At 40.7% G+C, this 72,089-nt stretch overlaps 1 protein-coding gene, 1 long non-coding RNA gene, 2 other non-coding genes and 1 pseudogene across 8 annotated transcripts; 2 read left to right on the forward strand and 3 right to left on the reverse strand.

Moving 5' to 3' along the window:
• Window positions 1–18,913: 18,913 nt before the first annotated feature.
• LOC117801732 lies at window positions 18,914–19,020 on the reverse strand. Its single transcript, XR_004624467.1, has one exon. It is a non-coding gene; the product is annotated as a U6 spliceosomal RNA (small nuclear RNA).
• A 7,722-nt stretch (window positions 19,021–26,742) lies between these two features.
• On the forward strand, window positions 26,743–34,174 carry LOC109491298 (annotated as a pseudogene).
• Window positions 34,175–34,195: 21 nt separating this feature from the next.
• On the forward strand, window positions 34,196–41,732 carry BTF3 (basic transcription factor 3). Of its 2 annotated transcripts, none has more exons than XM_011237569.3 (6): window positions 34,196–34,352; window positions 34,927–34,995; window positions 38,279–38,392; window positions 38,717–38,918; window positions 40,302–40,358; window positions 41,430–41,732. In XM_011237569.3, the coding sequence occupies exons 2-6, from the start codon at window positions 34,927–34,929 to the stop codon at window positions 41,474–41,476; spliced, it is 489 nt and encodes a 162-aa protein (XP_011235871.2). In that variant the 5' UTR covers window positions 34,196–34,352; the 3' UTR covers window positions 41,477–41,732. The 2 variants fall into 2 exon arrangements, with proteins under 2 accessions (XP_011235871.2, XP_002929569.2); XM_002929523.4 differs by lacking the exon at window positions 34,196–34,352 and adding an exon at window positions 34,384–34,590.
• A 6,336-nt stretch (window positions 41,733–48,068) lies between these two features.
• On the reverse strand, window positions 48,069–68,051 carry LOC109491300. Of its 4 annotated transcripts, XR_002144644.1 has the most exons (6): window positions 67,984–68,051; window positions 65,747–65,830; window positions 53,464–53,510; window positions 51,845–51,934; window positions 48,267–48,410; window positions 48,075–48,137 (listed from the first exon to the last, which is right to left on the reverse strand). It is a non-coding gene; the product is annotated as an uncharacterized LOC109491300 (long non-coding RNA). The 4 variants fall into 4 exon arrangements; XR_002144641.1 differs by having other exon boundaries at window positions 48,069–48,410; XR_002144643.1 differs by having other exon boundaries at window positions 48,069–48,410; window positions 68,020–68,047.
• Window positions 51,143–51,307, reverse strand: LOC117801660. Its single transcript, XR_004624409.1, has one exon. It is a non-coding gene; the product is annotated as a U1 spliceosomal RNA (small nuclear RNA).
• Window positions 68,052–72,089: the final 4,038 nt, after the last annotated feature.

Below are 72,089 nucleotides of genomic sequence, written 5' to 3' on the forward strand. Positions count from 1 at the left end.
TCTCATACATTGCCACTCCCCACCTCATGATTTACCCTTCAACAATACTCAAGGGGCCCCTGGGTGGCTCAAACAGTTAAAGCTCTGACTCTTGGTTTCGGCTCAGGTCACGATCTCAGGGCCGTGAGATTGAGCCCCACCACCCTCTCCCCTCAGGCTCCAAGCTCAGTGCAGAGTTTGCTTGGGTTTCTCTCCCTCTCCCTTCCCCTCTACTCCTCCCCCCTCTCAAATAAACAAAAATCTTAAAAAAAAAAAAAAAAGAAAACCCACTCAACATATTGCTCCCCCCACCTCAGGCCCTGCCCAGGCTGAAAACCCTGCATCCACTTTGACTGCCAAACAATCCATTTCCCCCCCCAAATCCAGCTCTGGTGTCTGCTACCATGAAGCCTGCCCTGACTACCTTACCTCCACCCCCATCCAGGGTTAATCCTTCTCTCCTCTGTATTCTGACTGCACTGTATTCACACAGCAATCAGCACACAGTGTAGAAATACGCTTGCTCACCTCTCTCCCCTGCTAGATTGTGATCTACTTGAAGGCAGGTTCTGTGCCATCTCCACCTCAGTATTCTTAGCATCTAGGCCTGGGCTGGATTGAATCAGAAAGAAGGGATTTATGGGAGTCAGCAAGGAGTCCTTTGTCAAGCAGGTTAAGTCTCCTTTGTACAAACTACTTGGTCTCACCGTGTGCAGTCAGGCTGCTGTGTGTTTGTTACTCGCCTGGCTCTGACATGATCAAGGACATTTTCTTTCAGTGTTAACACAGTACACACAGGCTTTTTCCCTTGGCAAGAAAGCAGGGCCCTATAAAGAGGAAAACGGACCTCACCTGCTGTGCCGACAAACTTGAAGGACATTAGCATTCAAGGAAAAAACTCCCAAACCAGGGCTCTCCTGGTTTCTCCTGGCAAAGACGCTTTTGCTCCCTCCTTTCTCCTCCTAGTTCATGCCCTGTTTTCACATGCCAGGTAACAGGGATTGACGTTGGCTTCATGTTGCCTGCCTTCCGTCTGCTACCTCTTCTTTGCTTGTCATTTCAACCGAGATCGCAGCAGTGGCCCATTACTGACCCACCCATTTAAATGCCATCAGCTTCCAGACAAAAGCTTCACAGATTATATAAAAACTTGGTCACACCAAGAAGTTTCGCATTGCTCATCCAGAAACTGGGGATTTGGTATTGCCCAACAGTTAGACGACAGAAGTCTCTGCCTCTGACGCTGGCTCGTCTGGGAGGATGGCAAGCAGAACTCTCAGATAACAGGTAGGCATCCGAGTCACCTCGAGGTCTTGTTACAACACACATTGCTGCTTGTTATAATTCAATTACTGATTCAGTGGGTCTGAGGCATGGCCTGAAAACTGCATTTCTAAAAAGTTCCCGGGAGAGTACTGATGGCGGTCCAGGGACCACATTTTGAGAACCACTGTGCTAGAGAGTGTCCGGAGAGGGGGACCAAGCTGTCGACTTGACTTGTTAAGTCTAGAATAGATTGATCTGCATATAAGACATCACTGAATCACCTGAGGAGATTTAAAAGCTCCGGCTGCCCAAGCTACATCCCATTATAAATCAGAATCTTTGAAAATGGGACAGAAATGTCAGTATTTTTTAAAACTTTCCAAGTGCTCTCAATGTATAGGCAAATTTGAAAACCAGTCATGTAGACCTGCAGTTCTCAGACCTGGGTGCAAATTGAAGTCATATGGGGAGCTTTTAAACCAGGTTCCTGCCAGGAACTTACCCTGAACCAATTAAATCAGAATATCTGGGTGTGAGGCCTGGGCGGGCTGCCTTCATTCCTTTATCCCTTCCTTCCCTCCTGTCCAGTTTTCCAGATTTTCCTAAAGTTCAACCAGTCTTGGGGATTACTAATCTGGACTTCAATGTACCCCTATTATAAACTGTCATTTTTGTTGCAGTTGATAAATCCCCCCCTTTTTTTTGTTTTTTAAGAATCACTTAGAGAGAGCACATGCATGTGAGTTGGGGGAGGGAGATAATCTCAAGCAGATTCCGTGCTGAGCACAGAGCCCTACTCAGGGCTTGAACCCACCACCCACAAGATCACGACCCAAGCCAAAACCAAGAGTCAGGTGCTTAATCAACTGAACCACTCATGCACCCCTAAATCCCGTTTTAAACAAAGGAAATTGAGATAATGATTTTTATTTTTTTGAAACTAGAGAAGACGGATCCGAGTGGGGGTGGGTGCAGGGGAACAAATTCATCTTCAGGGTGGATCCCCTAGCAACAGGGTCATACCTTCTCTAAAAAACGACCTCGGGTGGCACTTCTCAGGGCCCACCTGGACCCACAGCAGCACCTGGGAGTTTGTTAGAAATGCACATTCTCAGGGCCTACACCACACCAGAGGGTGTGGCTCTTGAATCTAGGTCTCGGCAAGCCCACCAGGTGATTTTGAGGCATGTGAAGGTTTGAGCACCACTAACCGGGAAGGTAGCAGAAGATCCTGATCTTCCATTTCTGATATCGATCATCTTTTTTTTTTTTTTTTGACATACACTACCTGTCAAAAGATAACAGTAACAATGGCAGCAACAGTGCCAGAAGCCCCCTGCTTTAATGCCACGTGTCTCAGTGTGAGATGGAACCATTACACCTCCACCATGCCCCTGCTGGTTACGGGCTTCTGTCCCTGACCTCTCTGGTTAGCCTTACCATGTGGTCAGATGGCCACGGGTAATCCCCAACTCTGAGACCCATCTGCATTGAGTAGATGGCCACTCCAATTTGATTAAAGCAACTTAGAAGGCTCTTTGGGGCTCCTGTTTGCCTGCCTTCTGCTCTCCATTTCCTCACCAGATGTGGTCACATAATCTCTAAGTTATATGCAAGCCACAATGCATGAGTCTCTGCAGCCAGGAGATGAGGGAGACCATGCTAGATGGAACCCACCAGTATTTTACTAGAAGTCACAGCCTTCACTCAGCCTGGAGAACAACAAAATAGGAGGCAGCTTTTTTTTTTTTTTTTTTTTTTTTTTTGTCATCAACACCTTATCAAGGGGTAGCAAGATTCTCAAGCAGTGTGAGGACTCACAGCCTGTCTGGGATGGAACCAGACCACATAAGAAATGTGTGGTGACACCTGTAAACTAAGCAATCCCTTCACTGCTGTTCTCAACAAGGAAGGGGACCTACTTTCATTGAGCTCATCCTAATTCACAAGATTTCACATACGTAATTTTACTTAATCCCAACAACACTGTAACGTTAAGTAGTATTATTCCTACTTACAGAAATACAAACATATAAGAAACAAATTAAGAGGGATTGAATGGTGTTTCTGAAACCCCACAGCTAGTAAACTGAGATTGGAGCCCTCACTGTTACCCCACCCTGCCCAAAGGGGGTGCCTTTGCCACCTGCACCACACTTCAATGTCAGTCCTAGCTTCTTTCTACCACTGTATTATACTTCCTGATATAAATGTTGAAAATAAAAAGTATATTTTTCGAAGTATAAATGCGTGCTGGTTAATGAGTTGATTCTTGGGATGCTCTGTAAAAATCAAAAGCATGAACAAAGAAGGATTTATGAAAGGAAATGTGGTTGTAATGGTATCAGACATCACTCTTCCCTAATACCTTCTTGGATGTTTCTCCCTAGCTCTCCTGCTGTCCGCCTTCCTATCCCAACAAGGACTTTCATCAGCTAGGCCAGGTGTGACTCATCGCACACCCAGCCTCTTCCGTCACTGTGCTCTCCACCGCCGACTAGACCGTCCCCTTCTCTCACACTCCATCCTCATTCCCACCTGTGTGTGGACAATCCATTCAACACAGGAGAGTGCCTGTTTCCCCACAGCCCGGCCAGTATTAAGCACAGTATTCTTTAAAAGTTTTCATCATGGGGGCGCCTGGGTGGCACAGCCATTAAGTGTCTGCCTTTGGCCTAGGTCATGATCCCACAGTCCTGGGATCGAGCCCCGCATCGAGCTTCCTGCTTAGTGGGAAGCCTGCTTCTCCCTCTCCCACTCCCCTTGCTAGTGTTCCCTCTCTCACTGTCTCTGTCAAATAAATATATAAAATCTTAAGTTTTCATCATGATATAGAAGAAATACAAATCCCATTTTAAATGGCATGTACTTAATTGCTGTTGAGGTTGAACACACATATTCAAAAAATATTCCTTTGTGAATTGCCTTTTCATTTTCTTGCTCAACTTCTTTTTGGAAGTGGTTCTTACTGATATGTAAGAATCTTTATTTACTAAGGACATTTATCTCTTTTTTTTTTTAAGATTTATTTATTTATTTGAGAGAGAGAGAGTGCGAAGACAATGTGTGTGACTGGGGGGCGGGGCAGAGGGAGACAGAATCTCAGGCAGAGATTCTCTCTCTTAGTGCCCCTCTTGTGCTATTTCATGTAGATACTACAAAGAACGGGAGACATTTCCTCCACCCCCAGTTTTTCTTTAAAGTGGCTGGCTCAGGGGTGCCTGGGTGGCTCAGTCGTTTAGCATCTGCCTTCAGCTCAGGGCATGATCTCAGGGTCCTGGGATCGAGCCCCACATCAGGCTGCTCCACTGGGAGCCTGCTTCTTCCTCTCCCACTCCCCTGCCTGTGTTCCCTCTCTTGCTGGCTGTCAAATAAATAAGTAAAATCTTTAAAAAAAAATGGCTGGCTCAGTCAGTAGGGCATGTGACTCTTGATCCTGAGGTCCTGAGTTCAAGCCCCACATAGAGCTTACTTTTTAAAAAGGGGGGAGGTGCCTGGGTGGCTCAGTTGGTTAAGCATACAACTCTTGATTTCAGCTCAGGTCATGATCTCATGATGTGAGATCGAGCCCTGTGTCAGGCTGAGCTGCATGTGGAGCCTGTTTGAAATCTCTCTCTTCCTCTCCCTCTGCCCTTCCCCCACCCTCTATCTCTCCCTCACTAAAAAAAAAAAAAAGAAAGAAAGAAGAAGAAGAACTGGGACAGAAGATTAATCTGCAGCTCTTGCAACTGGGCATTTCATTACTGCAGCTGAGACTGAAAGAGAGGAGGACTTCGGATTAATGTGGGGGAAACGGGCTGGATGTTGCCAAGACTAACATTAGCGATGGGTGAGGGCCGAGAACAGCTGTGGGGGAGTGTTCTTCCCTACCTCAGCCTCCAGACCTCACCCTTGACCAGCTGGAGAGAGTGAAAAGACAGAGGTGGGGATCTGGGCCAAGGAAGGGGAAGGAAAGAAAGGAACTTTTAAGTCAAGCAATTGGGAGAGAATTCCTATATCAAATTCCAGGGTCAGAGGAGGGAGGGTTTGGCCTCTCATGCATGTGTGTGTTGGGTGGGTGAGGGGTGGCGGCGGTGGTTAAGTGACCTAGGTAACTGGAACAAAGTCAGACTTGTAAGTCCACTGCAAAGCCTACTTCTGCAAGTAATGTGTATACCATCTGTCTCTCCATGCCCCTGGAAGCACTAATAAATGTTACATGTTGAAACTTTTGCATAGCTTGTACATAAAAATTCCATATGCCAATTGACTGGATTACATGAACACATCTGTCAAAAACAGGTCTCTTAGGTACAATTTAGGACATTCCAAAGCAGCTTTATAACTGTTTCCACCTCCAAATGGTATGAATTAACTCTCATAAGCCAGGTCTATTCTGACTAAAGGATTGGACTAAATATCCAACTAATTCAAGTCTGAAACACTCTTTTGCCTTCATTATAAAGTATCACTAGCAAGGTCTTTCTTCCCCCCAAAATTATACTGTTGAATGACTCAGTGTTTGATGTCCCATTGTTGACATGTTAACATGGCCAAAATGATAAAATACTTCATTATGGGCTTGAAAAGAACCATATTTTACATTTCTACAAGATTGTTACTCTAATAACATCAATAATTTCCAAAGTACACTGACACCAGTAGGTGATCAGATCTCAGGTGCCAAGTATATTTTATTTTGTAGAAGTTATTATATAAGAACTCCTGAGATGACCTTTTTACAACCATTCTCTCCGTCAATGGGAGAAGTATGAAGGAGGAATGCAATCTCCCTTTAGGACAAAGCTTAGATGGAAACTTCATGTGCTCAGTCTCAGCACTCATATTAACTTTAGGGACTGGAACATTTTCTTCTTCTTTTTACCTTATATGGACTTTTTGTTTCGGTTCTCACTTTTACGAAAATAGCTTAAGAAAAGCAAGTATAAGTAATGAATGAATGGATGGAATGAATGAATGAATGAATGAACAAAATGGAAAAATGAATCAACACCTTCAAATGTCTCAGCATGATGGAATTACTGGAAGAGCCTAAGAGAATGAAATGTAGCAGGTGTGCATGAAAATCGTACCTAGGTCTCAGAAAACAAGAAATGGATGGAGGAAGAATTCAACCTATTAGCAGGATGTATGAAGAAAGGCTTATCTATTTTAGTTTATTACTCGATAGGCATCAGCAAGCTATTCAGGCTGGTCTGGTGACTAGGCAAATAGATGAACACTGTCCTAAACAGAGGAAGAAATAGCCTTCGACTCTGGCTCAGATACTATGTTCAGATACACACCTAATTTTAACAACAAATTGGAGTGAATTCAAATAGGGCAAGGAGACAAGATATAGGGCCTGCCATTAAAGAACATCTAATGCAATAGCGGAACTGAGTCAAATGAATGCCACTGCAAGGATACTGTGGTTAAGTTTAGCCTCAGAAAGGAAAAGCTTACAGAAGCCATTCAGTATAGAGGGAGTAAAATTTCAGTTATCAAATATCTGAGGATCTGTTATATGAAAGATTAAGTCTGTTTGGTATGGAAACATTAGAACCAATAAGTAAACATCCCTGGAAGACAGAGTTCACCTCAATGTGAGGGGGAAAAGCTGCTCTTCAGGCCACCTGTTAGTGTAGCCACTCCCAATGGGAGTGATAGTGCTGTCTAGGGGGCAAAAGTTTGTTCTTAGAGGGGGTGATGCACAAAGAATGGGATTACAATGGTTTCAGGCCCTTCAAAGCTCCACCCTACTCAACAAAATCTTGCTCCTTAGTATTTAATGTCTCTTGTTGAGCTTTCTTGGGCATCGCATGAGCAACATTGGCACTAACATGGAAGATACCCAAATGGGTATTGGATCAGTACTACAACACTATGGGGAAGAGGTGGCTGTGATTTGAAGACTTTCTTTCAACTGATTGCTCAATCTCCAGCTCATGTCGTCAGTGGTGGCCTGCTGTGCTCTTACCTGTCGTTGGCTGCCTTGAGGATGTTGTCTCTGTTTGATCCTCAGTGCTACTGGGTGACTGGAGCTTTGAGAAGTACATAAAAATGGCTTGTACATTACTATTTAATTCTACAAAAGTTAGTCAACCTAGAGGCACCTGGGTGGCTGTCAGTGAAGCGTCCGACTCTTGATTTTGGTTCAGGTCATGATCTCAGGGTTGGGAGATGGAACCCTGCTTCGGGCTCCACACTCAGCAGGGAGTCTGCTTGAGATTTTCTCTCTCCATCTCCCCTCTGCCCCTATCCCTGCCCCACCCGACTCTCTCTCTCTCTCTCAAGTTAAAAAAAAAAAAAAGTTAAGTCAAGTGCTGAAGAGATGTCAACAATATCTGAATAAGTATCTAGCATTTAAAAGCCATTTTCTCATATCATGCAAAAGTTAAAAGTTAATATTTAGGAGATGTAATTTCCTTCAATTGTTTCTCTTTTGCTGAAAAAGTAACCATTTAAATGATTTTTATATTGACTACATTGCAATTATTATGTACTTCTAAAATTGCTAATATGTATACATTATTTGTTACATTATGGTATATAAGTAAATACACTGTAATAAAAGTTACTTGGCAAATACAGTTATAAAGTTAAATGTTAAGCATTTAATGTTAAGCAACGATTTTTTTTAAGATTTCATTTTTAAGGTTAAGATGGCAGAGGAGTGGGGGACCCCTTTTTCAGCTGGTCCCCTGAGTCGAGCTGGATAGGTACCAGACCAGCCTGAACATCCACAGAATAAGCCTGAGACACAGGAAGATACATCTGGATCTCTACAAATGAACATCTCCAGCGCTGAGTATTGAGGTACGAAGCGGGGAACCGTGAACATGCACAGATATCGGAAGATAAATGGAAGGGGGAGGGAGCCGCCGCACTCGGGCGCCGGGAAGCGGTAGCCACCTGCATGGGGGAGCGAGCCGGACTTGCGGACTGGCACCGCGAGACAGCAGACTGAGACGGTGAGCCGGGAGTGCATGCCACCAGACTTCTCATGGAACTCCGGTGTGCTCACTGGATCCAGACTGAGACCGGGAGCTCCGGGAGCACGCGCGGGGCGGCGGGCGGCTGGCAGCTGGCGGTGTTAGAAACACAAAGGACAGAGACGAGCCGGCCCTGGAAGTGAGGGCTGGGACCCCGGGTGTGGGGCGCACATCACAGGATGCTGCGGGGTTGAGCAGCACCAACAGTAACAGAGTTAAAGTGGCCAGAACATCAGTGGAGAACGGGCTGCAATCCCTCTGTTCTGTGACAGAGGCTGAAATTCGGCCACTGCTGCTCTGACTCTCAGAAGAGGCATAGCAGACTGCCAGGGAAAGCCACCGGAGAACAAAAGCCTTGAAACACTGGCTCACAGCGTGCCCATCCCCATCCCCCCTCGCAGGGGACATGGAGACTCTACCCAAACAGGGTGGCCTGAGTATTGGTGTGGCAGGCCCCTCCCCCAGCAGGCTGGCTGAAAAATCAAGAAGCCCACAACCCGGGGCGCCTGGGTGGTGCAGTCATTGAGCGCCTGTCTTTGGCTTAGGGCGTGATCCTGGCGTTCCGGAAAGGAGTCCCTCATCAGGCTCCTCCGCTGGGAGCCTGCTTCTTCCTCTCCCACTCCCCTGCTTGTGTTTCCTCTCTCGCTGGTTGGCTCTCTGCCACATAAATAAATAAATAAAATCTTTAAAGAAGAAGCCCACATCCCTAAGATCCCTATAAAACAAGGGGCATGGCCTGGGACCCAGTCAATAATTTGGGCTCTGGACAACCCTGCAANGACCCAGTCAATAATTTGGGCTCTGGACAACCCTGCAACCTCTCCTCATCAGAATGACAAGAAGGAGAAGTCCCCCCCAGCAAAGAAAAGACAGTGACTGTGGCCTCTGCCACAGAAATAATGGATATGGATGTAACCAAATTATCAGAAATGGAATTCAGAGTAACAATGGTCAAAATGATGACTTGAAAAAAGTATTAACGAAAATGTTACTGAGAATATAGAATCCCTAAGGACAGAAATGAGAGCGAATCTGACAGAAATTAAAAATTCTATGAGCCAAATGCAGTCAAAACTAGAGGCTCTGACGGCCAGGGTCACCGAGGCAGAGGAACGCGTTAGCGAATTGGAGGATGGGTTAGTAGAAGAAAAAACGAAAATAGAAGCTGGTCTTAAAAAAATCCACGCCCACGAATGTAGATTACGGGAGATTACTGACTCTATGAAACGATCCAATGTCAGAATCATCGGCATCCCTGAAGGGGTGGAGAAAAACAGAGGTCTAGAAGAGATATTTGAACAAATTGTAGCTGAAAACTTCCCTAATCTAGCAAGGGAAACAAGCATTCGTGTCCAAGAGGCAGAGAGGACCCCATCCAAGCTCAACCAGGACAAACCTACGCCACGGCATGTCATAGTGCAATTCGCAAATATTAGATCCAAGGATACAGTATTGAAAGCGGCCAGGGCAAAGAAATTTCTCACGTACCAAGGCAAAGGTATCAGGATTACGTCAGACCTGTCTACAGAGACCTGGAATGAGAGAAAGGCTTGGGGGGGCATTTTTAAAGCTCTTTCAGAGAAAAACATGCAGCCAAGGATCCTTTATCCAGCAAAGCTGTCATTCAGAATTGATGGAGAAATAAAGACGTTCCAAAATCGCCAATCATTAACCAATTTCGTAACCACGAAACCAGCCCTACAGGAGATATTAAGGGGGGCTCTATAAAGGTAAAAAGGCCCCAAGAGTGATACAGAGCAGCAAGTCACAACCGATACAAAGACTTTAAAGAGAAATGGCATCATTAAAATCATATCTGTCAATAATCTCTATCAATCTAAATGGCTTAAACTCTCCCATAAAACGCCACAGGGTTGCAGATTGGATAAAAAGACATGACCCATCCATTTGCTGTCTACAAGAGACTCATTTTGAACCCAAAGATGCATTCAGACTTAGAGTAAGGGGATGGAGTACCATCTTCCACGCAAATGGACCTCAAAAGAAAGCTGGAGTAGCAATTCTCATATCAGATAGACTGGATTTTAAACTAGAGGCCATAGAGAGAGATACAGAAGGGCACTATATTATTCTTAAAGGAAGTATTCAACAAGTGGATATGACAATTATTAATATATATGCCCCCAACAGGGGAGCAGCAAGATACACAAGCCAACTCTTAACCAAAATAAAGAGACATATAGATAAGAACACAGTAATAGTAGGGGACCTCAACACCCCACTATCAGAAATAGACAGAACACCCTGGCAAAAACTAAGCAAAGAATCAAAGGCTTTGAATGCCATACTCGACGAGTTGGACCTCATAGATATATATAGAACACTACACCCCAGAACCAAAGAATACTCATTCTATTCAAATGCCCATGGAACATTCTCAAGAATAGATCATGCTCTGGGACACAAAACAGGTCTCAGCCAATACCAAAAGATTGAAATTATCCCCTGCATATTCTCAGACCACAACGCTCTGAAATTGGAACTCAACCACAAGGAAAAACCTGGAAGAAACTCAAACACTTGGAGGCTAAGAACCATCCTGCTCAAGAATGACTCGATAAACCAGGAAATCAAAAAACAAATTAAACAATTTATGGAGACCAACGAGAATGAATACACAACGGTCCAAAACCTATGGGATACTGCAAAGGCAGTCCTAAGGGGGAAATACATAGCCATCCAAGCCTCACTCAAAAGAATAGAAAAATCTAAAATGCAGTTTCTATATTCTCACCTCAAGAAACTGGAACAGCAACAGAGGGACAGGCCTAACCCACTGACAAGGAAGGAGTTGACCAAGATTAGAGCAGAAATCAATGAATTAGAGACCAGAACCACAGTAGAGCAGATCAACAGGACTAGAAGCTGGTTCTTTGAGAGAATCCATAAAATTGATAGACCACTGGCAAAACTTGTCCAAAAACAAAGAGAAAGGACTGAGATTATTAAAATTATGACTGAAAAGGGAGAGGTCACGACCAGCACCATTGAAATTGCAAGGATTATTAGAAACTTTTATCAACAGCTATATGCCAAAAAACTAAACAATCTGGAAGAGATGGAGGCCTTCCTGGAAACCTATAAACTACCAAGACTGAAACAGGAAGAAATAGATTTCTTAAATAGGCCAATTAACTATGAAGAAATTGAGTCAGTGATAAACAACCTTCCAAATAATAAAACTCCAGGCCCAGACGGTTTTCCTGGGGAATTCTACCAAACATTCAAAGAAGAAATAATACCTATTCTCCTAAAGCTATTTCAAAAAATAGAAACAGAAGGAAAGCTACCAAACTCATTCTATGAGGCTAATATTACCTTGATCCCCAAACCAGGCAAAGACCCCCTCAAAAAGGAGAATTACAGACCGATTTCTCTAATGAATATGGATGCCAAAATCCTCAACAAGATCCTTGCTAATAGAATCCAACAGTACATTAAAAGGATTATCCATCATGACCAAGTGGGATTCATACCTGGGATGCAAGCATGGTTCAACACTCGCAAATCAATCAATGTGATACATCATATCAACAAGAAAAGACTCAAGAACCATATGATCCTCTCAATTGATGCAGAAAAAGCATTTGACAAAATACAGCATCCTTTCCTGATTAAAACCCTTCAGAGTGTAGGAATAGAGGGTACATTTCTCAATCTCATAAAAGCCATCTATGAAAAGCCTACTGCAAGCATTATTCTCAATGGGGAAAAGCTGGAAGCCTTTCCCTTAAGATCAGGAACACGACAAGGATGCCCACTCTCGCCACTATTATTCAACATAGTACTAGAAGTCCTTGCAACAGCAATCAGAAGACAAAAAGGGATCAAAGGTATCCAAATCGGCAAAGAAGAAGTCAAACTGTCTCTCTTTGCAGATGACATGATACTCTATATGGAAAACCCAAAGGAATCCACTCCCAAACTATTAGAAGTTATAGAACAATTCAGTAAGGTGGCAGGATACAAAATCAATGCCCAGAAATCAGTTGCATTTCTATACACGAATAACGAGACTGAAGAAAGAGAAATTAGGGAATCCATCCCATTTACAATAACACCAAAAACCATGCGTTACCTTGGAATTAACTTAACCAGAGACGTAAAGGACCTATATGCTAGAAACTATAGATCACTTTTGAAAGATATTGAGGAAGACATAAAAAGATGGAAAAATATTCCATGCTCATGGATTGGAAGAATTAACATAGTTAAAATGTCCATACTACCCAGAGCAATCTACACTTTCAATGCTATCCCGATCAAAATACCGAGGACATTTTTCAAAGAACTGGAACAAATAGTCCTTAAATTTGTATGGAACCAGAAAAGGCCCCGAATCTCCAAGGAACTGTTGAAAAGGAAAAACAAAGCTGGGGGCATCACAATGCCGGATTTCGAGCTGTACTACAAAGCTGTGATCACAAAGACAGCATGGTACTGGCACAAAAACAGACACATCGACCAATGGAACAGAATAGAGAACCCAGAAATGGACCCTCGGCTCTTTGGGCAACTAATCTTTGATAAAGCAGGAAAAAACATCCGGTGGAAAAAAGACAGTCTCTTCAATAAATGGTGCTGGGAAAATTGGACAGCTACATGCAAAAGAATGAAACTTGACCACTCTCTCACACCATACACAAAAATAAACTCCAAATGGATGAAAGACCTCAATGTGAGACAGGAATCCATCAAAATTCTAGAGGAGAACATAGGCAACAACTTCTATGACATCGGCCAGAGCAACCTTTTTCACGACACATCTCCAAAGGCAAGAGAAATAAAAGATAAAATGAACTTATGGGACTTTATCAGGATAAAGAGCTTCTGCACAGCCAAGGAAACAGTCAAAAAAACTAAGAGACAGCCCACGGAATGGGAGAATATATTTGCAAAGGACACCACAGATAAAGGACTGGTATCCAAGATCTACAAAGAACTTCTCAAACTCAATACACGAGAAACAAATAAACAAATCATAAAATGGGCAGAAGATATGAACAGACACTTTTCCAATGAAGACATACAAATGGCTAACAGACACATGAAAAAATGTTCAAAATCATTAGCCATCAGGGAAATTCAAATCAAAACCACACTGAGATACCACCTTACGCCAGTTAGAATGGCAAAGATAGACAAGGCAAGAAACAACAATTGTTGGAGAGGATGTGGAGAAAGGGGATCCCTCCTACATTGTTGGTGGGAATGCAAGTTGGTACAGCCACTCTGGAAAACAGTGTGGAGGTCCCTTAAAAAGTTAAAAATTGAACTACCCTATGACCCAGCCATTGCACTACTGGGTGTTTACCCCAAAGATACAGACGTAGTAAAGAGAAGGGCCATATGCACCCCAATGTTCATAGCTGCATTGTCCACAATAGCCAAATCATGGAAGGAGCCGAGATGCCCTTCAACAGATGACTGGATTAAGAAGCTGTGGTCCATATATACAATGGAATATTACTCAGCTATCAGAAAGAACGAATTCTCAACATTTGCTGCAACATGGACGGCACTGGAGGAGATAATGCTAAGTGAAATAAGTCAAGCAGAGAAAGACAATTATCATATGATTTCTCTCATCTATGGAACATAAGAACTAGGATGATCGGTAGGAGAAGAAAGGGATAAAGAAAGGGGGGGGGTAATCAGAAGGGGGAATGAAACATGAGAGACTATGGACTATGAGAAACAAACTGAGGGCCTCAGAGGGGAGGGGGGTGGGGGATTGGGATAGACCGGTGATGGGTAGTAAGGAGGGCACGTATTGCATGGTGCACTGGGTGTTATACGCAACTAATGAAGCATCAAACTTTATATCGGAATCCGGGGATGTACTGTATGGTGACTAACATAACATAATAAAAAATCATTAAAAAAAAAAAGATTTCATTTTAAGTAATCTCTATACCCGACATGGGGTTTGAACTCAACCCCGAAATCAAGAGTCACATGCTCTACTGACTGAACCAGCCAGGTGCCCCTAATTTTCGAGTTAACTAAAATTTTAACTTAAAATTTTATTTTGTTGTTCTTAACCTTGCATTAGATAAAAAGAATAAGCTTTATACTCACTCTTTTTATATATAAAGCACAAATATACATATAGTAAATAAACATATACAGAACTTCTGAGGTATTAAAATCTCACAAGCAGGTAGATTAGACAAAAACATGTCTAAAAAGGCTCTTCAGGGGAATGACACTTTTTTTTTAATGATAATTTTTTAAAAGTGAGAACTCTGAACTAAAGCCATCTAAACTTTTTGGCATGAAAACATTTTGCTATTGGTTTGCCAGAATGAATCTCAGCCAAAATTTGAAATAAGAATGGGTTTATTCATATTCTTTTCTTGTCCTCATGTCCCCTTCCTTGCCTTTTTTTCTACCCCAGGTGGTTGTTTACTTCTAGCGACAGAATTATTCTTTTCCGTTTGGGGCCAGAATCCCTTTCCCTAGCTCCAGTGATGGTACATGATCCAGGTTTGTCCAGCAGCGGGCGTGTCACTTGAGTCAGACAAATCATAGTTAATCCTGGGACTTTTGTTGGAACTGAGAAGAGGTCCTTTTCTGTAGGAGTTAACATTTGCAAGGCTGTGAGCCTGGAGCTGCTGAAGACTCTCTTTGCCATAACGTGGGGCAAGTCTACCAGACAGTAAAACCAACCTAGCAGAAAGCTGAGTCAGAGAACCAAAGGAAAGGGGCAGCATTCAGTGACAGCACCAAGAACTTAGATCCAGTCATTCCTGAAGCTATCAGAACCCCTTGAATTCTTGGTGTCTTTCGTGGCTTAAGCCAAATGGAGTTCCATCTCTGTCACCAGCAACCAGAAGGGTTTTTACTTCATAAATCAACATTACCCAGTTCATTAATTCCATGACTCTCTTCCCAGAGTCCAGGAACCTCTCTTTGGTTCCTCATCCAAGTCTGCTTTTCCCATTTGAGACACCTACCCCTACTCAAAACTCCACTCTCAGGGAGACTGCCACAATTCTTGTTGGGTATGGTTTTGAGTCTGAGACACTAATCTTATAGTATTTTTGGTGTCACTTTTAATTCCTTGGTTAAAGAAGCTAAACTCTTTGGATCAGAGAGAAAAGGAGAGGGTCCTGTAGAAAGTCTAAAGACAAGGAAAGGAGGAGAGCCTAAAAAGATACTTTAAAAAATAAGGCAGGCCAACATCAAGAAAAAACAAACACAAAACCAAACAAGAGCAAAAGGCCATATTGCAAATATCTGTATCATCGAGCTATTGAGAAGGTGGCAAAGAAAGTCTTGTAATTGAGATTTTGCTATAGAGGCAACAGGGCAATCTTTGCTTAGGTTATATGTTACATGTTAAATCAACCAGTGGGTAGGGCTTCATTTTGATCATAGTTAACAGCAGACAGATGTTTGGCATCTGGCTCTACAACCAAGTATGATCACTATTCTAGAGCAGCTGGCAGTCACACTTGGCCCAATCTCTGTGGGGGAGCAATGACTTGACAACACTTGTACTTCCACATTTCAAGGGAGCAGGCTACTAGTAGTATGAAATATCTCACCCAAATTACACGGAAGAAGGGTTTGTTTGTTGTTGTGTTTGTTTGGTTTTTTTTTTGGTTTTGAATTTCTTTAAGATTTATTTATTTTAGAGAGAGAGAGAATGGGGTGGGGAAGGGCAGAGGGAGAGGGAGGTAAGTAGACTCCCCACTGCGCACAGAGCCCCACAAAGGGTTCAATCTCACGGCCCTGAGATCATGACCTGAGCCGAAACCAAGAGTCACACACTTAATTGACTGTACCTTCCAGCACTCATTTTGACTTTTAAAAACATTTTATTTTAAAGATTTATTTATTTGAGAGAGAGATAGAGAACAGGGGTCGGGGTGGGGGATAGGGGCAGAGGGAGAGGGAAAGCAGACTCCGAGATCAGCAGAGTCCAACACAGTGCTCAATCTCAGAACCCCAAGATTATGACCTGAGCTGAAACCAAGAGTCAGACACTCAACTGACTATGCCACCCAGGTGCCCCTAAAGATTTTATTTTTAAGTAATCTCTACATCCAACATGGGGCTTGAATTTACAACCCCGACATCAAGAGTCTTACCCTCTCTCTACCAACTGATCCAGCCAAGCCTCTTCTTGTTTTGATTTTTATTGGTACATATTTTTGGTACCTATAATCGGAGACCAGTAATTTTATTGTATTCCAAATTTCTTATAAAACTTTAGCATGGGGGGCGCCTGGGTGGCACAGCGGTTAAGCGTCTGCCTTCGGCTCAGGGCGTGATCCCGGCGTTATGGGATCGAGCCCCACATCAGGCTCCTCTGCTGTGAGCCTGCTTCTTCCTCTCCCACTCCCCCTGCTTGTGTTCCCTCTCTCACTGGCTGTCTCTATCTCTGTCAAATAAATAAAATCTTTAAAAAAAAAAAAAAACTTTAGCATGGAATATTACCTCTATAGCTAATAGTCTGTAGAATTGTCCTGCTCTATATTCCTAAACTAGACATTTAGTTCAAACCTAAGCTACAGCTGTCAGCTAAATGGGGCTGAAGGCCCTTAAAGGGATCAACCTCACTCATTTCAGAAGTCTCCACTGACTTAATGAATAGACAAGTCCATCAAGAACAGCTTTTGGGGGGGGTTGTCTAGGTGGCTCAGTCAGTTGGACATCTGCCTTGGGCTCGGGTCATGATCCCAGGGGCCTGGGATGGAGTCCCACATCAGGCTCCTTGCTTGGCAGAGAGCCTGCTTCTCCCTCTGCCCATGGCTCCCCCTGCTTGTGCTGACAAATAGATGAATAAAATCTTGAAAAAAAAATAGCTTTGGATTATCTTTAGCCAAACCTATTTGTGAATTCCCTCTACTTATACCCCCAATCCCCCTTTACCAGCCTATTCACTTTATTCTGGCATTCTTTTGTGACTTTTTCCAAGTTTAACTTTCTCTTTTTTAACAGCTTCATGACACCCCCAGTCACTGTACAGTAAAATTCAAGGTCCTTAGCATTACTTCTAGGGTCCCTCATAATTGCTGCACCTTCCTTCCTTCCTTCCTTCCTTCCTTCCTTCCTTCCTTCCTTCCTTCTTCCTTCTTCCTTCTTCCTTCCCTCCCCTCCCCTCCCTTCCCCTCCCCTCCCCTCTCCTCTCCTTTCCTTTCTTTCCTTTTTTTTACTGCTCCAGGCAATGGAAGAGAAACTTTATTTTCCTGCAGAAGACCACCCTGAGGGCAAAAGAAGGGCCGATGGAGGGGCCTTATTCGACCTTCTTCTTGGGGTGCAGGTTGTTGGTGTGGCCACACTTCCTCTTACGGCAGGTGGCAGAGCAGGGGTGCAGGCAAGCAGAACACTTGAGGCAGATCTTACCACTTATCTCCATGTCAAGGTTCAAAACTTCAGTCATTCATATACCTTCTTCACAATTTTTGGCATACTCAAATACTAAATGAATTAGCTACTTAATATTTTTTATAGATCAATTTTAACTACTTAAATAGATTATTTTAAAAAGGAAACTGTATTTCTACCAAAAATGGCAAGTTAGTTTCAATTGCCATACAGTGAAGATAAATGTTGTTTAATTATACCTAGATAATGCTGCCCACTCTGAGATTAGGGCTACTCTCTTTAAAAGGAAATTAGCAATGTTAGAAAAGGTGTTACCTACTAGACCCAAAAAGATGTTCTCCTTACAAAAGATGTAGAAAGGAATTGGAAAGCACATAATTCTATCACTCAGTAATGACTTACCCACCATGAACTGATGATTAAGTGTGATAAGTGTCCCGTGGTTTGAGGAATAACAGCTTCTCAAACTGCTTGTGGTTCACGCCTCCTTATTCTTCTGTGCCTAAAATACTCTCCTCTCAGTCGCACCTAGTTGATTCCTCTAGCTCTTCAAGACCGAGGACACATTCCTTGATGTGCAAGTCCAGGCCAAGTGTGATCCCCTTCCTTCTTGCCTCCTCAGCATCCCACCTGCCTGTTTCAGAGCATATAACAGCACACTGCAATTAACAGTTTGTCTGCCTTTTCACTAAACGGAGAACTTTTTTTTTTTTTTAAGATTTTATTTATTTATTTGACAGAGAGAGAGAGAGCACAAGCAGGGGGAGCAGCAGGCAGAGGGAGAGGGAGAAGTAGGCTCCCCACTGAGCAGGGAGCCCGAAATGGGGGCTCAATCCCAGGACTCTGGGATCATGACCTGAGCCAAAGGCGGATGCTTAACCAACTAAGCCACCCAGATGCCCCTAAACAGAGAACTTTTTTAGGGCAGGGCTGAGTCCGTCATCTCTGTGATCTCAGGACTGTATGACAATTCCTAGTTAGTACATGTTTATTTCTATATACATGCATAAATGAATAAAATGTATGAATGATCAATCAATCCATAGAAGCATACTAAAAAAACAGTTGTCAAACTTCTGGGAAAACTTGATAAAAATAGAGGCCTAGGCCCTGGCCCCAGCCTACTTCAGTGAGTCTGGGATTCTAGATGCATTTTTTTTTTTTTTAACTCTCTAGGGAACTGTGACTCACAATAAAGTTTGAGGACTTTTACAGGTGAGCAAACAGGTTCAGAGAGGGTAATCTCTTTGTCCAAGAACTAAAGTAGAAATGAAACTGGAATAATTCACCATAGTTTGTGAAGGTTTCCAATTCAGTCTTTAAAAAGATTTTTTTTTAATATGGAAAACTTTATGAATTTGCATGTCATCCTTACTTAGGGGCCATGCTAATCTTCTCTGTATTGTTCCAATTTTAATGTAAGTACTGACAAAGTGAGCACTCAATTCTGTCTTTATAGTGCATATGAAAAGGCTTTTTTTTTTTTAAGATTTATTTATTTTAGAGCAAGAGAGACAGAGAGAGAGCAAGTGGGGGAAAAGGCAGAGGGAGAGAGAATCCAGAAGCAAACTCACTACTGAGCACAGAGGCTGACACGGGGCTCCATCCCAGGACCCCAAGATCATGACCTGAGCCAAAATCAAGAATCAGCTGTTCAACCAGCTGAGCCACCCAGGTGCCCCTTAAAAGTCTTACTTCTAATGGAAATATGAAGCCATGTTTCTGTTTTAGTCAGTACAATCAACATAGAAAACCACCTACTCCTCATTTGTTTGAGGAGTGAAACACATCTAAAAATTACCTGCAATACTTAAAAGAACAAATAATGGTTATAATTTAACATTTAATGCAAATATCATTCTCTTCATGTGTTCAGCAGATCTGAGCTCAAAATAGACTGTATGCTAAAAGAAAATAATGAGGGAGGATAACATTTAAATTTTCAACTCTGTAAAACTACAGGAGACCAAAAAATATTACTCTTTACCACCTGCTTTGTATTTTATAGAAAAAAATTTGTATTATTTGAATAGAATAGAGACCCCAGAAACAAACCTACAATTATACGGTCCAATCTATGACAAAGGAGGCAAGAATATACAATGGAGAAAAGACAGTCTTTTTAATAAATGGTGCTGGAAAAACTGGACAGCTATACGTAAAAGAATGAAACTGGTCTACTTTCTAATATCATACCGAAAATCAAGCTCAAAATGGATTTAAGACCTAATCATGAGACTTGAAACTATAAAAAATCCTAGAAGAAAACACAGGCAGTAATTTCTCTAACATCAGCCATATCAACATTTTTCTAGATATGTCTCCTGAGGCAAGGGAAACAAAAGCAAAAATAAACCACTGGCTACACAAAAATAAAAAACTTTTGCACTGCAAGGGAAATCATCAATAAAACATAAAGGCAACCTATACTGAATGGGAGAAGATATTTGCAAATGACATATCCTATAAGGAATTAATATCCAAAATAAAGAACTTATATAAGTGAACATCAAAAAAACCAAACAATCCAGTTAAAAAATGGGCAGAGGACCTGAGTAGACACTTTCCCAAAGAAGATACAGATGGCCAACAGACACATGAAAAGACAGTCAAGATCACTCATCGTCAGGGAAATGCAAATCAAAATCACAATATTACTTCACACCGGTCAGAATGGCAAAAATCAAAAAGACCAGAAAGAACAATTGTTGGCGAGGATGTGGAGAAAAAGGACCCTTGTGCACTGTTGGTCGGAGTGCAAACTGGTTCAGCCACTGGAAAACGGTATGGAGGTTCCTCAAAAAATTAAAAATAGAAATACCATATGATTCAGTAATTCCACTTTTGGGGATTTACCCGGGAAAACAAAGCCACTAACTTGAAAAGATACATGCACCCCTATGTTTATTGCAGTATAATTTATAATAGCCAAGACATGGAAGTACCCTAAGTGTCCAAGTGTCCATTAATAGACAAATGGATAAGGACATTGTGGCATATATATATGTATGTGTGTGTATATATATATATACATATATATATATATATACATATATATACACACACACACATACACATAGACATAATGGAATATTACACAGCCATAAAAAAGATGAAATCGTGCCACTTGAGACAACATGGATGGACCTAGAGGATACGATACAAAGTGAAGTAAGACCAAGAAAGACAAATACCATATGATTTCCTTCACAAATGGAATCTTTAAGAAAATGAATAAACACGGGTGCCTGGGTGGTTCGGTCAGATGGGCACCTGACTCTTGGTTTTGGCTCAGGTCATGATCTCAGGGTTGTGAAATTGAGCCCCGTGTGAGGCTCCCACTCAGCATAGAGTCTGCCTGTCCCTCTCTCACTGCTCCTCCCCCAGCTCTCTCTCATAAATAAAAATAAAATCTTTTAAAAAATGAATAAACAAACAAAAAGCAGAATCAGAACTATAAATACAGTTTTTTCTTTTAAAGATTTTATTTATTATTTGACAGAGATAGAGTCAGCTAGCGAGAGAGGGAACACAAGCAGGGGGAGTGGGAGAGGAAGAAGCAGGCTCATAGCAGAGGAGCCTGATGTGGGGCTCGATCCCACAGCGCGGAATCACACCCTGAGCCGAAGGCAGACGCTCAACCGCTGCGCCACCCAGGCACCCCTATAAATACAGTTTTATGTATGTAAATGATGACTCTCAGAGGGGAAGGTGGGTGAGGGGTTGGGCAAAATGAGTGAAGAGGAGAGAGAGATACAGGCCTTCAGGTCTGGAATGAGTAAGTCAGGGGAATAAAAGGGAGAGCATAAGGAATATAGTCAATAATACTGTAATAGTGATGTAAGGGGACAAATAGTAGCTACACTTGTGGGTAAACATAGCATAATGTACAAACTTGTCAAATCACTAAGTTGTATACCTGAAACTAATGTAATATTGCATGTCAACTACACTCAAGTAAAAAAAATTAACAAAATAACTAAAAAGAAAAACCTGAGATACAAAGAGGTTGAGGCAAAAAAAAAAAAAGCATTATTCCACAGGTACTGCTCAGTGACTAAAGACTAATTAGGAAAGCAGATGCTAGAGCCTAGACCTTGGTGCTAGATTAGATTTTGACTTAAAGATGTTATTTTGGGGGGCACCTGGGTGGCTGAGCCAGTTAGGCATCTGCCTTCGGCTCAGGTCATGATCCCAATGGTCCTGCGATCAAGCCCTGAGTCTCCCTGCTCATCAGGGTGTCTGCTTTTCCCCCTCCGTCTGCCCCCGCCCCCTTCGCACTCTCTCCCTCAAATAAATAAATAAAATCTTAAAAAAAAAAAAAAGATGTTATTTTGGTGTGCTTCACTTGCTCAGTTAGTAGAGCATGCAACTCTTAATCTCAGGGTTATAAGTTCAAACTCCACGTTGGGTGTAGAGATTACTTAAAAATAAAATTTAAAAAAATAATAAAATTTAAAAAGATGTTATTTTTGCAAATGAATGAAAATAAAACCTTTCAACAGTAGAGGATCTGGGAAAGCTGAAACAATTATGGATGCCTCACCTACCACTTACATACTTTATCAGGTTTAGTAGAAACCTCTAGATGTAATGATCTACTTTATATTTTCTAACTTAAGTTAAAAAATCTTTTTGCAGAATGACCTCAACCACATGTTCTTGCTGAGCTAAGGTCAGAGTCCATTTCAAAACTTTTCTTTCTGTTCTTTTCTCAAGCGTCTATCTAGAATACATGTGAGAAAGAACAAAAACAATACCAAACAAAAACAAAACTACTTTGACCCCTACCTTAGATCACCGCCAAAAATTAGAGCTGGATCATAGAGTTATACGTGAAAGTTAAAACTGTAATAGGGGCGCCTGGGTGGCACAACGGTTAAGCGTCTGCCTTCGGCTCAGGGCGTGATCCCGGCGTTATGGGTTCGAGCCCCACATCAGGCTCCTCTGCTATGAGCCTGCTTCTTCCTCTCCCACTCCCCCTGCTTGTGTTCCCTCTCTCGCTGGCTGTCTCTATCTCTGTCGAATAAATAAATAAAATCTTAAAAAAAAAAAAAACTGTAATAAACAATGGAGACTATCTTCATGGGCTGACTACAAATTTCTTAAACAGAAAGAAATAAGTACTAACTATAACATTAAATAATGTTGTATCTTTTCTCTTAACCAAAATTCTCAGCATCTATAGGCATAAAAGTATTTACTCACTGCTTTATCCTATAATACATAGGAAATATTTTCTAATTTATAATACCAATGTTGCAATTAACAATAAGACTACTGAGTGAGGTTTACATTTTTTCCAGTTCTTTTTTCCTTTAAATATATTCCATTAAGATTGGGCAGTCTGCATAAGGTGTTCAAAAGTCATTTGAAATAGGTCTTTTCTCTATATGGCTATTTTCACAATTTGATATAGGTAGGTTCTTTTGTTTCAGTTTGTTTTCAATTTTAGGGTTTGCTTTTTCTTTTTACTCTGATGACATTTTCCAATATATAGAAGATTCAAAAGTCAAAACTAACTGAAAAGGTATATTCTGAGCAGTCTTCTATTCCTATTGCCTCTATCTCTCCCTTTTATTTCTGCTCATACCATATAGGTGTTTCTAAGTCTCTAGTTTCTTATTCTAGTGCTTACTTTTTTACAAAAATAACAAACACATTCGTATTTTTCTTTTCTTTTAAAGGTACCATCTTCTATATGCTTTGCTCCATTGCAGAGTACTCTAATGCTTTGCAGAATATTTACAATTTAATTTTTAAGCTATTTTTAATTTATACTCAGAGAGAACAGTTATATAAACATTAGCCATCATTAGCACACTGTTATCTTCAGTCCATGCAAGGACCTCTCCTTTTTCCTTCTTCCTTGATTTTCATTCCCATTTTCCTCCCCACAAAGGTACGCAATTCAGTGGTTTTTTTCCATACCAACAACCAATTCTCCAGATACCAACTAGGTGTCTAATAATTCAATTCAATGAAGACACTATCCACCTGGAGCTGGCATTAGATACTGCCAGTTAAAGAAGCACAGTTCCATAAGACTGTCCCGACTTCAGATTCCAATCCCAAATCCTAGGCCACCCTTACCAACTGGCTATACGTTGGGGGTTCCCATGACCCTTCCTCAGGTTTACTAACTTGTTAGAGTGGCTAACAGAACTCAGGAAAATACATATGTTCGCCAGTTTATTATAAAGATACTCAGAAACACCCAAAGGGATGCATGGGGCCTAACATGGAGAAAGGGGTATTTTTGGAATGTGTAAGCCCTCTTTTGGCTGTGTCACCCTCCCAGCACCTTGATATAATCACCAACCAGGAAGCTCTCCAGCTCTGTTATGTAAGTTTCATTACTTAGGCATTACTGATTAAATTATTGGCCACTGGTGATTGAACTCAACTTTTAGGCCCTCTCCACTCCCTGGAAGTTTAGGGATGGAACTGAAAGTTCCAATCCACAACCTTCTAATCATGCCTTGGTCTTTTGGCACTCTGCCCCATCCTGAAGCTTTTCTAGGAGTCCCCAGCACATTAGTCATTTCATTAGCATACAAAAGACACTCCTACCACTTCAAGGGTTTTAGGAGCTATGGTCCAGAAACCTGGGACAAAGACAAAATAGTTATTTCCCATTATAGTACACCTCTCTAATGTTAAGTACGACCTTAAATATGCATATATCTTTGTATTATATATTATGTTGTTCTGTGTTGCTTTTTAAAAAACTTTTAAGAATAGCAAATACAGAAAACTGCAAAAATCACAAGATAGACCCTTGCTCACCATCCTAGCAAACCTCCCCTGTGCTCCTTCCAATTACAACCTTTCTTTTCCCAAGAATAACTATTATCCCCGGTGTTTATAATTACTTCCTTTTCAGTGTTATCACCTAAGCATGCATCCCTATGCACTGTAGTTTTGCCTGTTTTCCTTTGTTTTTTTTAACGTGTCTCTTAGGTATCTTTTTTTTTTTTTTAAGATTTTATTTATTTATTTGACACAGAGACAGCCAGCCAGATAGGGAACACAAGCAGGGGGAATGGGAGAGGAAGAAACAGGCTTCCAGCGGAGGAGCCTGATGTGGGACTCAATCCCATCACGCCGGGATCATGCCCTGAACCGAAGGCAGACGCTTAACCACTGCGCTACCCAGGCGCCCCTCTCTTGGGTATCTTTTTACCTAGAGTCCCCTTTCTTCTTTTTCCCTTTTTCCAGAAATTTACTGAAGTAGCACATTAACTGTCCTATCATTTCCCATAATCTGAATTTTGTTGAATGTATTATGTGGAATAATTTTTTAAACTTTTTTTTTAAAGGTTTATTTATTTATTTAATGGGGGGGGAAGGGCAGAGGGAGATAATCCACAAGCAGACTTCCCACTGAGTGGCTTGATCTCATGACCCATAAGATCATGAACTGAGATGAAACCAAGAGTGGGATGCCCAACCAACGGAGCCAGCCAGGTGCCCCTGTATTCTGCGGAATAATTTAGCATGTTTTTCTGTCTTTGGATTTTCTGTAAATTGATGTCTGGATCACATATGGTCAAAAATTAATGTTTTTCTATTCAACAAAGGTAGTACAGACAAATCTGACGGACCAGGAAAAGATACTTGCAATATCTAAAATAAAAGGGATTTGAAATAAACATTGTATACCAACTACATGTAATAAAAATTAAAAATTAGAAAAAAACCTATAATACATCTGGGAATCCAGCTAACAAAGCATGTGTGAGATCTTCAGAAAGTTTTCTCTATTAAAATACATAAAATACAGGCACCTGGCTAGTTCAGTCAGTAGAGCATGTGACCCTTGATCTTGGGATTTTAAGTTTGAGCCCCATGTTTGGTGTAGAGATTGCTTAAAACCAAAATCTTAAAAAATAAATAAATAATATATATATATGTAAAAAATAAAATACATAAAATATTTGAAACAACAGTTGCACTATGTTCATGGATAAGGTAGATTGGTACTCAGCATCCATTCAAACTGTTTTTAAGCTTACTTCTCTGTACTATCAATTTTAAAAAGTTAAAAACTACATTTCCCAGGGGTGCCTGGGTGGCTAGTCAGTTGAGCAGCCAACTTTTGATTTTGGCTCAGGTCAGATCTTAGGTCAGAACTGGGGTTGTGAGATCCAGCTGGTCACTTGGTGCTCAGCACAGAGGCCACTTGCCCCTCTCCCTTCCCTTCCATCCTCTACCCCCAAAATAAATAAATAAAATCTTTTTTAAAAAAATTACATTTCCCAGATACCCTTACAGTTAGTGTTCTAGAGGTAAATGATTTCTGCCAATTAGGTACACTAAAGTAAGATTTGGTGTGGAAAGCCAAAGCCTTTTCCTGCAGCTTTGTTTTTTGGCTGGCAAGCATGGTGGTGATGTAGGAGTATTTTCTGCAGCAGCTTTCAAGAGCAGTCATTGGCTTTGTGGGTGTTGAGTAATACAGTATCTTCTTGGTTCCTACACTGTAGCTACAGTAGTCTTTTTTTTTTTGAAAGATTTATTTATTTATTTGAGATAGAGAGACAGAACACCAGTGGGACGAGGGGAAGAGGGAGAGGAAGAGAGAATCATCAAGCAGTTCTCCACTGAGCGTGCAGCCCAACATGAGGCTCTATCCCAGAACCCCAAGATCAAGACCTGAGCCAAAATCAAGAGTGGGATGCTTAACCAACTGAGCCACCTGGGCACCCCTACAGTAGCCTATTCTTAACATCAATAATTCTAGTCATGGGATCTTGTTTCTCCATTCTGACGGGTAGTAGCAGCTCCTGTAACAGTCTAGTTTTACAGTATTATCCTGGGACTCATTTCTGATGGCCTAGGCTAAAGCCCACTCTTCCAGCCCATTAAATAATTTTCTAAGCACCAATTCCCTATATTAAGTCCCTATACCCTTAAAATAGCCAGATCTATTTACTGCAACTGAAGGGAGACTTATACAACAGTTAGTAAAGATATAAAATCTTCCCAAATTAATCTACACTATCTCAATAAAATTTTAACATAATTTAACAAAACCTAACATGTATATGAAATAGAAGTCTCAAATATGTCAACTTTAAAATGAAAAAAAGGTAATCATCCTACCATATATTAAGAACATTGAGTTTAGCTCTTCGGGGGACGGAAACCATAGGCATTCAGGATGGTCCAGCATTTGACCTACAGTCGTAGGCAGTCCCACAATATAGCCTCGAACAAAACTAGGCTGCCCCGAACCCCTGGTAACAGAATCATTTATCTTTATACGAGGAAGGCTGGGAAAGCACCAAAATCTGCATATGGTGTGTACCCAGTCTGACTTCGAGGAGTTCGTGCTGTGGGAGCTAAAGTCCTTATGAGGTTGTCTAAAATGATTAAACACGTCAGCAGGGCCTACGGTGGTTTCTTGTGTGCTAAGTGTGTTTGTGACAGGATCAAGCGTGCCTTCTCTATTGAGGAGCAGAAAATCATTGTGAAAGTGTTGAAGGCACAAGCACAAAGTCAGAAAGCTAAATTAAAAAATGAAGCTTTTTTGAGTGATAAAAAAATCAAAAGGCTCGGGGAAAAAAAAATATTGAGTCTAAGGGCACCTAGGTGGCTCAGTCGGTTAAGTGTCTGCCTTCAGCTCCGGTAGTGATCTTGGGGCCTGGGATCAAGCCTCATGTCAGGCTCTCTGCTCAGTGGGGAGCCTGCTTCTCACTCTCCCTCTGCCTGCCACTCCACCTGCTTGTTCTCTCTCTGTCAAGTAAATAAATAAATAAATCTTAAAAAAAGAAAAAAAAAGAATATTGAGTCTGTCACCCAAATGCAAACAATAAAATAATTATTATTTCTGGATTTTTTTTTCACTTTTTTATATCAGTGACAAATGTTACAGGAATATACAAAATGAAATGCCCTCTAGATTTGAAATCTAGACAAATGAAGATACTAATTATATGTTGGTCTTTTAAATTATTTTCTATCCTGACAACTTGTTTTGTTTAAAAAAACAAAAAATAAGAAGTAATACATGAGCAGTATAATGTATCTGACAAATGAACACCAGGTGTCCTGACAGTAAATCTAAAGGATGTAGACTTCAAGAAAGCCCATCAGCCAATGGAATGAAATACCCCTGGGGGTAATGGTCCTGGCTAGCGCTAGATTTGAGCTTGGGGAAAAGATAAAGTACAGAAACAAGAACTGAGTCAGTTACAATTTGGTAGTCACCAAATTATCCCATAGTTTAAAATTTAAAATGTCTATAGGCTTGGTTTCTATAGTCACATTGTTTTCTTTGAGCAAATAAAAGCTTTAAAAATTTTCCCCCCAAATAAACTGCACAATACATCTTTAAAGGTACTTAAATGTAACCTAAAATACAAAGGGCAAAACCACTTTTTTTTTTTTAATGAAAAAAAAACAAAAACCAGGTTGAATTAAGAATCCTGTGAGATAGAGTCTTGCTGGAGGTTGCGTAGCTTATAAGCACAGAGAGGAAGTTGGGCTGGACTCTTTGTCTCTATAAACTTGATAAGGTGCTTTATTATAGCAGCTAACTTTCAAGAATTTTTAAAAATCTACTAGAAAAAGTTAAGCTCCGCTGGCATTCTCTCACAAGAAAGGGGGCTTCGAACTGTTTAATGATTTACTTTTACTTGCTAAATTTGCATTAGCCCCACCCACTTCCAGGACATACCTTAAAACTTTTCTTTTTTTTTTTTTTTAAGATTTATTTATTTGAGGGGCGCCTGGGTGGCACAGCGGTTAAGCGTCTGCCTTTGGCTCAGGGCATGATCCCGGCGTTATGGGATCGAGCCCCACATCAGGCTCTTCCACTATGAGCCTGCTTCTTCCTCTCCCACTACCCCTGCTTGTGTTCTCTCTCTCGCTGGCTGTCTCTATCTCTGTCGAATGAATAAATAAATAAATCTTTAAAAAAAAAAAAAGATTTATTTATTTGAGAGAGAGAGAGAGAGCTGACCCATGCAGGGCTTGATCCCAGGACCGTGGAATCACGACCTGAGCCAAAACCCTGAGTCTGACGCTTAACCCACCAAGCCACCCAGGCGCCCCCAAGAACGTAACTTTAGAGCTTTAATTTTCCTCTGGCTCTCAATTTCCTCTTCTTAAACCAAAGTCTGAACCACTTGGACCTGTAATTCATCTCTGCAGCTCTAAAATGATATGAAATGTACAGAATGTCAATCTCCTACACCACCTTCCTTGTTCCTAAACTCCTTATTCTCTAAACCAAGAATACAAGTTCAGACGCCCAAGAAAAGCAAACAAGGATGCTGGATGTTGGCAAAGTTAACAAATATTAAAAAGGACATCAAATTTATATTACTATCTTGTTTAGAGAATATTTTCCAGTCACTTACAAGACATACAAATAAACCAGTATATACATTTTTCTGCAGGATCTGATTTCATTTCCTTGAAGTTCTTTATATTCCTCTGTTCTTTATATGCCGAGTCCTCTCCTATCCTTATAAATCACAATTCCACAAACTCACTAAAGCAACTAAAGTTTACCAGTTTGTCAGTCCTCTTCCTCTTGTTGCCATAGCAAAATACTGACCTAGCAACAAATTCCATCAGCCATATTGACCCAGTCATTGAAGCACTTGCTTCAACTCCAGTGTAACATACAATTCTCTTTGATTTATCCTGTTTACAAGAAGGCACATACTGAACTCTCAGCATATAAACATAGAAAAATGGAACAGCAACGAATAAAGAATAGCAGTCATGGCAAGATAATATGAAAGAAAATTGGCCTCTATTAAGTGTTAAGTTTATTATCTGAAGCAATTTGAAAGACTTTTTTTTTTCTTTTTTAAAGATTTTATTTATTTGAGAGAAAGAAAGAGAGCACAAGTGGGGTGAGGAGCAGAGGAAAAAACAGACTCCCCTCTGAGCAGGAAGCCTGATGTGGGGCTTGATCTGGGGACTCTAGGATCATGACCTGAGCCAAAGGCAGACACTTAACTGACTGAGACACCCAGGCGCCCCAATTCAAAAGACTGTATGAAGATAATAGGATTGGGGAGGATTACATAGCTATGAAGGCCCTTAAAAATATTTTAGTGTGGTTAAGGTAATAAACTGCATGCTAAATAGATGATCAGCAAAATTTGGATAATGTAGACTTCCATGCTTTGCTTTCATGACACTCCAGGATTTTTCTACCCATTTATCATCCTTGTCTGACTGCAGACAATGTATATTCTAAGAGCAACTTCTTTTCAGCAGGTTTTTTCCCCACCAATTAAACATTTAAAGTTTTTTTTTTTAAAGATATTTATTTATTTATTTATTTATTAGACAGAGAGAGATAGCCAGTGAGAGAGGGAACACAAGCAGGGGGAGTGGGAGAGAAAAAGGCAGGCTCCTAGTGGAGAAGCCTGATGTGGGGCTTGATCCCGGAACGCCAGGATCATGCCCTGAGCCGAAGGCAGACGCTTAACGACTGCACCACCCAGGCGCCCCTAAAGCTTTTTTTTTTTTTTAATTATAAAAAAGTTGTTGACCTCCTTGATTCCACTCTGGTCTCAGAAATACGGAGTATATTAGGTGACTGAGATTTTAAAAGATGCTTTGGGGGCACCTAGCTGACTCAGAGGGGCATGCAACTCTTGATCTCCAGGTCTCAGGGTCTTGAGTTTGAGCCTTATGTTGGGTATAGAGATTATTAAAAAAATAAATAAACTTAAACAAACAAACAAAAAAAGATGCTTTGGATAATCCCTGTGACTTCAGTTCATCTTTCCCTTTTAAGCATACTTTAGCATGCTTTTCTTTCCCCGTCTTCATACAACTGCTTCTCTACCAGGGTTCTCTGCAAAACAAAACAAAAAAAAACCTTGTCGGCTCCTCTTCCTCCCTTCCCCAGCACTTGACTTTCTGTATCTTTCTTCCAGAGTGACCTTATATAAGTTTTCTGAAATAAAATTCTCAAGATCGAATGAAAAAACCTGAGTATGTATGTATTAATTTAATAACTCTTGATGCTATGTAGTGGGTCTATCATATTAGGGGGTCATATATGGGGGGTCATCCATATATAGTGAGTTCATCATATTATTTGTGCTCCTGTGCATTTTAAGTTTTCCACAATAATGTAAGAAGGATATTCAGTCTGGTATTCAAAAAGTTAGGATTGGCATTATAAATTTGGGATTCATCAAAATAAAGATGACATTTAAAGCCATGGGACTGGATGAAAACACTTAGGAAGAGTATAGGTAGAAAAGAATATAGGACTAAAATGTAAGCAACTCTAATATTTAGAAGTCAGAGAAATAAGATAAAGCAAAGTAGACTGAACTGCCAGGAAGAGGAAACCAGGAAGTGAGATGTTCTTGGAGCCTGGAGAAGAAAATATTTAAAAAATGTGGAAGTAGCCAAGTGTGTCAGATGCCGCTTGAAGGCTAAAATGAGAATTAAGAATTTATCTTTCAGATTTGTCAAAATGGAGGTTTAGACAATTCTTTGGAGAGATTTTGCTATAAAAGGAAACAAAAAATGCAGTAGTGGCTGGAGGGGAACAGAGGTCAAAAAAAGTTTTTCATTTTCCTCTGTTTGGAGATACTTGATACTAAGGCTTATTAGAGTACTGGTAGAATGACCTAGTTGAAAGGGGGAAAACAGATACAGGAGGGCTGTAACAGAAGAATCAAGGTCCTGAATGAAATACACAAAAGTACAAGTAGAGGGAATATTTCTACTGTGTGTAACAGGAAGGAAGGCAAAATTTATAGATTCAGATATATAGAGATTGTAGAGTTGATGAAGGGTAAATGAAGTGGTATCAATCTTCACACCTTAACTCTCTAAGCTTTAGTTAGATGGCCAGTAATATGAGAAGTAATATGGGAAGAACATACCTTATAAGATTTCTGTGAGGATCCAACCATCAAAGAGCCAACACTCAACATTAACCTAGTAGAAATTGTTATTAAGACTCCTAGGTCGATTCTCCATTAACTCAACAAAATTATCAATCTATCATTTTGCATTTAATAAAGTATCAGAACTAAAAATAACAATGATGGATGTAACTTAATTGGGTTGAGGGTGTCAGAAAAGGCTTTCCTGAGACATTTAAACCAAAAGCTACATGAGTTGCAGGCACTAACTTAACAAAGGTGGGGTATTAGAAGTTCAAGGAAGTTTAAAAACAAAAAAAAAAGGTCCATTGTGGCTATCAGTCAAGGGCCAGGTCACAAAGCAACTAAAACCATGAGAACATTTATCCTCAGTGATTTCCAATACCTTCTTTGGGTCAAAATGGGCTCTTAATAAACATTATATCAAGTACGTATTTTAGTTCATGCTGAAACAAACTCAAGTCCAACTGAGAGGTGAAAACAATTCATGGACTTTGATTAGACCATAAACTATAAACCAAGGAGAGCAAACAGGTTTCCCCTTTCTTGCCTACTCTATTGACAGAGGTCATGTGGAATCCTTGGGCTTGTTCAAGCTAAGCAGCTAAGTGTGGGAGCTAGTAATTCTTATTTGCCATAGACACTATAAATTACTTTTGTCATCACTGAGCTAAGATAACAACTTAGCAACTTTTATCAGAGTTCAAAAAAATCCCTCTAGTTTTTTTTTTTAAAAGACTGGTATATAAATATTAGCAGAATCTGAGTTTCCTTTCTTTTTAAGATTTTTTTTTTTAAGATTTTTTAAGATTTTATTTAGTAATTCAACAGAGAGAGAGTGTGTGGGCACAAGCAGGGGGAGAGGCAGGGAGAAAGAGAAGCAGACTCCCCACTAAGCAGGGAGCCAAGTCCCAGGATCCTGAGATCATGACCTGAGAAGAAGGCAGCCACTTAACTGACTGAGCCACCCAGGCACCCCCAGAATCTTAATTTCCTAACCACTCACAAAACATAGCAGAAGTGGGGCGCCTGGGTGGCACAGCGGTTAAGCGTTTGCCTTCGGCTCAGGGCGTGATCCCGGCGTTGTGGGATCGAGCCCCACATCGGGCTCCTCCGCTGTGAGCCTGCTTCTTCCTCTCCCACTCCCCCTGCTTGTGTTCCCTCTCTCGCTGGCTGTCTCTATCTCTGTCAAATAAATAAATAAAATCTTTAAAAAAAAAAAAAAAAAAAAACATAGCGGAAGTTAAAAATCAAAATTTTCTTAGTATTAGGGCACCTCTCATGATTTTCAACATAATGAAAGTCTTAAAAATTAGCAAAGAACAAGACAGAAAAGTGGGAACCAAAGGAAAATAAAAAATAACCTGGGATGTTTCCTGAAAACAGGCATATAAAAGGTCAATCAGGTGACAGGTAGGTGAAAGAATGCTGTGTTTATGTAAAATGCTCAAAAAACAGTATATGACTAGAAAGTTTCAAATGCCCTCAGTATAACACGGAAGAAGGAGGGGAAATGTATTCCTGAACAAAGACATACTGTCAAAAAGGGGAGCATTTCTATGTATTTTGTAATATTCTATAGCACTGAATGTTGGCACAGTCATTTTGACCTTTACAGTAACTCACATAGCATAATAATTCATCTTTTTCTGTACTAAGCTTGACTCATATTTAAGAGGAGCAACATTGTTTTTTAAGAAAATATCAACTGTTACAATTAGCCTAAAAAGCAATACAGCCCTCCTATTTTCTTAGAGACATCACATTTTAACTAATTTACACGTGAAAAGTATACCAAAACAAAAAGATGAATCTTAACTGGAGAGAAATTACCTACACAAGTTTTCTTGCTATATAAATTGTATTTTCTCAGAGATTTTCGACTCATTTTTGAATCTGCAAAGGCTTTTCATAGCTATAACCACAAAAACGCTGACCAGAGTGCTTTAAAGCTTGTCTTAAAACTTGCCCTACCGTTTAGAAAATTTAGCCTCTGTAAACACACCAGGCACAAATTCTCCTTTGATTGTATTCCTGAGTTAAGGAACAAAGTTTGTTCAACTGTGAATATCAACTAATATCAAGGAGTCAATTTTTAGTCTGTTAAAGAAACAAGAGAAGTAAGGTAATTAAGTACAGGGGTCTCAGGTGGTACCTGCTACGCTTGCTGAAAATTCAAATTACCCGGTTCCATCCCCAGACCGACTGAACCCCTTTTAAGGACTGGGCCTCGGGGATACATTCTGAACACGCTAGCCAGAAATAGTGAACCATTAAAGTTGCAATGCAACCCACCAAACAACCTCATCCTGGAAAGTAAAATCAGTTTACTTCGACCAAGTTTTGACAAAATGTCTTGGTAAAGGCTGATTCGGGCCGGAGAGGGAATTCTAAAACATCCAGATGATTGCCGCGATCTACACCAAACAGCGACAAAGAGATGAGCACACGCTGGGCGCCCCAAACGTTTCCGCAAATGTGAACTGCCCTTTATTCTGAGGGTAAAGAATTTGGGGATCAGGACCGACTTACTCAACCCTAACTGCAAAGAACCGTTCTTTCTGACTCCTCTAGTGTCTTTCCCAGAACTACACGCGACGCCACCGGCACAGAGTCTCTCCTAAAGGTCCAACCTGGCCCGCGCTCGAGGAGAAGCGTGCCTGCCCCACGGTCACAAACGCGGCAGCCTCGGGTCGCGCGTGCGCAACGAAGCACTGAGCTCGCGGCAAAGTCCGTTTCCTGACTTTTGGAGGAAGCAGCGTTGCATCACTTCCGGCCTCCCTCTAGCTGCCATCTTGCGTCCCCGCGTGTGTGCACCTAATTTCAGCTGGTCCGCCCGAGACCCCCTGAGCGCCAACCCTATTCCCCCGCGCGGTCCCATTTCCGCTCCAACAAGGTACAAAAACGCTCTGGACGCCGGCGTGGGAGGAGGACGGGAACGGGGGCGGGAAGTGCCCGGAAGGAGCGAGACAGGGAGGGACAGGGCTGAGGAGAGGAAGGCGATGCGACGGACAGGCGCACCCACTCAGGCTGACTCTCGGGGGCGAGGTCGAGCCAGGGGTGGCTGCCCTGGGGGCGAGGCGACGCCGTCTCTTCCTCCACCTCGCGGCGGAACCCGAGGACAGGAGCCTCAGGTACCGCGAGGCTTGCGGAGAGTGGCCGGGCCGGGCAGGCCCTGGCTAGGCCGAGGCCGGGCCAGGGCCAGGGGTGGGGGGTGCTGATCAGGCGTGGGTTAGAGCCCTTTCCTCGGGCCTGTAAGGGGGAGGGGGAGTTGTGGAGGAGGGATAAGAAAGTGGGTGCTCTTTATGCTCCCCCAGAACTGAAATTGGGAGCTTTGCGGGGTGGATTGGGGATTCAGGCCTCGGCCTGTTAAGGATATTTTTTTCTTTGCTGGTGTCTTGGGAAATAACGAGCATGGAATGCTAGAGTGAACCAGACCTTTCCTCGCTGAGGGTTTCCTGTTTTTCTAGATGAAAGAAACTATCATGAACCAGGAGAAACTCGCCAAACTGCAAGCACAAGTGCGCATTGGTGGGAAAGTAAGTTTTAATAGTTTTTTGGGCTTTTTGAAGTTTAAAGGTTTGGGGTGGGGTTGGCTTTTTTTTTTTTTTTTTTGGATTTGCTTTTCTTGTATTGTTAGCTTGTCACTGTCTCTAGAGGGCATTTCATAGAGCTAGCAAAGTGGGGGTGGGGGGAGGAGGAGGCGGGGTTAAATGATGTACAATAGGGTGTATCCGTGGGACGTGCATGTTGTAGATTAAAAGAAAAAAGTGAGTCTAGATGAAAACTTCAACAAGCATTACTTCTGTGTAAATATGTTTGCAATGTTACAGTATTTTAGTAGAACAAAAGTGTTTCCTACTTTAATTAGTAAGAAAATGTGTCATTTCAGTTAGGTAATCATTGTGGCCATCATACTCCTAGCTTGTTTGGCCAAGTTGTATACATTCAGTGCTTTGCCGCCGCCCCCCTTTTTTCCCCCTTAATAACTATACTAACTCTGAACTAAAGTTCCACCTGTCTTTTGAACTGTAGTTTATAATGTAAGGTCCTGGATAATTGTACCTAATAGCTAGAAGTTTGTATCTCTTGTAAATTAAGACCTTTCTGAAATGCCTTCTTAAACGCAATTCAGAGTAGTTGTAAATTTTCTAGGATATTTGGAAGATACCTGTGTTAGAGGTACATCACAGAATTTAAGAGCAGTGACTGTGGTTTTGAAAATATTACCTAACAGATATCTTTCAATTTTGATTTTGTTAATATGCTAAAACTGAGAGAATGAGAATGATCGTAGGTTTTTAGGTAAGTTTTTGGCTAATTGGTTTTTCCTGCTGGATACTGATCTTCAAGAGTATTCTTTTTTGAACTTGGAAGTTTTAGATTGTTTTCTGAGTAATTTACTTAGAAGTCCGCTCTAGACAGAGCTCTGCTTAGTTGTATTTTGCACTGTGTTAGCAAATTCCTAGTATTTAACAAGGTGTGGTAGCCTGTTGGAACAGAGCATGTCTTTACTTGGTAAAACTTGTAAAGCTTCCCTAGGACAAGTTTATTACCTATTAGTTTTTCCCAATTTTAAGCATTTGCCTTCAAGTAGAATCTTCTGTGAAATAGCCAAAAGTTGCATGTAGGCTTAAATTACTATTAAATTACTGGAGTTTGCCAACAGTGAATATCCTGATCCTTTTTTCTTTCCTGAAGCCAGTAGTCTTCAGGATTTGCACCTGCCCATTAACAAACAGTATGTGTTTCTTGTTGTTCTTAGCAATTATTAAAAGCTAGGTGTGGCCTTCAGGTCCTAGAAAAACTCATTACATCCTTTGTGGTTAGTGTTTCGATGTTCTTATGTTGGTGTTTTAACTATAGTTTAGTACAGGTTTCACAAGAAATATCTTGAATAATGTGCTTGTGTGCTGTCTTTCGTTACTCTGATCATTAGTCTTTAGCTATGAGAAACATTCTAGGTCAAGGAAAGCCTAGGTTTTTTTAGATTCTTAGGGCCGATGTAGGATTGAACTTCGTTTGGTTAATATAGGAAATACTTCTGTCATTATAATACGGAAATAGTTTATCTTTTAGAAAACTTTTTTATTATGGAATGTGAAATTTGGTGAGTAGTTTTGCCTTAGAAAAATCTGTGTTAGGTACTTTCAGGTAAACAGTATAAAAGTGCTTTATTCAGTATCTGATCAGAGCATTGATAATAAATTGTATCAGTAAAAATTGAACTGTATGGATGTAAATTGTATGGAATCTATAGAAGGTGTGTCAGTTTTGTTTTTAGAATCTTACAGTAATCGTTGAGAATATCTTTTACAGAGAATTCTTTGAAAATCAGATATCTACATGACCACATCAAAGTGATTTTTATTCTTAAAGGATTTTGGGGGGCTGGTAGCCAGTATTTTTTGTAGCTGTTGATATGTTATTCAGTTCAGCTATCATTTACTTAAGCCTTTAACTGTGCTCAGTCCTGAGAATATGAAATTTAAGAAATTATGGTCCCTTAGGGGACTTTAATGCTAGTAGGGGAGTTTTTTGTTTTTTGTTTTTTTTTAACTCTTCATAGTGTAATATACATAGTGCAGTAGAAGCATTTTCAAAATAAGAGATGAGGATGATTTTGCTTGGGGGCGGTTTATTGCAGAGTTTAGGGAATGCACAAAAGAGGTAATGGTTTGAACAGGGTTTTAAAGGACTAATAGGAATTGGCATGTAGGTTAGGTATATTGAATTAGATGGGTGGTAACTTTTCCATAAAGAGTCTTATGTGTCATGTTAAGGGCTTAATCTATACATAAAAGAGTTCTTGGGAGTGTTTATAAGACTGTTAAGCAGAAAATGAGAGTCACGTTTACCCAGTGTTGAAAGTTTATGGGATATATTTTGAGAAGGGGGAGATTAGAAACTTGGTATGTATGTACAAGAGGCCACAAGTTTTCTTGAAGCCTGTATTCATTCATTCATTCAAATTATTGAGTGCCTTCAGTGAGCCAGATACTATTCTCAATACTATTCATAGCAGTAAACAGAATGGAAGCTCTTAATGTTACGTTCTAGTGAGGGGAGACAGATAATAAAATACATTTATCTCTTACAGCAATAATTTTTATGAAGAAAAATAAACCAAATAGATGAGGGGTTGCTTTTTTACATATGGTGACATAAGAACAGAGATCTGTAGTAAGGGAGGGAACCAATGCAGATGGTAGAGGAAGAAGGGAATAGTATGTGCAAAGGCTCTTTTTGGCCTACTGAAGGAACTGTGAGGAGGTTTATTTGGCTGAAGATGAGAATGTGTGTGTGATAGATGTGGTCAAGAACAGCATAGTAGGGGCATGGCAGATCATGTAGAGGCCTTGTGGGTTAAGATAACTTAAGAATTTATTCTTAGTTATTATAAAGGTCTGTATAGACTCATTTGAGTGTGTCCATTGTCTTCCATGTGAATATTAATGGTTGTTGATTTTTCATTAATTAAAAACAAAAGGTTAATAGTTCTGGACTTGGAACTTCTAAATGAGGGTTAATTTAGGTTGATACATGCCACCTCTTCGATCAGATAATGTAAAAAATAGGACTTTGAAAAGATCATTCTTTTATATATGACAAAATTAGAATGTTAGACATTATTAACGATTTATAGATGATTCCTTTGTTACCTCTTTCTGCTTCCATCATTCCCTACTTGCTGCCTAAAAGTTTGTGCTTATGGTAGTTTTCTTAAAACAGATCCAAAGGTCAAAAAGGAATTAGAAAGTTTCCTTTTGAAAATGTCTGTTACGGTACATATGTGTGTGTTTTCTTTTCTCCTCACTCTAGGGAACTGCTCGCCGAAAGAAGAAGGTGGTTCATAGAACGGCTACAGCAGATGACAAAAAACTTCAGTTCTCCTTAAAGAAGTTAGGGGTAAACAATATCTCTGGTATTGAAGAAGTAAGTGTCAAATTTTATTTCTTTATAAAACAAGTTTTGGTTGGAAAAAGCTTCAGTGGTCATGCATTTCTTATTTATTTATTTTTTAATTCCCAATAGAATTTTATATCCCTCTAAGATAGGTTTCTGTTCCACTGGTGAATATTAGGGAGTGCTAAGTCTGAAAGCGATTAGATTGCATTTTCCATTCCAGGCAGAATATCACCTGTGCTTCACAGTGAAATAGTGGATTAGTTAGCCAGACTTGAGTTTTTCCTTAATAGAATGTTTGGTTTTTAAAGAATTTTGGTGGGTGTTGCTTATTAATTTTGTTTTTCTTTATAGGTGAACATGTTCACAAACCAAGGAACAGTGATCCATTTTAATAACCCCAAAGTTCAGGCATCGCTCGCAGCGAACACTTTCACCATTACAGGCCATGCTGAGACAAAGCAGCTGACAGAAATGCTACCCAGTATCTTAAACCAACTTGGTGCAGACAGTCTGACTAGTTTAAGAAGACTGGCTGAAGCTCTGCCCAAACAATGTGAGTGTCCTGTAGAGGTTTTGCCCAGGGTTACTGATTTATCATGAAATTTCTGAGATCTCAAGTAGATAGGAGTATCTTTACATTTGGAAATGACAGTTTTCCTCTAGAAAGTTACAATTTTTACTATGACTTTTAAGCAGGTGTTCTTAGTGTGTTCAGTAAGTTAACTAGTATGCTGTGATCATTACACTTGATTCAGTGGAATGTTTGTTTTCTGCTATCTTGCTTTGGATCAGTGATTTAAAATTTTTACCTTTATCAGGAAATGATGAAAATGGTTATTTGGGGCTTTTTTGATAACTGAAAGTTTAGAATTGATTAAAATATATTATAAATTGTCAAATTTTTTTCAGTCGTATTTACAACTGGTATTACCAATAATGTTTTAAGAATTGGCCTGGCATTATTTGGGTGTTTTTAATTATAATACAAGGATTTTATTCAGGGCAGAAAATCTTATAGTTGAGTAAGTGCATTAAGAGACGTAGCTGCTTTATGCTGTGGTCCTCTTACAAAAATTTTGAAGAAAGGCAATGGAGAAGCAAGACAGGCTTAATATATGGTCTGTTATTTAGTCATCCATGATTTTTCTAGGCATTCACTCTTTCTGCTTTGACATTTTATACAGATACAGATTTGGGGGGTTTTTTTTGATAGGGCTAGTACTGTGAGGTCTCAACTCCAAGTGTAATTCACTTTCTTGTGTATTAAAGAGAAAGTGGATGGGGGCACCTGGGTGGCACAGCGGTTGGGCGTCTGCCTTCAGCTCATGGTGTGATCCCGGCGTTATGGGATTGAGCTCCACATCAGGCTCTTCCACTATGAGCCTGCTTCTTCCTCTCCCACTCCCCCTGCTTGTGTTCCCTCTCTCGCTGGCTGTCTCTATCTCTGTCGAATAAATAAATAAAATCTTTAAAAAAAAAGAGAGAAAGTGGATGCTTACCACCAATCAAAGGCAGTTAATTTTTTCATCATTTTATTTTCATTTCTGTAAGGGTTTGTTAAGCATCTCCCATATGCCATGCACAAAACAGTCTCTTAATTTTTGCCTTCCAAAAGAAATCTTCCCATAATTTGGTATATGGGTTTAATGTACCCTGGGGGCACTGTGTTGTTTTCATACCACCTCAGGGCCTGTTGTGGGCCAGAGGGATTGAAAAGATGGGTATGGAATTTGTTTTGTTGGCTATTAACAGCACTCTAGTTCATTTGTAGACATTAGGCTACCATGTTATTATTAGTACTTATGGATAGAATCCCAAATGTCACTGCTATCATATGAATGTAAGTTATAATAACATTTGACCTTTCATCTGTTCTTTTGGTTAATGTTTATTAAAGATTTAACAAATGTGTAACACATACATTTCCCTTTCACAGCTGTGGATGGAAAAGCACCACTTGCTACCGGCGAGGATGACGATGATGAAGTTCCAGGTAGGAACCTTCATTTATGGTCAAACTGGAGAATCTTAGAAGGAAGAATAACAAATCTTTATACTGTAGGAAAGCCTACCTCGGGGGAAAGGGTATTAAGGTAAAGGGTAGGAAAGGAAGACATGAACCTTGCTTAGGATGAAAAAAATAATGCAGTGTTATTTAACTAGGAGTTATGTTTGTAGACTTGGCTTTCTCTGATTGGAAGCTTCAAATATTGAATAAGTATGTATGTTGTCACATAAATAGAATAAATAGTAGATCACGAACGACCCGTTTTCTACTTAGAGATTAATAAATTCATGAGAAGGCAGGGAGAAGTTGAGGTATCTTGGGGTATGGTATAACCATTCTAAAATCAGAAAAACTCTTGCAATCAGGAGGGATTTTTCTGTCTTAGGTGTTACTTAATAATTTGTTTTGTTGTGAAACATGTTTATTAAGAGCAGTAGAATCACTAGACTGAAATATTTCCACTTTGCATAGACAGATGTCCTTTAGGAATCCAGGAAAACTTCATATTGTTTGTGATGGTGTTCTTTGGTTCTGACCCGCATGTTGACTAATATATTAATGTTGTTTAATTTTAATTCTTGGGGTGAAATGGAACTGGGGAGGGCACGTACAGATTATTTTAAGCACAGTATTTATGTCACCAGTAGATTAATAAATTTCCTTTTCCCTTGTTTTAATTACATGCTAAAACCTACACTTGAAAATGTGCCAAATGGGTAGTGGTCTCATTAGAAATAAAGTATTTAAACGTATATCCTGATTTTTTTTTTTTAAGATTTTATTTATTTATTTGACAGAGATAGAGACAGCCAGCGAGAAAGGGAACACAAGCAGGGGGAGTGGGAGAGGAAGAAGCAGGCTCATAGCGGAGGAGCCTGATGTGGGGCTCGGTCCCATAACGCCGGGATCACGCCCTGAGCCGAAGGCAGACGCTTAACCGCTGTGCCACCCAGGCGCCCCATGTATATCCTGATTTTAACTGTAGGATATATTTTGGGAGCATTGTTTAATCTCTTCTTAAAATCTGATGATTTCTTTTTCTTTTTCTTTTTCTAGATCTTGTGGAGAATTTTGATGAAGCTTCCAAGAATGAAGCAAACTGAATTGAGTCAACTTCTGAAGAAGATAAAACTTGAAGAAGTTACTGGGAGCTGCTATTTTATATTATGACTGCTTTTTAAAATTTTGTTCATGGATCTGATAAAATCTAGATCTCTAATATTTTTAAGCCCAAGCCCTTTGGACACTGCAGCTCTTTTCAGTTTTTGCTTATACACAATTCATTCTTTGCAGCTAATTAAGCTGGAGAAGCCTGGGAATAAAGTTTGAAATAAGGTTAATAAAGTTCTTTGCCTAGGATACGGTTTTATTTTTTATTTCATTGACATAGATTTGTACACAGAAAGCAAAGTTGTTTATAGAAAGCTAATCATGGCATGTAATATGGCTGGTAATCTTTGATGAAATTTGATTAAAGATTTTAAATGGCCATATAACATAACAGAGGTGGTATAAAGCTCTCATGTTTTAAAACTTTTCTCCAGCAGTCCTCAGGGCTACAGTGGTTTATGTAATGGATATAATTAGAGAGAATGGAATATTGCTTAGTGGATGAGCAACAGGTTTTCCTCTTAATATTGTCTATATTGTAAGTATATACTAAGTGCCTTTAACATATTATTGCACTTAATTTTCTCATTTAATCCTCAATCTATGAAGTAGGGATTAGTAGCTCCATTTTCTAGTTGTAACCCAAGGTTAGCTAAAAAAAAAAAAGTTTAAGTAATCTCTTAACTCTGTTCCTTGTAGGATATTCTGTAAGACACCTGAAAAAACCAGTGTTTGTATTAGGAATGTCACTCATCTTAAGTTTAAGTGGTAGCACTTTAATAGAGTTACTTTTTTCTCTTTAAAAAACAAAAATCTTTTTGAAATAACATAGTAAAGTTGACATGTATACAGTTGTAAGAAATTTAACACAATATTTGTGCCTGTACCCCAATCAGGATACTGAACAGTTCCATCATCCCATATATAAGGCTACTTAAAAAAAAATTGTATTAGCAATCATAATGTTGAAGTAACTTAAAAGTTTACAAATGGCAGTTAAAATAAATGTGTCATCTTCACTGAGGCAAATGAGAAAATTTTCTTAGTTTCTACTTGGAGCCATAGGATTTCGTTTTAAGTTTACATAATTCACAAGTACCTTCTGAGGGTACTATGCAGCTATATGTAAAAGTCACTGTAAGTAAACTACCAAAAATGAAATACTTGTATAAATAGTATTTGCACGTTTTAACATTGTATTATTTTCAAAGGATGTGTATCAGTCTTAAGTACGGTGCTACAGTAACAATGACTTCACAGTCTCAATGGTTTACAAAATTGCAAAGAAGAAGTAACATGTTTCCAAATTCTGCTACATAATCACTCTAAGCCCCAGACTGGCAATCTCTACCTGGAACAGTTTCCTGGCAGAGTGAGAAGATGGTGGGTTGTTTGCTGGCTTTTAAAGCTGTAACACATGTCACATATGTCGCTGACCAAGTGGAATGACTAAAGGAGGGCAGAAAATTGGGAAGGCCTGGAGTGGGCATGTGGGTTTACATTTCTGATAAGCCCCCAGGTGATTCTGATATTGCAGGTCCACTGACCATGCTTTGAGGAGATGAGATTTTAAAATAGAGATTTTCTCAACTCATCCCAAGATACTGGGGTGAAAGTGACAGGCTGACTTGGGCATGTAAAGAATGCCACTCTGAATATCCTCCCAGGTGTTTGCCCAAGATCTGTACAGGAATCGGACTAGAGAAGTGCAATAGATTCCAAGCCAGGCCTACACAGGGCAACTTTGCTTCTTTCAGCAGATGCTGGCTAGGGCTAATCCTGTTTTGCCCGTATCCAGAGATTTTCTACAACCCTGAGAAAAGTTTTTCCGTTTTTTCATTTTTTAAATGGTCTGGTGTGTGTTAGTGGCCATAGATTGATGGTAAAGGTTTTTCCTGTAATACCTTCAATATCGTGATAAGCAGAGTTATGCTACAGTTTGAATGACTTAAAATTTTATTTGCTACAAAGATTTGTTTGACACACTTGTGTGTGGTTTGCCTGTGGCTGGGCTCCACTTTAGTCCAGGAGTAGCATCTAATCAGAACATTGCTAGTCTCAGGACAGGGAAAAGAGGGCAAATGACCAGCTGGCTCTGCAAACTTATGTTGGGAAGTGATGCATATCATTAATCAAATTTCGTCAACCAGGGAAAGTCACGTCATAGTCAAGTCTGATGGCCATGAGGACTGAGGAAATCTAATACTCCCTCAGAGCAGGACAGCAAATACTTTTGAACAATACTACAACCTATCATATCCTTCCATTTTTTCCTTAATTGCCCACAATCCCTGTGCCTATTATATGTTAAACTCTGTACCACTTGTTTTATATAATCTCATCGGTTGTCATAATAATCCCCCCGCCCCCCAAGAGCCATGTTGTACAAATAAGGAAACCATCTTCAAGAGGTGAGTCTCAGGTCAACACAGCTTGTTGTGTGGCAGCATGAGATTCAAACCCAGGTCTGATCTTTTGACCTCAGGCACTACCAGAAAGAATGGCAAGCCCTGGCAGACTAGAGGGGCAGATGATTCTCGTCTGGTTGATCTTTTGGATGTTGTCACTACATGCTGGCTGTTGTCCACTATTTTTAAGACCAGCCCTGGGCCAAAAGAGCTTTCCCCTGAATCTGAACCAGGGCTATGCTAATGAAGAGACAGACATCAAATTCTGATCTGAGAACTCTTAGGATTAATACTTTTTATTTGTTGAAATAATTGAACTAGAGTACACTTGCGTCATCCCCATAATAACCCTGTGGTGCACAGGACACAAAACTACATTCTAAGGTTTGGAAACAAGTTTAGAAATGGGCTGAAGGTCACTGAAGATTGGGTCTGATTTCCACTAATCATACTTTTCTCCATTACATAACACTGGGCTCATGCTTCAGGAGGCTCCTCTCTTCCCAATAAGATACATATGTCGATTTTTTTTTTTTTTGGAGCGCAGTCTTAAGGTAACTAATAACAGTTTCTAGCTTTTCCAAAACAATGATTAGAATAGTCTTCTAGTCACATAAATTTTCATCACTCTAATCAGCACAGTCTTGAGTGCCATTTCTGCAGCGAGTTCTGGGAATGCAGGCACAGTCAGCAAAGAAAATAGTATCACATCTCCAGCCTGAACACTTTGAGTACTGTAAAACTAGACAATTCTATTTATTTTTAAAACCTAACTGTTAAAATGTCAAGGTGGACTGGAAAAGATGCTATTGGAAAAGAAACAGCCCTTTGGATCTTAGAAATATTAGTGAAAACTGTCCAAGTGGAAAATTGCAGATGTCTATTAAAAATTCTACATGTTTGGGTAAAATAATTTGTACTTTGAAAAGCCAAGAAGAGTACTACCTCTTTCCATCAGTCTGAAAATAAACATACTGACACACTACATAAATAAGGAAGGTTCCATATGAGTTTGTATGTTCAATAAGCAGGGAAGAGAACCAGTATTTGCTAATTGTCAGTTAGCAAGAAGACAAGGATCTGTTTACACTTTTAGCCTTTTGTGGTCAACGCATTGTTAGGTAACATGCAACTCCTAGGAAGCTTTTCTCTTTCTACCTTCCATGATGACCAGACAAAAGGTAGGTAATGGTCTATTAAGTGTACAATATTTCTGATAAGTCTTTCACATAGTGACTGGGGCTATGAGGTATTAGAATTGTATCTACCACCATGATTTTAGAAAAATCCATCCTTGCCAGATTATAAAGTGATCGGGGTTGCTGCAGTGCCAAACTACCACAGAGAGCACTGTGGGAGGCAGAGAGGAGAGTGGTGGTGAAGGAGTAAGGAAACACTAAAGGTTAAGTAAAAAAAATCTTTGAGAGACAAAATGTTCAACAGGCTTTTCTTTGATTGTTACCAAAATTTCCAAAGAAATTTGATATCAGACAAGGGTTGTCCACCAAGATTATTTCATTTGTTAAACTTTGCAAATCTGACTGTATTTACTTCTTAGCTAAAGAACTCCCTACTTTAAATATGCAAACTACTGGAAATGATAGAATTCCTTAATCATGAATGTAAATATCCTTAGGAAGGTTTCCAAGTATAAATTAATTTATGTAGCTGAAATGTAAGGGTATCTACTCCAAGAACTCATTAAAACACCTGGGTGGCTCAGTCAGTTGGGCGTCTGACTCTTTTTTTTTTTTTTAAGATTTTATTTATTCATTTGACAGAGAGAGACAGCCAGTGAGAGAGGGAACACAAGCAGGGGGAGTGGGAGAGAAAGAAGCAGGCTCCCAGCGGAAGAGCCTGACGCGGGGCTTGATCCCAGAACTCCAGGATCACGCCCTGAGCCGAAGGCAGATGGCCAACGACTGAGCCACCCAGGCACCCTGAGCGTCTGACTCTTGGTTCAGGCTCAGGTTGTGATCTCAGGGTCTTAGGATCGAGACCCGCATGGTATCCCCACTCAGTGGGGAGTCTCCTCCTCCTTTTCCCTCTGCCCCTCCCCCTGCTCATGCATGCTTTCTCTCTCTTAAATGAATAAATAAATCTTAAAAAAAAAATCAATTAAGCAGGGTGCGTGGGTGGTTCGGTCAGTTAAGTGCCTGACTCTTGATTTCGGCTCAGGTCATGATCTCAGGGTGGTGAGATCAAGACCCAGGTCAAGCCCTGCTTCAGGCTCTGTGCTCAGTGGGGAGTACGACTGAGATTCTCTCTCTCCCTCTGCCCCTGCTGCTCCAGCAGCTCTCTCTCCCTCTCTCTCTGTCTCTCTCTCTCTCAAAATAAATAAATAAATAAATAAATAATCACCTTTTTAAAAAAAACCATGAAACTTCAATTCGGCCAAAGCAATTTTGAGAAAGAAGAATAAAGCTGGATGCATCAAAATCCCAGATTTCAAGATATAGAACAAAGCTATAGTAATCAAAACAGTATGGTACTGACACAAAAATAGACACATAGCTCAATGGAACAGAATAGAGAGCCCAGAAATAAACCCACGCTCATATGATCAATCTACAACAAAGGAGGTAAGAATATACAATGGGGAGAAGACAGTCTCTTCATCACATGGTTCTGGGAAAACTGGACAGCTACATGGAAAAGAATGAAACTAGAGCACTTTGTTTTTACACCATACACAAAAATAAACTCAAAATGGATTAAAGACCTAAATATGAGACCTGAAACCATAAAACTCCTAGAAGGAAACATGGGCAGTAATTCCTTTGACATAGGACATGGAAATATTTTTCTAGATATGTCTTCGGAGGCAAGGGAAACAAAAGAAAAATAAACTATTGGGACTACACTAAAACGAAAAGCTTTTACACAATGAAGGAAACCATCAATTAAACAAAAAGGCAACATAATGAATGGAAGAAGGTATTTGCAAATGACATATCCAATAAAAAGGTAATATCCAGTTAAAAAATGGGCAGAGGACATGAAGAGACCCTTTCCTAAAGAAGACATACAGATGGCCAATAGACACATGAAAAGATGTTCAATATCACTAATCATCAAGGAAATGCAAATCAAACCCACAATATCAACTTACACCTGTCAGAATGACTAGTATCGAAAAGACAAGAAATAACAAGTGTTGGGAGGGATGTGGAGAAAAACAGAACTCTTGTGCACTGTTGGTGGAAATGTAAATTAGTGCACACACTATGGAAAATGGTATGGCGGTTCCTCAAAAAAATTAAAAATAGAAATAACATGCAATCCAGTAATTCCACTACTGGATATTTACCCAAAGAAAACAAAAACACTAATTCAAGAAAGATACATACACCCCTATGTTTGTTGCAGCATCATTTACAATAGCCAATGTATGGCTGCTGTCCACAGACAGATGCATGGATAAAGAAGATGCAGTATGTATACACAACGGACTATCAGCCACAAAAAAGAAGGAAATTTGCCATTGTAACAACATGGATGGACCTAGAGGGTATTATGGTGAGTGAGTGAGTGAAATAAGACAGAGAGAAACAAATACCATATGGTTTCACTTATGTGTGGAATTTAAAAAACAAAACAAATGAATAAACAAACAAAAAGCAGAAACAGATTCATAAATAGAGAACAAACTGATGGTTGCCAGAGGAAAGGGGGACTAGGGGGGATGGGTGAAGGAGAGCATTTGGTGCAGGCTTCTAGTTATGGAATGAATAAGTCACGGGGATGAAAGGCTCAGCATAGGGAGTACAGTCAGTGGTACTATAATAGTGTTGTATGGTGACAGATGGTAGTAACAATTGTGGTGAGCATAGTGTAACATACAGAGTTGTTGAATCATTATGTTATACACCAGAAACTAATGTAACATTGTGTATCAAGTATACTTCAATAAAAAAATATTATGGCAAAACAAAACGCCATTAGTTACCGTATATGTAAAGAGTGGGAACATCCACAATCATGGAATTATGCAAAGTGAGGCATTTTTTCCCCTAAAATATTGTTTTGGATACATATAAAACATTATCAGTTATTTTCACCTCATAAATAATATCTGGCAAATTGGATTTATAAATCACCATAAAAAAACAGCAATGACATATATTTTCAGTTTTACCTGATTCATCTGAGCGATCTTTGTCACACATCTTGTCCACGTATGTCCAGGTCTTCTGGTTGGGACCCTTGAATATTAAGTTTCATGGGGGATTGGTGGGCATTTGGCCTGTATTAGATAGAGGCGTTATTTCTAATAGAGAACATTCTTGCGTGATAACGTTTTAAGTATAATTCTGGATTTTAGTTATTAGTTGCTGGTGACTATTCTTGAATTCTGATTATCTGACCACCTCACCCCAGCAGATGGCAGATTCATCTTTGCCATGGCCGCAGTCCAGCTTGCTGTTACAAAGCAGGGAGGGTGGCAAGCGTGTCGTGAGATCTTCACACAAGAAGGCAAGATGCTGTGAAGCCGTTTTACATTGTCCATATGGCAAATCTGGAAGATTTATAAGACAAGTATGGGATGTCAGCATACGCGTTCATGACCACGAACATCAAGCTTTAATAATAACCTGCTTTGTCCTTCCTCTTCCGCTTCTTTCCATTGTTCGTTCCTCCATTCTTTCTTTTCCTCCTTTTCTTTCTTTTTCCTTCCCCATCCTCCAAAACTCTTTAGGCTTACTTAGTTTGCATTTCTTGCAATACTACTGGCATTGGTGCAAACAGGTGTGCACTCACTCCTGTCTGAGAAGGAATCAAAGGTGACTGTGGGGGAGTCAACAAGGCTGCACTCTGGCTAGAGCTTTGCCTTGGATTGGTTCTATGTAGCCCCCTCCACTATTTTATTAGCTAGAAATGGGAGCAAAGAAACTTGCTACAACAACTTCAAGGGGACATTGAGTTAAATTGGTATCATTGTTTAAATGCAATGGATCTACTCCCTCAAAAATGAGTGGGAGTTTGTCAGAATAATGTGATGGTATTTCAAAATTTTTTTAGAATTATAACATTTCAAAGTTAAGATGTAAATAGCAGATTTATAATACTTAAATCTCAAATAGATCTACACCTAAAATAATGTATCTCCAGAAAATTCTGGTTTGGTGTATTGGAGTGGTAAACAGGCTGGAAATTTCACTTTAGATTTAGGTGTAGAATTGAAGAGGACTTTGTGAATGTGCATTTTGCATCTTGAATCTTTTGTAATTGGATCTACGTTGATAAGTAAGAGGCAGATAATACTACAGTTTGTATTCCCTTAATCCACGAGGTACTTGGCATTGTGATGGTAGCTTACTTCTCTCAAATCATTAACGATATTTAATACCCACCAACCTAATTTAATACTAAATTATACACTCTTCCATATTGTTCACCATTTCCCTAGCCTCCCTATTTACAACAGAAACTCCTTGGAGGTAGAATCAATGTTCTGTTAAACTTCAGACTTGGGCAGACCTGTATTGGAACCTTGTCTTATGGTTTTACTAGCTATATGATCTTGGGCAAGACTCTCTGAGTCTCTGTTCAGAATGGTGATCACAGCCACCTCTAAAGACTGTTGAAAAGAATGAAATAAAGATGAGATATATTTAATGTTCAGAGCAATGGTTGGCACATATCACATACCAATTGCCCATTATCAGCAGACTCACCCTAAATCACCCGTATCAGGAAACTCAGCCATTTTGGAAATATGTGGGGAATAAATATATTCTTGTTTGTTGAATGAATTATTGGCAGATCTGCCACGTAGGGGACACACATCCTTGCAGGTTTTACAGGTATCCCAAAACTGATCCCACGACCAGTTACAGTGGCCATAACTCTGAGCAGAAGGAATGCATAACTCTGGAGACACTGCCTGGTGGGAGGCCAGCATTGCCTGGTCCCAGCAGAACACAAGCACAAAGAACAAGTCTGCAGCTCAGGGCAGAGACTTATGTTGAGGGCATTGTTAACTAGCTAGGTGTTGTCCATTGTTACCTTAGCATGAAAGGCAGTAGCCAAAATGACAGGACCTTAAATCTATGTTTTGAGTTATAGTGGTGCTTTCAGTGTCTACAGTTCCTAGTTTGATCTTCTGGGTGACCAGCTTTCTAACTGAGTTTTGCTCTCCCAGTTGTGCAAATGAAGATTTAAGATGAATAAATAGATGAGCACCCAATGATGTATGGAATTGTTGAATCACTATGTCGTACACCTGATATAACTAAATAAACAAATATAACAAAAAAATAAATTATAAACTAAACTAATATAACAAAAAAAAAGAAAGAAAGAAAAAAAGAAAAATAAATAAATAAAATGAAGAAACAGGGCCAGTGAGGTGAAATGCTTCTGAGGTTTATGCTGACATAAGTAGAATGATGTCACCTCAAACTCAGGTCTTCTCTTTCCCTACCAAGGGCTATTGGTCCTATGCCAGTGTTTTCCAAAACCTGGTTTTGAAACTATCTATATCAGAATCACTGAAGGACATGCAGATTCTTGCCCCCACACCCAAACCTGCAGAATCCGAATGTCTAGTGAGTGGGGTAAGGAGTCTACATATATTTGAGCTTCTCAGGCCATTCTTATCCACACTAAAGCTTGAGAACTAGAGCCCTATACCCAAGATGACACACAGACTTTAGTCTTGGGTTCCAACCAGACATTCCAAAGGCTGTTGCTTGGTGGTTTCTGGAGTTGGCGGTCCTTGAGGAGCAGGAGAGGCAAGCTGCTTCCCTTCAGTGGCTTGGCACCACGGGAACTGGCCTGACTGGTTTTATCAGCGTGCCATGAAGAGAAAAACAGAGTGCTCGGACTGCTCCTGATCATTTTTGTCCAAGTTCAGCAACCCTACCTTCCCAGACGTGGAGACCCTTGGAGTTTCTGAGGCAGCCCACTGGCTTGAGTTCCTGAATATCTCTGAACTTTCTTCAGGGGCCCAAGTCTGCAGTTGTGGCATTTCTGGACCCCCACCTGGGGAAATTAGCCCCTTGTGGGCAAACTACATTTTAACAGAAGAGAGATGGAATGGCATCTTTTCTTGGGAGCCACTCCTAGACTCTAAGGCTTTTGTCCCTTTGGAACTATATCAAGTACAAATATTAATTCTTTTCTAACACCTAATAGTGTTAACAGAATCAACAGCCTTGTCATGTAGCTGTGAACAGTCACATTATTTTTTTTTCTTTTTTTTCTTTTCTTCTTTATCTTTTTTTTTTCTTTTTTTTTTTTTTTTTTCAGGGGAAAGCGCGAACGCAGTCCCCCACTACCACAAATTATGCAGTCGAGTTTCCCACATTTGGGGAAATCGGCAGGGGTCAGCACATCCGGAGTGCAATGGATAAGCCTCGCCCTGGGAAAACCACCTTCGTGATCATGGTATCTCCCCTGCCAGGTAAGTATGAACAGTCACATTATTGGTGAAGAAACTTAAGCTTAAAGACTCTCAGTGTCACAGTCACTAAATGGTAGAAACAGAGACTAGAACTCAATCAGACCTCCAAGTCTTTTGGCCACACCACAAAGCTCCAGACGATTCTCTGTGCTGGGTCACAAAACCCTGTCAGCCCTTGCTCCTTAAACCATAGTCTCCAGCTCCTGAGATCAATGTTAATTTGTCCTTCCCAAGTACCTACAGTCTTTAAAATGTCCTTAATATTTGATTTAGAAATCTCACTTCTAGGACTCTCCCCATGCATATAATAGGATATACAGAATAATGCTATATATAGGAAGATTTTTTTTACATACTGTAATTTATAACAGAAAACACTAAATGCTAAACAATGCTAAAACACTTTAATCACTTTAAGTATTAAATACCTGTTTACTAAAATTGATTTAAAAAGCTACTCAGTTTTATATATGATGGGTTCTCAAAAGCATAAAACTGTTACGTAAAAATACTGAGGATGAAAACAAAGGTAACTGAGAAGTTACCTGGCTGTCTCTGGATTGTGGTTCATTTGTTATCATTCATTCCTTCAGCAAGTATTTATGGGACACCTATGTCAGGCAGGGTGCTGGACCCTGTAGAGACAACAGCGAACAAGATAGATCGATACAGTTTGCCCTTGGTGAGCTTACAGTCTGGATAACAATGTGGTTTTTAGCAGGAGGGTTTGCGTCAAAATCATTAGGGGGTACTTTAAAAAAATTCACATATTTCATGCTTTGTTCCTGAAGATTGGCTCACTGAGTCCAGGATGGGTTTGTGGCAAAATAAACATTTTTTAAAAACTCCCTTGGTGATTGTGAAACACAGCTAGGATGAATAGGATGATAAATACTCTTCTAGAATACAGATCTCCAAACTTTTAAGACTGTATGTCCCTTCAATAACAAAATAAATAAATGAAATAAAATTAGCATTCCCCTACAATATGCAAATATTTATTTATAAATCTACACCTGTACTCACCCACTAATATATGTATTGTAAAACACTGTCCAAAATTGAAATTTAAGAAGGATGAAATGAAATATACTACACATACAAATAAAAATTCTAATATTTTTTTCTCTGACTCCACTGGATTATCTTGTGCACCCTATGTGGTTCATTTGGAAATTATTTCTCTACTCTAAAGGATAATGAGGCTGTGAGTGGCAAACAAGAAAGGAAGCTACTTTTAAGAAGTCATTGTTTATTTAGTGTGACAGTCCTGAAAGGTATTCAAAAGCTAATGCAAAAACTAATTATTAAAATAGAATTAGAATTAACATAGACCTGCATCATTAAAATGGAATTAGAGCAACAGAGCATGTCTTCATTACCTCAGTGGCTAATGTGCAACTGGAAATCATTCCACCACAGGTCAGCAGACATGAGGAAACTTTAGGAGGTCTCTGGGCCCTAAAATGCATCTTAACTAAGCCAGAACATCCAAGTGGGAGGGAGAAAGAATTGTGCAGACTGAGAGATGAACAGAGGTGATTACACAAGGCCTGGAGGCCTGAGGGCCTGCAGCAACTCAGGACAAGCCTCAGGCAGTGGGATTTGGAGGAGGCCAGGGGCTAGAATGTTGACCTGGGTTGCCCACAACCCTTCAGCCTGCCCGGTTCTTTACTTGAGGCTGACTCCATCTGATGCAAAACCAACTTCCAAACTGAAGAGGGCAGCAGAGAGCAATGAATACGCCCTAATTCTCTTTAGGCTCTTTTCAGCCCACTAAGGTGATGGCCACCACCCTAACTTGCTCTGACAGGTAGAACCAGAAGGACCAGGAGCCACCCATGTCTGTCTCAGGCTACTCAGGAATGACTGGCTAGGACATTTTAAAGAGTTTGGAGGTAAATCTGCCGCCACATGCCCCTGCCACTGTTTCCCATTTATAAGCAGCATGAGGATTGGTTAAGCACCTACATATACACTGTCTCATCAACTTCAGAGTGAGCTGCTGAAGTAAATGGCATTTGCAGGACCATTTCGGGGTTGAGGAGACAGATGCCCAGAGATGTGAACACCTGTCCAACCATGGAAAGCTACTTAGTGACGGAGCTGGACTTAAGCACAAGTCTCCCAAAAGCAAATAGAGTTTAACTTCTTCTTATCTCACCTTTCTCAGAGTTCATGGACAGTTTCCCAAGAATCTGCAAATATAACCTGTAAAGAAATCTAAATTTATGTTCTCATTGTGATGATAATCTGCAACAGTCATAATAAGCATATCCTGAATCATCTGGAGGACCACAGCTGAGGAACGGAAGGTAGCACCAGAATCCTTGTTTTTATCCTTCAGTCTGTGTCTTTGAGTTTATACCAAGAAAAATTCAGTGGACTTTGCTGCATGCTCTATCACTGAGATTTTTTGCAGCCAACCGAACACAGAAATGTGATGGGAGAATTGAGTCATCGCAGGACACCCAAAATACAGGCATGACAGACTAAAAAGTAACTTGCCCCATAATATCCATGTCCGTATTTCCAGTAGATTTGCACTGAGGTCTCAGTCTTTGAAAATATCATCTTTTAATTATTAAATTAAAAAAAAATTTTAGTAGGAAGTATGCCCTGTTCTGTTCTGGAGTACAACAATGATTGGATTAGTTGCCCACTGAATGGAGACTAGCATCTTCAAATGAGGAGAGAACTTCAGAGTTTTCAAGTAACATCTGTATTGCTCACTTACAGAGTGTTCGTTAAGTGAAAGTTTTGTTTCTCCTGTACTACAAACAAAGGGACGCATTAACACTCCTGTTTTGTATGCAAACAGGCATTCCCAGGAGTTGTATTTTCAAACTCACAATATGGAAACCGACTAAATATATGACCAAAGCTGAGCTAACATTTTTCTAACATTAACCCCAAATTCACAGTTTTGTAACTCAAGACACTACCATCCACTTACCTTTCCCATTAAGTTAATTTGCAAATCTGCATTTTATTACCTTTATGGTAGTTGATTTCTGTTTTTTCTTCAGTTATATAGTAATCCATAAACATGGAGTTTATACATTGTTTCATGGTTCTACATACTGAAATTTTTTTTAAAAGATTTTATTTATTTATTTGACAGAGATAGAGACAGCCAGCGAGAGAGGGAACACAAGCAGGGGGAGTGGGAGAGGAAGAAGCAGGCTCCCATCAGAGGAGCCTGATGTGGGGCTCGATCCCATAACGCCGGGATCACGCCCCAAGCCGAAGGCAGAAGCTTAACCACTGTGCCACCCAGGCGCCCCTACATATTGAAATATTTTAATAAAAATTAAAATGATAGAAACCTGGTGAGAGTTGGGGCCTGCAATCATTTTGCAAGAGTGTGAAGGGGTTCCTTCAGTCCCTGGGGGGTCAGAACCTACAGCAGAGGGAGCTGTCCTATCTCCCCACTGCGTCCCCTTCCCATTCCAGAACAGCTCACCTCTGAGAGCTGCTTACAGATTCCATTCCTCCCTTTCTTCTGCATCATCAGCCCCAACTCTTCCATTACTGTAACTCCCTTCTTAGCTCCTGGGCCCATCAGGGAACTCTTGCTCGGGAAAAGTTTTGAGATCTTAATCTAGTCCAATTACCTTATTTTACACATAAAGAAGCTAGAGCCTAGATGGGTAAAGTGACTCTAGTTCAAGGTCATTGGAGACAACCGCAGGCATTTCTGGTCCGAATCGCAGGGAACAGACCCACAGAAAGAGCACAGGGAAGCAGCAGTCATTACTTCCCACAGGCCTGCTCATCTCCCATTTCTAACATGGAAAGGAGACTTCACTGCTGGCATGATGTAAGGCAATATGAGAGACGTGATTACTAGTTTCCACTGGCCAACATGGCGCCTGCAACTCCCAGTGTCCTAGCCTTCTGCTTCCTGGAGCAGAGGCCTGTGACAAACAGTTGGCACAGTCACCGCACTGGGTAGGAAACCTGAAACTAGACTTGCCCTCCTAAGGTGGTAGTCAGAGCCCTGTGTGAGCCTTTGCTCTTCTATGGGCCTCCGTGTCCTCTTCTATAAAACCGGCAGGACTGCAGGAGAATTTCAGTGTCTCCCAATCTTCCTCAAATGTAAGAATCCCCTGGAGTGTTTTTTAAAAACCCAAATTCCTGGGCTCCAGCCCAGATTTGGAATATCTAGGGGAGATGCCTGGCAATCTGTGTTTAACAAGGGCCCCAGCTCATTGCTATCAGCAGGGAAAACACAGCAGCAATGAGCCCTCCAAAACTGTGAGTCACCGAAAGCCCCCACTACACTTCAAGTGTGATTACAAGAGGAGCACCGGGCAGTCAGGGTCAGCTTTCACCAGGAAAAGGATTGCTATCAGAGCTGTGAATGAGTCAGCAAGTCTGAGGGACTAAGAAAACAAAATGGGTGTGTTTAGTCAGAGGAATTAATTGACAGAGGGCAAGGGCAGGCTTTGTTTTTTCTTTTTCTTTTAATTTAAAGATTGTATTTATTTGAGAGAAAGAGAGAGTGTGCATAAAGAGGGGGAGGACCTGAGGGGAGGAGGACAAGCAGACACCATGCTGAGCTTGGAGTCTGACACCGGGGGTTGATCCTAGGACCCTGGGATCATAACCTGAGCTGAACTGAAGAGCTGGATGCTCAACCGACTGGGCCACCAGGCACCCCAAGGGCAGGCCTTCAAGGAGGGATAGAAACCATTGTGAGGAGCAGCAGTGAGCTTTTCCGGGTGACAGGGGCTCGACATGTGGAGGAGGCCTGGCCTGCAGGGAGCCAGCTGCACACCCTTCCAGACTTTGAGTGGAGCCAGCCCTGTGGTTCATTTCAGAGGACGGGTGTTTGTCCAATGTGGCATGTAGATTAGTGGTGGCTGGGCTTCAAGGCGAGCAACGGGGTTCCCCTGATGACATGTCCTAATTCTATGGGAGACCACGTTACATTTTCTGTCCTTATGGGCAGTGACACCACCATTCGGTCAGAAATAGATATGCAGAGATAAGGGGTGTAAAAAAATGTTTTTTGACACTTGTTAAAATGTTAAGGAAGATGTCATTTGAGACTATTGTGGTTGGGGAGAGAGAGTAAACTCGATTCCAACTATGGCAAAAACAATTGAGGATTTATAGCCAATGAGTAGAGTAAGGGGGTCTACAGATGGAAAGTTATTAAGAGGAACTTGATTAGCCATCAAGGGTAGGGGGATCCTTGCTAAAGCAGGCCAACATGCCCAGCTATCAAGCACAAGGGATTCTTGATAGACTGGATCAGTAGATTTGTGCTAAGACTGGACTCAGCAGGCCAAGGTCAAGCGCAATAGGCCAAAGCCAAAGTCAAGGTCAAGTCAAGAAGAGGGCTCAGAGGAGCCTGATTAAAGTTTGGTCAAGAAGAAGTCTTTGACGGGGGGGAGATCTCCCATGGTTGAAATGAGGTAATAAAAAGCTAGTAGGAATGTGAATTTTTCTCTGTCAGGCTAAAGAAGCTGGCTGAGAGGAAGAACCATCCTTAGGTAAATATGTAGGATTGAATTGGGGGCTTATGTAACTAGAGATAGAGATAGAGATAATATTAATAATAATATAATAGTAATAATTGCAGTTCTCATTTATTAAGAAATTATCATGCACCAGTTATTGTATATACATTATTTCAAATCCTTAGAAAAGCCCTCAAATACGGTATTATTAATTTAATTTTTACAGGTGAGGAAACTGAGGTTCAGGAAAAGCATTGTCAAAATCAGGCACTGAATCCAGGTTCATCTGATTCTGAAACTCTGATTACTTTCACTGTGGCATAACTCTTACAGCAGTTCATAGTGTGAATGAATTTACAAAATGAATGAATAAATGAACACACGAGCTTTGTTTCAAGACTAAAATAATTTTCCAGATAAAAAGACTTTTTATCTTTGACAAACCGTAAAAACTTCATGAGCCTCTTATCCACACTAACTTTGCCTCTCCCCCTGGCATTGCTGCATGGCCCCAGATTCAATACTGCAGTTCTGTTTTGTTTTTTTTTAATGTGACCGAGATGCTTAACAGGAAACGTTAGTTGGCTCCGAGCCTGGAAAACTTAGTGGACAGCTGAGCACATTGGGAAGCCTGACAACTAAGGAGGACTGAAGGGTATTACATAGATCTCCTTGGTGTGTTGGTGTTGTGGGCTTACTACTTCCCTTTGCCTATTTCTGACTAAAGTCCACTGGTCAAAGTGGTAAAAGGAGAGAGAAGTCTTGTGACTTATTTGTAGAGAAGTTTCGTTCCCTTGTTGCTTTTGTCTGTGGAGAGACAGTTGTTGCCAAAAATGCACCAGTGATTTGAATAACCCTATGGCTACAAATATTAAGAGCTAATCCAAACCATCAGAATTGTTGGCTCCAACTCTAGCAAAGAAGGATAAACAAAATCTTTCTAAACTGGGAAATGGTTCAGGATTATTTTTCTTTGCTTTTCCAACTCGTCAAAGATAAGCTTTCAACACCAGAATGTTGTATTAAAATTCTTCTCATTGGCTTCATTGTTTTGTTAATCAAGCTTATCACAAGTGTAGCACCTTTATATCTGTATTGCTCACTGGGTTCTTTCACACCATGTTGACATTTTGGTTGTTTTTAAACCATCTTCCCCCCGCCACCCCCTTTCATGCAATAGGTCATGTCTTATTAACCTCTTTGAAGATTGGCTGTCTTTTTACGGATATTTGAACCATACTGATTTGTATGCTTATAAAATATGCAGTTAGGACAGATGGACAGAAGGCTGGAGTGGAAAGAAGGAAATAATTATCTTCTAATGCAAAGTGCGTGCTGTAAGTTTCTATCTATGCCACAAACTATAAGAGGTCACACACATAAAATAATGGTATAAGCTATTATAACATAGTTGTTTTCTGTTAGTCTCAGCCAATCGATAGTGATACTATCAGCTAGGAATGCCTGCACCCTTTCTACTTGTGGCCAACCCTCGCAGACATTTCCCCAACCAATGCCGCAGCTGAACCTGCCCTGGGGCTCTTGTTATGACTGCAAATTGACCTCAACAACAACCACCAGGGAACTTCAAAAAAACCCCACAAGGTTTATTACCCACAAGTCCTGGAAGGTACCAGGCACACCTGGGGTCAAAGATCCAGCTCATGGGTAGAGAGAGAGAAGGAGCGGGTGGGAGGGTGAGAGCCTCCCACAAGTCCTGGAAGGTACCAAGCACACCTGGGGTCAAAGATCCAGGTCATGGGTAGAGAGAGAGAAGGAGCGGGTGGGAGGGTGAGAGCCTCCTGCCTTTATGCGTTTGAGGGTGGTGCCTCCTGTCTCAAGGCTTCACTGTCAGTGAATTCTAAAGCTAGAATGAAAATATAACCTAGTTACTGGTATTATTATCTGACCCCCCATTTAAAATCAACTCTTGCTGTAGTTATATTTTGTTTAAAACAAGGCATTGTGTACTTCATCAAATCTAAGTTGCTTTTAAGGTTGACAATTTCTGGATCCTCCGTGAAGGGGTAAATGGAAAAGTTCACACTATAGTACATCATGACTGCCACCTGGTGGCCAGTTATTGCATGACACATCGACTGCATCCCGCTTTCAGAAAAGCATGCTGATTGAGAGGTTAAAATGAGAAAAAAAGAGTGTACTTTGGAATTGTTGAAACACGGTATACTCACATAAAAGAAATATTAGACACTAATTTTACATTTTGCATAAATTTTCCATATTTGGACCTCAAATAATGACTTTGGTCCTTCAAAATATAATTTGCTTTATGAAATCCTAGTTGATCCCCCAGTGGTAACAGTATCACTATTGCACAAAGTAGGTGACCAAAAAAAACAAAAACAAAAAACCAGAACACGTGACAGCTATGCAGGGCACAGTGTGCTTGAGTAAAAAACGCTCTTATATCAGTACATGATTTAGTCCTGATAATCTCTTTCTCCCTCTCTCTTTTCTTTTGGAAAATGTAGATAGAAAATTATTTATGGTCAGCACTTTCTTTATTTTTATTTTATTTCTTTATTTTTCTTGAGAGAGAGAGAGAGGGAGAGCACCCATTCTCTGTGAGAGGGGGCAGAGAGAGAGAGGGAGAGAGAGAGAGGGAGAGCACCCATTCTCTGTGAGAGGGGGCAGAGAGAGAGAGGGAGAGAGAGAGAATCTTAAACAGGTTCTACCCTGAGATCATGACCTGAGCCGAAATCAAGAGTCATGATCTTAACTGACTGAGCCACCCAGGTGCCCCAGCATCTTCTCTTTCAAATAAAAACACTAACAACAGACCTTACAAGAGGGGCTTAATGGTTTTTTGTGCCTCTGTATTTCAGCCTGGAAAATGCCAAAATATATTACTCTGTTTCTACTTTGGGCTGTACAAAAGCACAAGCTTGGGAGGCCTGACTCCTTTCCTTTTTTACTAGTTGTAAAATTTTATGCCTCCCTGCGTGTCAGTTTCCTTGACTGTCTAATGGATATACTCACCAATCCTTTCAACTCTGAGGGGCTTCATGATGAACCAAATGGGGCAACGGGGGGAAGCATTTTGGTAACTACAAAAAGCCTTATACAAATATATGAGGATCACCGGAAAAATACGTAGAGAGTTTTGCAAGTGGCTGTACTGGTAAAAACAAATCTTTTCAGTTTAAATTATTTTGACTATTATAATAATTTGGAACAAAATCAAAGAGTTGGATCTAAACCTGTATAGTGTGAAGGATTTAGCCTCTCTCTAGGGTTTAAAAATGATGATAAATTGTTATCCCATGGGACTCCCATTAGGCCACTAATGATGGTGTTAAAGTCCTACTCCATGAGTGGACACAAGTTTAGCGTACAAGTTGCTGGGAAGTTAACCCCAAGGGACCCAAGAGCAACCTCAACTTTCTCCCATGTTGCATGTTTACCTGGCAGGTGTGTGGGGACCTCTACAACTGGGGTTGAATCCCTTCCAGAACTTAGGCAGCCGAACCTCAGGGCCCCTGGTAGTCTCCAGAATGAGCTCTCTCCCTAAGGCTGAGGGGCCATGCTTTGGGGACTCCATGGGGAACAGACCTAGGTCTACACCCAAGCAGGTGGAGACAGAGGCTTCTCTGAACTCTCCTGGGGGGTCGACACTTGTGGATTCTGCTGTCCTTTTCCTCTTGAAGGTCCCAATTTAGAATAATCCTTTCCAGCTCCTAACTAAATCTCTGACAGAAGGATTATAAGTGTATAACCCTGACACTTGAAGATGCAAAAAATCTGACCCTTGAGATCGTGTGGCCTGTGAAAATCTGCTCAGGTTATGATTGTGAAAAATCATCTTTAGCAGGAACGAAGATGACTACTGGCTGTAATTATCTTGTGAATGGCTTAGCCTATTTATAACTTATAGGGCAAAAATTTTAAGCAGTTTATGTATTTGAATTGGAGATTGTGTATTTAAGTATGTCAATAAATTTATTTAAATGTGCCTTTACAATGAAACGGTATGTGTATGTGTATATATGTCATACATATATGTCAATAGATGGATGTGTCAATATATGCTTGTTTACATTTATGGAAAATTGATCATCAGAAATGGTTGTCAATGGTTGTAGCTAAGACATTGTTGTGCATAACTTTTAGTTCCCAGGGGTCCTGAAGGAGTAGACAAGAGACTTTTCCCCCATCACCATGGTCACGGGGAGTTTACCTGCATTTGCCCTCCAGGTAAAGCCTCCCAAGAGCCAGTGTCCCGGAAACCCTCTGAGCCATGACCTGACACCAAGGGAAGATATTATTGAATGGCTCCTGGGACATAGCCAAATGATTCTTGTTTGACAGAGCCCTTTCATTGATTTTAGAAAAAAGTAAAAGTATCACCTTTTATGATTCAGATCTGAAGGTATTTCCTTTGCAGTGGAAATAGAAGAGACTTCTGTCACCTCTAAGAGGAGCAGCCTTGATTATACTGATGCACAGAGACTTACTTTGGGTTATAGAACATAATAGAGTGAAGTGAAACTTCTCTGAGGGAGAACTGAGCTGAGGCTCCCCCATCTTACCTCATTCTTAAAAGGTGCTCAGTGAATACTTGTGGAAGACAAGGAGGAAGAGGGGATGGGAAGAAGGGAATTGGCCAGGGCCAAGTCCTTAGGAAGTAGGTGTCAGGCTCAGCAGGGATAATTAAGTCCTGCTAAAGATAATCTAGAAGGGTATTTTCATAAAAAGGTCTGCTTATTTTCAAAAGTAATGAATTACTCAGGCTTAGGGGGTTCTAAGCTAGGTGCAAGTTGTGTCCTAGACTGGCAGTTGGACTTGTCTGAACAGGATGGAAGAATTCTTAGAATGGTGGCCCCAGGGGTCTATTTATAGGAGCATGTATATTGTACTGGGTGAAGGCTCTTCTCAGGGAAGGTTTGGGGAGGAGGCTGAGGCAGTGAGGGATGGTGAGGAAGTGTGGTGAATGTCTGTGATATCTGCCCCAAGACTGGTCTCTTGGAATCTGGAATCAGAGCTGAGACTTGGAGAGAAAGAGGAGGGGAGTGGACAAAGAAGGGAGGAGGGAAGGGGAAAAGAGGAGAAGGTGGGGAGAGAGGAGGCAAGGAGGGTATGGTGAAGGGGAAAAGGGGAAGAGCGGGTGGAAGGGGAGGAGAGAAGAGAGGGGAGGAAAGGGGGAAGGGAGGAGGGGAGAAAGGGGTGGGGAGGCCTGACCTGAACTAAGGGGCCTGTTTTCATAAAGGACTCCTGGTGCTCAGGGGGTCAGGTGGGACACAGTGCATGGGAGAGGGCTATTCTTATTTATTGTAACTATCAACATTCTTAGCGTCAGAAACCCACTCTGGTTTAACAAAGAAGGAGTCAATTGAAAAGCTGATGGTTCAAAGAAATACCAGGAAATTGTGAGAAGCTGGCTGGAGGAAAGCCAGGGACAAAGGAGACCAGGCAACTGCAGGGCCATAGCCAAAATCTTGCCAGTGATGACTTGGCTGTCATATTTCGTGCAGCATCCGCTGCTCCCACAACCTGGATATTTTTGTGGTCAGTGCTGTCACTCTTATGGACACCACAGCTCTTAGTGCTTTGGGTCAGTAGCTATCCAGTCAAAGATCCGGGGTGAGAGCATCTGCTTGCTTAAACCTCTGTCACATACTTGCACTTTAGCTGCCAAGGAGCCTGGGAAGAAGAAGGCTGGGAAGTGGAGGCCAGGAAAGAAAGCACCTGAGCTTTTCTGCTTCTCTAAAGAGAGGTGATTTGAGGGAAGCCTGAGTGGCTCAGTCGGTTGAGCGTCTGCCTTCAGCTCAGGTCATGATCCCAGGGTCCTGGGATGGATCCCTGCTTCGAGTTGGGCTCCCTGCTCATCAGGGAGTCTGCTTCTCCCTCTCTCTCTGCTCTCCCCGCCCCCACTTGTGTGCGCACTCTCTCTCTCTCAAATAAGTAAATAAAATATTTAAAAAAACAACAACAAAGGCAGGCAATTTGAGACATTGTTTGGGGAGCACAAAGGTATTGGTAAACTTAACTACACAAAAATAAAACATAACATGCTCTGAAAAAATTACCATTAAGCCAAAAGCCAAAATCCAAATGACAAATCAACTTTTAAAATAAACTGGAACACTTTATTTTAAGATGAGTCAACTAGTCATCTATTTACTTAACTTTATGCACAAAAGAGAAAAATAGGGAGTTCTAAAACTGTTATTTTTAAGAAAGAACGATGGCAGATTATATTTTCTAGTTACAAAGCTCCATGTGCATAGAATTATCCATGAGTACTTGGCAGCATAAAAGTTTTTAGAGATTACAAAGCTGTGTTAAGAAAAACATTGTTTCCTCCACTGAATCGCAGTAGTAATTTTTATAAATTAGTCAGCATACAGGCACAGATCTGTCTCTAGACTGTATTCTGTTGCACTGGTTTATTTGTTTTGTCAACACCTGTATTAACTGCTGTAGCTTTATATGGTAAGTCTTTCTATCTGGCCATTTTACTTTTCTAACTCTGTTCTTCAAGTTTTGGCTATTTTAGGCACCTGAACTTCCGCACACCAATATTAATGTGGCCACACCAACATCCTTTGGTCCATGTTTATGGTATCTTTTCCCATCTTTTTACTTTCAATCTATCTGTATCCTCATATTTCAAGTTTGTTTCTTGGGGCGCGTGGGTGGCTTAGTCAGTTAAGTGTCTGACTCTTGATTTTGGTTCAGGCCAAGATCTCAGGGTTGTGAGATTGAGCCCCACATTGGGCTCTGCTCTGGTTGCTTAAGCTGTAGAGATCGCTTAAGCTTCTCTGTCTATGTCGTCTCTGTCTCTGTCTCTCTCCCCCTCTGCCGTTTCCACACCCCTTCTCTTCCTCTCTAAAAATAAATTAATTAAATTAAATAAAGTTTTTTCTTTAAAACAGCAATAGGTGGGTGCCTGGGTGGCTCAGTGGGCTAAGCCCACATTGGGCTCAGTAGGGATTCTGCTTCTCCCTCTGCTCCTCCCTCCCCACCCCCGACTTGTGCTCGCTCTCTCTCTCACAAAAATAATTAAAATCTTTTTTAAAAATAAAAATAAAATAGCAATAGGTGATTCTTTCTTTCCTCTGCTCCTCCCTCCCCACCCCCGACTCGTGCTCGCGCTCTCTCACAAAAATAATTAAAATCTTTTTTAAAAATAAAAATAAAATAGCAATAGGTGATTCTTTCCTGTCTCTCAACCTTTGTCTTTTATTTTTTTTTTAAGATTTTATTTATTTATTCGACAGAGATAGAGACAGCCAGCGAGAGAGGGAACACAAGCAGGGGGAGTGGGAGAGGAAGAAGCAGGCTCATAGCGGAGGAGCCTGATGTGGGGCTCGATCCCATAACGCCGGGATCACGCCCTGAGCCGAAGGCAGACGCTTAACCGCTGTGCCACCCAGGCGCCCCTCAACCTTTGTCTTTTAATTGGAATGTTTAGTCCTTGTTCATTTAATGTAGAATTTAAGTTTACCATCTTGCTATTTGTTTTCTATTTGTCCTATCTATTCTTTGTTCCCATTTTCTTGTTTCCTTGTTTCTCTAAAATCAATCAAGCATTTTTTAAAATTAGTCCATTTTATCTTCTTTTGCTTATGTACTCAAGGTTCCTGGTCAGGGCTCTCCAAAGTGAATTTCATATGTATTGTGCTTGTTCCTTTTTTCCCCCTTAACAGAATGCCGGTGTTTCTCCCTACTCAGCCCAAGTGCCACAGAAGATGCTGGCCCTCAGTTGAACGGGTATCACTGATGGATGCTAGATTAATCTTAATCTCTGTAACTGGTGTAGGAATGAGCATGTACCCCAATTGTAGTAAATGAGACCAGAAGAGCAGCTCCAGACAGGAATGGAGAAACATGTGGCCCCCGTTTTACTAGTAACGACACCATGGCCCCTAGAGGAAGTGGACTTAAGAGGAAGTGCAAACTGAAGTAATCTAAGTCCTACTTGATATTGTTGATCTGCTATATCAGTCAACCTTGAAGTCCCCTGAACTCTGCACTTCCTCCTACGTGAGCATATACATTTACTTCTTTGTTTAAGCCACTTCAAGTGGGTTTTATTTTACACCTGAAAGCATCCTAACAGATACAAGAAGTACACATTATTTGATATTCAGAAAAGATAAACATAACAATTTTTTAAATGCTCAGGTACTAGGGATTCTGATCTTGGTTTCCTGAAGCCACAGAAATAATTTTCTTTCCCAAATTAACTCCTATTTCCCATCAACTTTTGTTATCTATTCTCTCACATTGCTTCGAGTTGAGTTCATTTGTACTGCATTCTCCCCCTGACGAGATCACCGAGGTGCAGTGGCCAAGACTCAGCACCTGACACAAAACTTGACATTTGTGCTGGGCTCTTTCTCATGAGACAACAGTGGTGGGTATATCTAATTTTCTCCCCAAGTAGGAGACCATGTGAAAGCTGACCACACAGTACACTGTGCTTTCTTGGGGAAGGCCCTGTAACATCTCATCAATACAGGGAAGTCAACATTATCTTTTAAAGAAAAATCTAGGGGTACCTGGGGGGCTCAGTTGGTTAAGGATCCACCTTTGGCTCAGGTCATGATCCCAGGGTCCTGGGATCGAGGCCCACACCATGCTCCCTGCTCAGTGGGGAGTATGCTTCTCCCTCTCCCTCTATGACCTCTCTCGCTCTCACTCTCTCTCAAATCAATCAATCAATCAATCAATCTTAAAGAAGAATCTAGAATGGTACAAAGAGAGTGGTTTATCTGTGAAGAAGGCAGTAAGGCCAAGCTCTGGCTCAAATGGGCTCTTTGCCAGATCCTGCCAACCTGTTCCTGAAGCAGCTGAGCGACCTCTGAGGCAGGAGCTCCCTGAGATAGGGGTATATGTAATTGACTCCGTTTTGTTGGATGGTCTCCTTGGCAGGGGGACAAACATCAGGGCAGCCAATTCAGAGGAAAGAGAAGTTTTCATAACAGACATGTATCATGGAGGGGGTGTTACCTGGTTTTGTGAGTAAACCCAGTGAGCTGGCATCAGTTCTGGGGGACCCATGCTTCAGTCGATGCCTGTGTGCCAAAGGAAATCCTAGAACAAAGGAATAACAAGACAAGCTCCTTGGCATTTGTTTGTATAAAGTACTGTCCTGGATGTTTAGGGCTCCTTTTTATCTGAAAGATAAGAAAGATAAGTAAACAATTGTATAACATCAGAAGTGGGCTCTGTCTTTCAGAAACACAGATTAATAAAGGATGTTCAGTCACAACTAACAGTTCATTGAATGATGAAAGGTCAATTACTCACTAAAGGTAAGATTAGTGTTTTGAAGTTCTTTGTCACAAAAAAGGAGAACGTGTTTACCTTTAAAAAAGAATCATAGCAGGTACCAACAGGCCAGAGAGAAAGGATAAACTAGGTTCTTTCATAACGTTATTTTGTAGACAGGATGGTGATGTGAAAGGCAAATGTTAGAATGTGCTTTGGAATACAATGTTTCTACCAGCTACAGCAATGGTTGTCAGCCTTGGCTATACATTAGAATCACCTGGGAAGCTATTGCATGTCCCCATTTGGCATCCCAGACTAATAAATCAGATTCTCTGGGGGTGAGACACTAGCTTCAGCATTTTCTAACCCCCTCCCGATGATCCTGTCGTGCATCCCACCTTGAGAACCAATTGCCTTGGAGTGGAACCTCCACGACTCTCAGTTCCTCTGCCCTCTCTTTCACCTCAGGACATAGAGGTTTCTGTTGTGTTGGTTCGTCAAGGAGGACTAATGCTGCGACACAGCAGAGCAATCAGCATATGATAACCCCAGAAACTGGCATTTTAGAGCCTTGAACACGCCTCAGTTAATACGTGACATTTTTAACTTGTCATCAGGATGTATGGGACAACTGGAGATAATTTTGAACAAAACCAAACTTGCTGGGAGGCAGATTCTATGTAAGGTCTGCAGGGCAGGGCAGGGAACCAGGACCCTGTGGGTACCCTCCACTGCATCCCCTGGGTCCAGCCCAAATCTATCATGGAGTATGAGCTCAATAAATGTATGTTGAAGGATTGAATGACTGTTAAGGGAAATTTCTTATTTCAAATATTTAACCTTTTGGAGAAGACACAGTGAACAGAAGACTGAGCGCCAGAAAGGAATTTGTGACACTTTCCATGAATTGATTCTGAGATATGTAGTATGTCTGACTATGCTCAGTGGATGTGAAGAGGGAACATAATGGAAACATCTAAAATTTTAAGATGCTTTCCAGGGCCATAAAGTAACATGAGTAAATATTTCTGAATGGGGGGGTACCTGGGTGTCTCAATCCGTTGAGTGTCTGCCTTTGGCTCAGGTCATGATCCCAGGGTCCTGGGATGGAGCACCGTGTCGGGCTCCCTGATCAGTGGGGAGTCCACTTCTCTCTCTCTCTCTCTCTCTCTATTTCCCTCTGCCCCTTCCCCTACTAGTGCTCTCTCACTCACTCGCTCTCTCTTAAAATAAAATAAATGGAATATTAAAAAAAGAAAGATTTATAATATGTGTATATTGGTTTTAAAATAAAAGATAAAAATAATTAAAGATAACAGCAAAGATATAAAAAAGGACCATAACCTGATTGAAGCCTTTTAGACATGCATTTAGACAGAAAATACAATCACTTAATAAAAGGAAATACAATCATTCTCTTTGTACAACACAAAGAGAACTGTGTAAATATTCTTTGGTTCAAATAAACTTCAAAGAATTATTTTGGTTTTTTGTATAGATTTTCCTAAGACAGTAAAGCCTTTCTGCTGGAGCGAGAGCTTTGTGGTGCTGGCTGTGTGCACAGGAACAAAATTCACCTGGACGACCATGTCAGTGAGTCAGGGCTGGAAACTTGATTATTGGTGATTTTATGATCTGTGGAACTGAAATTACAATTGGATACACAATTATTACATTCACAATAGGTACACAATAGCCTCATAGAAAGCCCCGTAGTAAGGTACCAAGAGTACCAGGTACAGGGAACGTTCCCTGTTGTCTGGCAGAGAGACGCACTGCAAGACCCCCAGTGGAAGCCTGAAGCCACAGGGAGCGCCTAACCCACCGCGGTCGGTTTTTTCCTATGCATACATACCTACGCTAAAGTTCAGTTGGTAAATTAGGCACGGTAAGAAATTTACAACAACAATAATAAAATTGGACAATTATAATTGTATACTGCCATAAAAGTTATCTTACTATATTGTACTCACCCTTCTTGTGATGATGTGAAAAGATAAAACGCCTACCTGAGGAGAAGGCGTAGGCTAATGTCGTAGGCTCTGTGACGTATACTTAGTCTACTATTGACCTTCTGATGATTCGTCAGGAAGACCATCTGCTTCACAGCTGTGGTTGATGCTAGTAACTGAAACTCCGAAAAGCGAAACTGGTCTCTTAACTACCGATTCCATAAAGAATAGACTCTTGAGTATAAGCTTCTTAGCTGACATCGTTTACGTTTCAGACTACCAGTGTCTGAATCAGAATTTCTGGATTATTTTTTCTCAAGATTTTATTTATTTATTTGACAGAGAGAGAGAGTACAAGTAGGGGGAGCAGCAGAGGGAGATGGAGAAGCAGATTCCCCGCCGAGCAGGGAGCTCAATGTGATGCTTGATCCCAGGACCCTGGGAACATAACCTGAGCCGAAGGCAGACACTTACCTGACTGAGCCGCGCAAGCGCTCCGAGAATTTCTGGATTCTAACGCTCTGAAGATTCCTTTCAAACCAGACATACTTCATGAAAGCCCATTGCTTGACACAAGATGCTGGGAAGTAAGAATTAATAGGACTGAATGAACTGACGAGGGAAAATTTAATTGTGATTATTTGTGTGAAATATTGTATGAGTTTCTGATGTTTTATTTTCTATGGGTATAAGTAGAACACTTTCCTTATCTTTCTTCTTAATTTATCTCTGTCAGTGTAGTAGACTGTGCATCAGTAAACTGAAATGAAACATTTTCTTTATTTATATATTTTTAGAGAGGGTGTGCAGGCAGAGGCAAAGGGAGAGGGGAAGAGAGAATCTTAAGCAGGCTCATGCCCAGCACAGAGCTGTTGCAGGGCTGGGTCTCACAACCCTGAGACCATGCCCTGAGCTGAAATAAGAGTCCGAGGCTTAACCAACTAAGCCACCCAGGCACCTCTGAAATGAAACTTTTAAAATGGTGTATGATTCTCTCTATTGTCCTCAGTATTCGGAAACAAATACTTTTAGTGAGTCTCCTTAACTTTCATACTTCTATTGGCATAGATTCAGTAAGAATCTGTCCTTTTTACCAAGATATAATCAGATAGATAGATTGTTCAACCAAAGCCATACCCAGAAGTTTATATTTGAGAATGACGCTCTTAATCAGATATAGGAAGTTCATGCTAGGGAAGAAAGTGTTGACTTTATACCTAGAGCTAACACCTACAAAGCCCTCCCCCAAAATAGGGGTAAGAAAGGTCACTTCCTGGAAAGGCAGGGACCTTAAATTTTGCAGACTTCAAAAAGGGAGGAATTTACCCCGATTTAGTGATATTGTAGGTGAAATCCAGTGGAAAGACTTTCTTGGGCTTAGGGCCCTAGCCTTGGAGTAGAGGAACAAATAATCGAGGCTTTTAAAGGTTTGAGATACCTTATGAAAGTTTCTGAATAGAAGGTAATTTTTTTTTAAAGATTTTATTTATTTATTCAACAGAGATAGAGACAGCCAGTGAGAAAGGGAACACAAGCAGGGGGAGTGGGAGAGGAAGAAGCAGGCTCATAGCAGAAGAGCCTGATGTGGGGCTTGATCCCAGAACGCCGGGATCACGCCCTGAGCCGAAGGCAGATGCTCAACCGCTGTGCCACCCAGGCGCCCCAGAAGGTAATTTTTTTGGTCCATGTATTTGCTCAGTAAACTAAGGCTCTAGATTTGTGGAGAAAACTTGAGGCCCATATGGTTAAATTCTTGTATGTATATAAATAATCAGGCCAAACCTAGTAAGACCAACTTTTTTGTGATCAAGAATAATCTTTGAATTTTATTTATTTATTTATTCATTCATTCATTTAATTTTTAAGTTTTACTTAAATTCGAGTAGAGTTAACAGGCAGTATAATATTAGTTTAAGATGTGCACCACTTATATACACACCCAGTGCTCATCATGGTAACTGCTCTCCTTAATCCCCATCACCTATTTCATCCATCCCCCTACCCACGTCCCCTCTGGTAACCTCAGTTTGTTCTCTATAGTTCAGAGTCGGCTTCTTGGTTTGCCTCTCTCTCTCTTTTTCCCCTGTGCCTGTTTGTCTTGTTTCTTAAATTCCACGTGAGTGAAATTGTATGGTGTTTCTCTTTCTCTGACTTATTTCGCTTAGCATAATACTCTCTAGCTCCATCCAGGTTATTTCACTCTTTTTTATGGCTGAGTAATATTCATAATTATCTGAAAGCTTGGAAATAAGGAAACAAGGGTAGCACATCCTCCCTCATGCTGGATAAAAGTCTGCCCAAGGATAATCTAGGAGAGTGATTCTCAAAATGAGGTCCCTGGACCAGCCACATCACCTGGAAACTTGCTAGAAATTACAGTTCTTGGGTCCCACCCCAGATTAACTGACTCAGAAATTCTGGGGATGGGACCTAGAAGTCTGTATTTCAACTAGCCCCCCACATGATTCTGTTGTACACGAAAAGTTTGAGAAACCTTAACTGAGGGGCAAAGTACTTAGTTCAATTCACCGTTCCTACTGATTAAAGATACCAGACTTAATGAATTCCCATGTTATCTGATAGATTTCTATCTGGTAGGGATGCACATCATTTCTGTCCAGCAGAAAAGGTAGTCTCAAAGGTTATGGTCTATAGGGTTATTGGATGTTAACCAGATTTGCATCTAACTCAGCAATCTTATGCTATCATTGCCTAAAATACCTAGTTCTTGGGATTAGTTTTAATGTCTTACTGGTTCCCTTATGAGGAATTGAGTTGAATAAACTCTTTAGACAGGTGTTCATTTCATATTTACACGATAATACTGTTTTTTAGCTTTTCAAAAATTATTATCAATGTATTTCACACTGTGGTGATAATGAGCCCTACTGCTAGGCAGTGAGTTCTTTTGATGGCAAGACTGTGTTTTGTTTTTACTCAGTAGTTTATTCTCACATCAAGCAGAGTGTTTGTTACCCAGGTTCTGAATAAATATTTGTGCAATCAATAAACACTCTCTAAAAGGTATTTGATTTTTTAAAAAAGATTTTATTTGTTTGAGAAAGAGAGAGTGCCACATGGGTGTTAGCAAGCAGGGGGAGGGGCAGAGGAAGAGGAAGAGAGAATCTCAAGCAGACTCTGTGCTCAGCATGGAGTCCTATGCAGGGCTGGATTTCAGGACCCTGAGATCATGACCTGAACTGAAACCAACAGTCAGACACTTAACCAACTGAGCCACCCAGGCACCCCAAAGGTATTTGATTTTTAAGAGAGGAATTTTATAACTGGTCCTTAAGGTTCATTCCTGTTCTACTTAACTTGTATTAGTATCTACTTCTTAAGGGACTTTTCTGGGTATTGTTACCAGGGTCCCTGAGACAAAAAGGTGACAGAATTGGAAAGGGGAATTTTCTTTAACATATTCTCTGAGATGTGTTGATCTAAGAATCAGAGGAGGAGTTAGGTGGTTATTTTAGATTCCATTCCAGCATAAGTCATTTTGGTTGCTCTTCAGTTGTGGAGAGCACAGGTAAGCACTGATGCGCCCAAATGATCATTGGATTTTGTTGCCTTATAATATGAACAGGAACAAACACTTCATGGGTATGTACCATTAATAAGAAAAGGAACCAAATGGAAGGGTGAATGGTTTTAAGTAAGTCCATCAGAACTGCTTGAAAATCGATGTAAAGTATATGCCTGACAATGGGTGAAACACTAGTGCTGTTTTCACAAAGTATTTAGATGGCCTTCGGAATGAACATCCAGTATTATTTTCTCCTTCCTCTCTGGTTTTACTTCTGGCAGTCTTTGCCTCCTGCATTCCAAGTAGTCTGGGGGCAATGGTGGATTAACCAGTCACCCCATTGTCCCCAACTCCAATGTAGCAGTATATTTATATCCTATGCTAGATTTCTGACTCTTAGAAACTTAAATCTTGAGCATAATGATAAACAAGGGGTTTTAAGCTAGACATTACCATAACAGCATCCAAAATAACTGACCATGATTTCCTGATTGAGATCCCTGGCCTAGTTTCCTTCCTTGGTATTGCCTGCTTCTTCAGCTTTCCTCTCCATTCGGTGTCTTCCCATAATTCCCTTTTGCTTCAATTAGATGAAATTTAT

This window comes from Ailuropoda melanoleuca, chromosome 3 (genome assembly GCF_002007445.2).
Source record: "Ailuropoda melanoleuca isolate Jingjing chromosome 3, ASM200744v2, whole genome shotgun sequence".
Taxonomy (NCBI): domain Eukaryota; kingdom Metazoa; phylum Chordata; class Mammalia; order Carnivora; family Ursidae; genus Ailuropoda; species Ailuropoda melanoleuca.

Bases quoted from the DNA above. Each gene is read 5' to 3' on its own strand.
- BTF3 (XM_002929523.4), top strand. From the start codon at position 34,459: ATGCGACGGACAGGCGCACCCACTCAGGCTGACTCTCGGGGGCGAGGT. The intron at 34,996-38,278 runs GTAAGTTTTAAT...TCCTCACTCTAG, and splicing joins AAGTGCGCATTGGTGGGAAA to GGAACTGCTCGCCGAAAGAA. The intron at 40,359-41,429 runs GTAGGAACCTTC...TTCTTTTTCTAG, and splicing joins TGACGATGATGAAGTTCCAG to ATCTTGTGGAGAATTTTGAT.